Source organism: Calypte anna, chromosome 1 (genome assembly GCF_003957555.1).
Source record: "Calypte anna isolate BGI_N300 chromosome 1, bCalAnn1_v1.p, whole genome shotgun sequence".
Lineage (NCBI taxonomy): Eukaryota > Metazoa > Chordata > Aves > Apodiformes > Trochilidae > Calypte > Calypte anna.
The window spans coordinates 82,767,173-82,839,261 of NC_044244.1; the positions used below are offsets into that span (position 1 = coordinate 82,767,173).

Below are 72,089 nucleotides of genomic sequence, written 5' to 3' on the forward strand. Positions count from 1 at the left end.
GCTGATGGAGCTCTCAATGCAACAAAACAACCAAGAGCATGGCATAAAGAAAAGGAAAGGATGCATTTCTCTGTGGATTCTGTGGTTGACAAGCCATCAGAATTTGATGTGTTTAGTGAAGTAAATACACAGTAATAGCTATGTAGGCATTTTCCTGCTTCTTAGTGCACACAGGTACTGCTGGGATCTAACACTATGTCAGGCATAGACCCAATACTTACATCATGTTTCAGGGGCTCTCAGTTATTTCTCTTGTGATAAGGAGAAGGAGCTGATCTGTCTCAGCCCTGTAAGGTTTCCTATAGGGAAGCTGAACTAAGGAATAGGTGATTGGTAGCAATAGTGACCATAGTAACTTCTTGCAACAGCATGTGGGGTTAGGAGGACGCACATCATGGGGCAAAACTTTTGTGTCAGTGTGGAACCTTATCCTATGGTCTTATCCTAGAGGACTAGGGCTACCAAGTTTTGTGAACTTGTAAGAAAAAAAACCTGTGCCAAAAGAGGGGGGTGCAGAATAGGTCAATCAAATATATTTTTGTTTTTATGCAAACTCTATCAGAATGGTATCTGATCCAGGGTGTAAAACCTCCCTGTCACAGGCACTGAAACAGTTCATCATCTGGTTGAACTGCAGGACTATTAGGATCTATGCTACTTGACTGTGCACTGGTGGTTTGAACACATACAATGACTGCAGATGCTGGATGTCAGATACCGTTGCCCTCCGTATCCTAATTTTTTTTGTTGGAAATCCCAGGTATGTCCTGGTGGAAGGCAACCTGCCTTTGAGCTGTCACTGTGCTGCCACCCCTGCAAAGCAGGTGAATGGGACCTGTTCCTAATTAGCCAAGCTGAGTAAGAAGAAGGATGCTCTCCCAGCCACAGTCTGCTTACAAGATACTGAAGATTTGTAAATGGCATGTAACGGGGGCCTGGATGACAACAGTCACCAGTCACACTTGGAGAAAGTCTATAAGCCCTTTATAAAGGTGAAGAACTTGTAGCATGAGAAGGCAGATCTGACCTAGCTTTCATCCATTTGGTGGAGATGTCTACAGTAGCAAAGACGGTGAGTCTTAGACAGCAGAATGAACCAAGGGACACATGAATGTGGAAGGATCCACGCATTTTGTACTGTGCAGTACTCATGCAGGGGAGAAGTTCCAGGCAGAGAGAAAGGAGGAGATGTGCACAGAGCAGCAGAGTCCTTTCTGACAGTGGGAAGAGAGACCTCAGTTGGCACAGCCAATGAAAGCCACATTTATCATCCATCCACATGGACTCTGGGACTGTCGGGTTGAGTGCTCATTTGCAGCTTCACTTCTCAGAGGCAGCAAGAAGAGGTGGTATGTGGGGAGGCAGAAGGGTGAAGCAGCCCTGGGAGCTGGGAGAACACAAAGAAAACAAAGCAAGGATAAGGGAGCTGAATTACAAGGGCAAGACCATGGGATTCTCTCAGTGCGAATACCAAGGAGCTAATTCTGGAGCAAGACAATCTGTCTTGCACTGACAGGGTTAATTTTAAATTGGCAGAAAGCTTCTTGGACTTTTTTATTTCCACCATCAAATCTCTGGGGCTGGCAGTTGCCAGTTACAATAATGTGAGGTGGCAGTCACATGAGGAGTGGTAGGTGGATAAGCAGGGCTGAAAATCCAGAAGGTCAGACAGCACTGAATTATAGTGACAGGACACAGAAGCCTCTTCTCCAAATTTTCTCTTCCTCTCTCCCCTCCCTTCTCCCCCTGCAATCTGCAGCACCAGAAAAGCAAAAATGTAAAGAAAAGAGAAATCATTCTCATGACTAGAATGCAAATTAGAGAGAGGGCACCAGGAGCTGGTCCAGGAGCTGGGTTTCAATGGCTATGCTGTCACTCCAGTTGTCTAAATTTACAAACCATATTGCTGAAATAGACCAACTAAGCATCTCTTTTCACTTTACACATAATGTGGGCTGCCAGATATCACCCAGCTCTAGTGACTGTTAAAGCAAGATGATTCTGCATGCTTAAGATTTTTTTTATATATACAAAGAAGCTTGCACAAAGAAGGTACAAAACCAGTATAGAACACCGGGAGCTCTGAGTGTTCCTACTCTGTACTCACTTTGCACTGGGCTGAATGGTCATGCAAAGGTAGGGTCCTTTACAGAGTAGTAAAGCTGAGGCATTCCTAAGGCATATTTTTACCCCCTCTCCTCCTTATCTAGCTCAGAGAAAACTGGTTTGGGCTCAGTCCCATTCCCATGACCAGCAGGTGAGTCAGAGCTACTGCCATTCTCACATCAAGGATCAATCCAGCCCTGACCTCAGACTTACCCCCTGGCTCTGTGAGTTATTATGAAAAATTAGTCCAAATTTTCCCTTCCAGCATTTCAGTGATGTTACAATCTGTAGGTCACAGTCTGTGCTAGAGAAAGCCTTGTGAGAACTTTGTAGTGATACCAGAATTCCGTGAAGGATAAACTTGTTCACCATCCACAAGAGCTGGTTTCCATGACAAGGATTACAGCTGACTGACCTCTTAATGCTGTTCAGTCGGATGACTAGTGTCACATCCCTGGAAAATGGTGGCCTATATTGAGCCCCACGTCAGCAGCCTGTGTAGTTTGAAAATGCTACAGCTGGCTGCTGTGGCCTTTTCTAAGAGGTTTCCCATGGATGAAACTGAAAGAAAAGGTAACAGCCATACATGGAACCAAGTTTTTTGTGATATTACAAAATAAAAAAGACTTGCACCTCTCATGTGTCTCTTAGATTATGAAGAATACTTAAAATAATACCTTGCTTTTTCTAACTTCTTCTGCATAATAATTTAATATCTTTTCTAACCACTTTGTCACAACAGACTTTCTCAATGCTTCAATAGTCAGCTGAAGCACACATTGTGAAGCCAAACGTAAAACAAGTTGAGAGAAGAAGATAATTTTTCATGGATCTATTCAATATTCCTTATGCATTAGGTTTAGAACCAATTTCATTCAAATGGCCAGCAAGTCCACTGAAGAAGAAATCTCTTTCTGAAGGGATTATATAAGGTTTTAGACCATTTTTACCTCTGATAATCTGCTGATCGCTGCTCTTCTAAGAAAGGTCTCTAAGTAGGAACCACCAGCTTCTAGATAGCATAGAGATAGCCAAGCTTGAATTTAGCCCTAAGACTAAACATAAAACTATTAGATTTTAAAAAGGTTACGAGAACTTCAATGAAAAGGGGATTCAGTAAAATGCTGACTGCTAAATCATAGAATTATAGAATCACAGAAACAGTTTGGGTTGGAAAGGACCTTAAAGATCACCTAGTTCCAATCCCCCTGCATGGGCAGTGACATCTTCCACTGGACCAGGTTGCTCAAAACTCATTTTAACCTGGCCTTGAATACTTCCAGGGAGGGGGCAGACACAATTTCCTTGGGCTACCTGCACCAGTGTCTCACCACCCTCTCACAGTGAATAATTTCTTCCTGTCTAAACTAAACCTACCCTCTTCCAGAGGTATCCCTGCCAGCTTTCTTGTAGGCTCCCTTCAGGTAGTGTAAGGCTGCAATGTCTCCCCAGAGCCTTCTCTTCTCCAGGCTGAACAACTCCAGCTCTCTCAGCATGGCTTTGTAGGAGAGGTGCTCCAGAGCTCTGATCATCTTTGTGGTCGTCCTCTGGATTTGCTCCAACAGCTCCATGTCCCTTTTGTGTTGGGGACAGAACTGGACACAGTACTCCAGCTGGGATCCTGTGAAAGCCAACTAGAGAGGAATAATCACCTCCCCTCACCTGCTGGCCACACTTCTTTTGATGCAGCCCAGGATACAGCTGGCTGCAAGCCACATTGCTGACTCATGTTGAGCTTCTCATCAACCAATACCTCTAAGTCCTTTTTTACAGGGCTGTTCTCAGTCCATTCTCTGCCCAACCAGTACTTTTGCTTGGGATTGCCCCGATTTCAGTGCAGACCTTTCACTTAGCCTTCTTGAACTTCAAGAGATTGGTAGGCCCATCTCTCAAGCCCATCAAGGTCCCTTTGGATGGTATCTCTTCACTCCTGTGTGTTGACTCTTCCACACAGCTTGGTGTTTTCAGTGAACTTGATGAGGATGCACTCAATTCCACTGTGCATATGTCTCCAACAAAAATATTAAACAGCACCGGTCCCAGTACCAACCCCTGGGGAATGCCACTTGTCTGCATTTGACATAGAGCAGTTAAAATACGGGAGGAGGTTCACCATTGACTCAGCTTGAAGTCATTTGGCTCTCTCCTGCATCAATGGCACCTGAATTTCCTGTAGTCTCAAAGCTTTAAAGCTTTTACTCTTCTCTTTTGGCAGCTTCACCTTCCAAGATTGCACCCTGCCTGCCTAGGCTTAATTCTGCACTATAGCTGGAGACTTGCTATGGATTTTAAGCATATATGCTAAAAGAAATTCGGATAAAACCAGCAACAACAGCTACAGAGATTAAAAAAAAAAAAAAAAAAAAAAAAAAAAAAAAAAAAAAAGAGAGACTTTTTTAGCAAAGAGAACTAGCAAAAAACACCTAGCTTTTAGAAGTGACATGTAATTGGAAAAGTACCATGCCTTGTCCTGACATTTGACACTTTAATTGCAAACACTCAACAAATTGGCTTTTCCCCATCCTAATGATCCTGGAAGATTCATTGTAATTTCAACAGCTCTATAATTTGCAACAACTTCAGGGAATGAATTTATTAGCACAAATGCTAAGAGCTACTAAACAGGACAACTTTTACAGCCTGATGAGCAGAGTGGGGAGTAGCAGTTATATCACTGCTCTTACAAAAGACTGCATTACTTTCATTAAACCATGCAGGAAGTAAAAGAGTTAGAGTCACCTAACTTCTTCTCTACTAGTTGACCTGAACAAAAAATGCATCTTTTTCTGCTCATAAGCTCTGTATGAGTTTTTACTCTATGCAGTTAGTAGTCAAGTTACACAGTTCCACATACCCAGATTTGAGGAACGGTTTCAGAACTGTTTAAATATCCTCTAGTAAATTTACTTGAAATTATTTCTGGAGATAGATCCATGGAAGTCAGTAATGATGCTGAAAGGCTCCTGGGTTATTTAATGGCAGAATATTCTATGTAGACACTCTAGGTTGTCTGCAAAAAACCTGCAGTTGATAAGGATGTCTCCCCTTTCATAACTTAGCTCTTTTCCTCTCTCCACCTTTTCCTTGCTCAAAGTTTTGTGTGAGCAGGGAAAGTTTTGTCACAAACATTGCTGACAGTCACTTACATATTGACTTTTTAGAAGTAACATAATATAGGAATGGTGATAAATTTAGGAAAGAGTTGTTCACCAATTCCTTGAAAGCCATGTTGTCAAAATGCTAGGTCTCAGAGTTCCAGATGGAATCGATTTATCATGGCATCTCACCAGTTCCCTGGACCAGGAAAATTTGTTTCAGTTGTTTCCTTATTGATGTTTCAGTGCAGCTTCCATATATTTCCACAGAGACTTTCTTTTGCATTTCCCATTTGCTTCTATTACTTAACCCACGATTTAATACTATACATGCAGTCAGGAAGCTATTACAAAAGTAATCCAAAAGGCTTGTGATAACCTTGGAAAAACAGCACAGTGCTATTTTCTCCAGTTTTTCAGGTGTTATTTTATCAGAATTTTCTACGGCTGCTTCCAAGAGAGCTCTGCAACATCCTTTACTATCAGAGGATCTTAAGTAGCAGCTTCTCTTTTACAAAGAGCTACACAAAGCAGAAGCTGAACCAACATCTCTGTAAGGAAGCAGCAGGAAGAAGAGGTTGGGAAAAGGTCTTTTCTAGGGCTGTAGTCTGATGCTGACAGTCTAGATGCTGGAGTTTAGAATCTGTTTCTGCCTTTGAGATACTGGTGGACACTGGGTAAATCAGTGGGTTTTAACCTTTCCTACTTTTAAGAAGGTGATTGAACTTAATCAAAGTGCTTAAGAACACCAAGTGAAAGGTTCTAGAAAAATATTAACAGTAGGAAGCCTTGACAGATGAACTTCAGCCTTCACCATCCATATTAATCTGAAAGAAGGTAATCAGTTTGAGCTAAAAGTTGACAATGTTAATCTTTGTCCCCTGGGAAGCACAGCTTTCTAGCAGCTTCATCCTTCGCCACATTACCAAAGTTCTGTAACCACATTTCCAAAACATGATAAAGTCACCCCAAATCCTCTCCCTTTTAGAAAAGCTGACAATGAAAGAAGCTTATTAAAAAAAAAGAAAAAAGAAAAAAAAAAAAAGTCATGCTGCAAAAATGGCATGAAAAAATAATTAGTAATTGAATTAATTTTGCAGCTCCCAGATGATGCAGCCTCCCTGACTCATCCAAGACACTCTTTATCAGAACTGCCAGCATCACTCTAAGACAGTGTGTAATAAAATATGGAGAATGTGTTCAAAATCTGCGACCTCACTGATGCAATGAGCTGACATGAAAAACACTTCTTCTCACTGTGAAATGTCACTATGCCATTTCTCCCAGTGCAAACTCTAGCTGAAGCCAACAGAAGTCACAAAGTAGCAGACTTATTTGCAGATTTTCTAGGTGCTGGCTTATGAACAACTGCGTTTGATTCACTGACCAGAACATAATAAGGCACAGTGGTTAACATGCCAGTGAATCAAAGGAAACACAGATAAAATTGCAGTTCTTAGCATTAACAAGATCAGTGGAATTATCTGGGTTGGAACAATGGTGTGAAATGTTGCATTTCACACAAAACAAATTGCATGTAGCTCAGCTTTCCTCCATGAACCAAGCAGCTGTGAAATGCAGAGCTGAATGAGCATTACTCAGAAAAAAAAAAATCATCTATATACACTATTCACTGGTGTTTAACCTCTATGGGAATTTCCAAATCACAGCTCCTCCAACTCACAAACACCACTCTTCTCCAGGTGACTAAAAACCATCGTGTCCTCCCTGTAAAAAATTTTGCTCTCTTCAGGTTTTATTCAGTATCAGAATGAAGCATGAAATTTACCCAGAGACACAGAACTGTAGATGTTGGGGCAGTCCCTGGGCAAGATGTGTCTGCACTGCCACGACTGCTACGGGGAGGTGTAGTTCCACACCTCTCCTGTTTGCTGTCCTCCCTGCACAGATTTTTCCCCCAGCCAAACCACTTCTTGATAACAGTGCAACACAGGACTGCAATCACTAACTGGGACCAGGCAGGGTAGGCTGTATGTGAGAACAGGCACCTTGAAGTTTCACACGCATGTTGAAGGCAGGGAAAGGAAGACTGTGCCCTATGGTCCCTAAGGCCCTCGTCCTCCCTCTCATTCCCCCTTGCCCCTGAGTTTGTGTGGGGTATATGAGGACTTCCTTCCAAGCAGAGGTGCTTATAAAGCATTACATGAGGTGAGGTATGTATATATATGCATACATACATATGAATGTGTGTATATATATATATATATATGTACTATGATGTGGTGCTTCTTTCTTTCAGTGTCTCAAGCATATACAGCAGGGTGCAGTGCTCCCAGATATTGACTACATATCTAAGGAAGAGGGGAAAAACAGAGTACTGGCTTAGCTGAAAAACTCTCATGGGATTGTGCAGTTCAAGTCTGCACTCTGGCACCTACTGGGTAACTGGTTTCTTTCAATCTTAAATTTCCTTTCTCTTTAGACTTTGCCTACCTGTGTCCCCTACTGTTATCTAAGATGTAAAGAAGGGTGGCTCCAAGCAAAGGGCTGTTCGGTGCCTCCATATCCCAGGCATCTGGGGTTTCTATAGCTGGAGGTCAGGCACTGAGCTACATCAGCAACTCTCAGCTGCCAGGTTCAGGGAGATCTACACTGGCCATAGGCACGAGTAACTGAGACACTGCTGCATTGGGCTTCTGACAAAAATCTCAATCTCCACTCCAGAGTTTTGTCAAACAAGGCTCTGCTACAAAAAGTGCTGAAGGCACAAAAGTGCCTGGTTGATGAGGCTGAAGGCAGCTTTGAAGATCTGGAGTTGGTTAGTAAAGGCCTGGGATGCTTAGTTCCTGCAAACCAATGACCAGGCACACCGGGTTTTGAGACTGCTAGAGAAGATCAAGTCCACTGTTACCCATCATAGATCTTACTTATGATAATACCAGCAACAGAATAAAAGCTTATATATTTATATTTATAAACTTCTTTGTGTGTCTGTGTGTGTTTGTGCATGCATGACCCCAGCGGGGAAGAAGGGCAGTGAAAGGAGTGAGGAAGAAACCTGCAGCAATAAAAAGTCTCTGGATCTTTCACTGGAAGAGGCAGAATCTGAATCTGAAGCCATCCACACACATTTCACTAGTTACACAGCACTGCCACAACATACACATATGTAGACTGTATTAGATTGACTTTGGACTGTCTTATTAAAACATGCTTGAGTCCCACAGTTTTGTACAGTTCCCATGTCAAGTTAAGTAAAGCACACTATTCCACCCTCTCTTGAATATGTTTCCTTACAAATAATTTATCTGAGGATGTGGCATATAAACACATTTCCAGGTAGCAAGCCAGGTTTTGAGTTTGCAGCACAGCAGCTCCTCAGCAGTAGCCCCATGTTTTTAGCTAATGATAAATACAAGGTAGCCTAGAGATTTACTCAAAGGTTTCAATAGGCTACAGGGAGACATGAAGCTTATCTCATCATAACTTGCTAATGGACTTTATCCTCATATTAAAATATCTGCTGAGTCCACAGTGTTACAGTGCTGACATCACTTGTAGCAAAATCAGTTCTGCATGGAAGAAGCTGATGCCCTGCTTCTCAGGGCGGGCTAACTCCATGACAAGCCAGAGAGTTGATGATTTGGGCTCCACCTCCCCTCCAACCAAATCCACTCAAAATGTCTTAAGACTTTTTATAAGAGGAGCAGTGAATTCCTCCACCTTGCCCAATTCCTTTCTTTCTAGGGAATGGCACAATTATGTCACACATATTTAGGGAAAAGAGAGTGGGGAGATATACACAGCATCACATTTTGTTTCATGTTGCTAATGATGGAAATTGGCAACTTCAAACAGACCTTTAATCTCGAATAAAGTAGTTTTCAACTTAACTGCGGTCTTGAGGATAAAAGTGAGATGTCTGCAACAGTTGCACTACACAATGTGTATCTTGTTTAATACAGTAGCTCTGCAGCAAGGAATCACAGATGGTTTGTGGGTTTGGGAAGACCCTGCTCTTTGGGGCAGCAGACTTACTGTACTTGCAGTATTCCTCCTTAAATGTAATTGGACGTGTCTGTAAATCAGAGAAGCTTTGCTAAGCAATGACACACTGCACTTGGATCTGGAAGCACAACATCTGGAAGCCAAATGTTAGAGGCGATATAAAAGGGCCAGCCCAACAAACCAGTGGGGCATTTCTAAGCCAAGAACATCCTCAGGATGGACCTCATCCTCCTCTGTGTGTTCCTGCCTCTGGTGACCACGGCACGGGGCCAGTACGGTGACTACTACTACGGCCCCTATAACTATGGGGATAATGATGAATGGGTCAATGTGTACCGCCAGGGTTTCAACTTCCAGTGCCCACATGGGCAGGTGATTGTGGCCATCAGGAGCGTTTTCAGCAAGAAGGAAGGCTCGGACAGACTGTGGAACTACGCCTGCATGCCGGCGGCTCAGAGCCTCGGTGAGCCCACGGAGTGCTGGTGGGAGGAGATCAACAGGGCGGGAACTGAATGGTAGGATACCCCCAACCATCCCCGGAGGGCACAGCCCTGGTACCTTCTGTGGAATGTGGGTGCTAACAGTGCAGTCAGGGCAATGTAAATGTGCATTAATGCCCTCACAACCATCTGCTCCACTGCCCTGAACGACTGGCTGAGACTCACTGATCACTCTGCATGCATGTGAGGTGATCAACATCACCTTTGGCTTCTCAGTAGCAATTTTTTGCTGGAGGGTCTCAGCGTGGTTTAGAAATGCTGCATGGTTGGGCCACTCAAAACCTCAGCTGCTAAGGGGTTCAGTCTTGCTGGTTTGTTCCAGTAATGAGGAAAATTAGGCACCGGCCTTCAGTGAGGATAAAATCCCTGTTGAAAGGCTACACACTGAATCAGTAAATTAACTAGGGAACAAATTATAGAACTCCTTGCTGCGACCTCCTGCTATTATTACTAGAAAAAAAAATCTTCTCTGTATTGCACTGGCTTTTCTCTTTGTGTTCTTGTTGCTAAGCTTTTTGGCTTAGGCCAAGTCAAAGGCTGTTTTCTAGTCATGCTGCTATTACAGGAGCCAAAAATCCATATTAACAAGCAACGATGGTGGCATATATATAAACAGGATAATGACAGCAGAAGGCCCTGTAATTCCCTAATATAGTCAGGTTTGGTTAACTAAATGTTATACTTTTCATCAGGCTTACAGGCAAAGGTCATCACATTTTATGGCCCAAATAATGTCTGGAAATATGCATGGTGTTTAATGTTTAGGCAGCACATACCCTGTATTTCATTATCTTCCAAATATTTCAAGAAACACTGTTTTGGAAAACTCTGAGTTTGATAGAATGAAATGAATGCAAGAATATTTTCAAATACTTGAAATAATTTTGCTTCAGAAATTGCAATGTGATGTTTTTAGATTTCATGTTATATGGGAACAGGTTAGCAATGCAGTATGAAGCTTCTGCTTTTCAAATGATTCAAAATTTTGTCCTGAATTATTCATGCTCTTTCATTTACCACGTGATACATTCCTATGGCTGATGCAATAGCTAAGGAAAAAAAGATTGACATTATACTTGATTTTGGATTAAGACCTGTAAAGAAAGGAGGAGGGTTGGAAAGGCAGAAAGAAGAAACTGTGATAAAACTGGGTAACTTCCTCATTTTTCATACATCGATGTCATTTCTACTGATTGCATAATAATTTTGAGTTAGACCTTTCTATTGGGTGAAATAGAATTATTGTTGTCTTTCTAAAAATCCCTGGCAGGATTGCTCGAATTCGTTTCTCACAAACAGGATACTGTGTAAGTTTATACAGAACATTTTCTTCTGCTATCTAGCCATGGGGCCACAATTATCACCACACTCCATATGTCTAGCATGACTACATTCGTGGTTACTCTCATTTTCTTCACCTCTTAAAAATATCTTTCCACTTTGTCCTTTTTTTTCCTTGCTTACATTTTTTCCCCATTGTCAACTCTTTCTTTTCTCCAAATATTTTTCTTTTCCAGCCCCTCTTATAGGTGTTTTACTCTAATTCAACTCTTTCCTAGCTTTTAGAGCTTCCCTAAATAAATCACCTTTCCAGTCCAACATCCTTACTCCTACCTGCCTTCTCTGCATAGATCCCTTTCCTTTCCTTTCCTTTCCTTTCCTTTCCTTTCCTTTCCTTTCCTTTCCTTTCCTTTCCTTTCCTTTCTCCTTTCCTTTCTCCTTTCCTTTCCTTTCCTTTCCTTTCCTTTCCTTTCCTTTCCTTTCCTTTCCTTTCCTTTCCTTTCCTTTCCTTTCCTTTCCTTTCCTTTCCTTTCCTTTCCTTTCCTTTCTCCTTTCCTTTCTCCTTTCCTTTCCTTTCTCCTTTCCTTTCTCCTTTCCTTTCCTTTCTCCTTTCCTTTCTCCTTTCTCCTTTCCTTTCCTTTCTCCTTTCCTTTCTCCTTTCTCCTTTCCTTTCCTTTTTCCTTTCCTTTCTCCTTTTTCCTTTCCTTTCCTTCCCTTTCCCTCCCCCTTCCCCTTTCCTTCCTTCTACATGTTTTGAGGGAAGTAGCAAATACTCCCATATGATTAGGGAACACCCATCCTTTTGCAAAGGTGAACCTGTGCTCCTAATGACTTGTGTTATTTCTATACATCTTAGCCAGCTGCACCTGGTTGTGTTCTGCAGTTTTCTGCACCCAGGTCTGAGCTGGTTGTATTTACAGTGCCTCATGGAGACAGCCTTGCTGTAAGCCAGCACATTCTTCCTGTGCTGAGATGCTGCTGTCCAAGAAGCCAGCAGACTAAACCTAGATTACAGTGAAAGGGTGGGTCAGCAGGCAGAGAGCCTGAAGTGTCTGAGTGCAACCTCAACCCTCAAATTAATGTGACAGCACAGATGTATTCTGTGAGGCCTTTGACATTCCTAAATCTTCTCTATTGGCAGCCTTACTTCTCATAGCTTGCTCTCTTTTCTCTCTCTCTCTTCCAGCTCAGTTCTATTTGGAGCTATCCTCAGTTCTAAAGAGACTGACTCAGTATTCAAGTGGGACCACAAATACGGGTCACAATTTGTACCATTATTTCCTTTTTATCCACCTCTGTTTCCCCACTGATCTCCTGATGAACCATTCTGTAGGTGGGCAATACATTACCATCATGGCAGCTGACACAGCACTCTGCTGGACTCACTAGTCTGTTCCTCATTCTGGTAGGATGGACTGTAATATTCCTTCTTTGGCTCTGCCTCACAGGGTATTTGGTCTCACTTTGTACACCACATCCAGGGAGATTCAATGGCTTGAACCACCAGTAACAACAAAACCACCAAGCTTTTCCTAAAATTTAAGATATATTATCTTTGCTGTAATTGAAGCTTTTTATTCCTTGCTCTGCCTTCACTGAGTAGTGAGAACAAGCATCCTTTGTAAAATCTCTTTAATAAGTATCTGCTATGCCTTTCCCTCAGCCACACACATTCATCCATGCTTTTGCTTGCAGGCTGAAAACATCTCTGTTCTTCTAGTTCTCCTTTGAAACTTTTATAATCCAAATCCCCTAACCAAGCGCTGATCATACATACAGATCTCCTCTGAATTCCCTTAAGCTTCTCAGCCACATCCCAGAAAATCTAGTCTGGCAGAAACTCTAAAAATGACCTCTGACAAATGTTTATGGCATTTCACAAATCACCGTTTCTAACCGTTGTGCAGCTGTACAACAGAGACAAACAGTAGAGATGTTTCTGTAGAAAAGACAATAAACCAATAAAAGCTTTAGAGAGAAAATGAAGTGGGAGTATAAAGCAGAGAAAAGAGTCTCCAAATCATTATTTTCTTTGTCCATTAGCACTGGTAGGAAATGGCAGAAATGGATGTGGGGAGCATAGGGATGAGAGAGTTGTGGGGACTGGAGAGCAGCAGGGAACCACTGGCATACTGGCTTAGGTAAGCTTACTTCCCACCCTAACACTAGGTATTATAAGGACTTCTAGGATTAAATCCATAAGAACTTGCATCTTACAGATATGAAAGAATTATTCAACAGAAAGAACGCAGAAGCAGACTTGTGAAGATCCATCATCACTGACAGTTACCTGGCATCACCTACTGGCATTTCAGAATACATCTACCCATAAGTGCCTTGCTTAATAAACACATCCTTGAAGATAAGCATATGTGTACATGCACTTCTGAAAAGGGCATGTTCTTTTATGTTTTGCTAAACAGACATGAGTCACCTGCAAATGCGCTACAAGACTCAGAGAGAAAATTTTGGCAGGAGACTGGGTGAGATGATCTATGATACCTTCTCATCTTCATTAACCTGTGCGTATATTTCAAGTTAAGTAGATGTAAAAGGCTTTGTTGATTCTGTCCCAACATCCTCTTCCTAGCCCTGCTGTCTCTGCAAAGGCTTTCTGCTAACCAAGATGCTATTCAATACTGGGAATGAAACTTGTTCCTGGAAGATTTGGAAATACTCATGTCTGGAGCAGAGATAAGTCCTTAGGACATCCCCTGATTCTACACACTCCTAATTATTTATATCCTGTGAAATCTCAAGGAGTCCTGCCTTTTCAGACAGAAAAAAAAGCTTATGTTCTTAGCTCCATTTGTACTGAAGGAAGCTTCACCTTTGGTAAACATTCTACCACCTAAGAAAAGGTGAGGCCTGAGTGACTGCAGGTGAGACTGCTCTTCATTGCTTCACTGAATACTACAGAGCTGTCTCTACAGACCACTCTTTGAACAAGGTATTTAAGAAATCTTTTTATCTTGCCTGAAAGTACCAAAGGACAGGGATCAGACAAAAAAATGAACAAAAGCCTGTAAGTGAAAGAAAAGCAACTCATCCTTCCTGGAAAAAATGTTTGCTTTACACCACATAATACAGATGGAACCACGCCATATCTCCAGTATACTCCCATAAGGCAAAAAGCAGAAATAATTCCAGCCAAGTGATTTTTAATGCATGTTTATTGCCTCTTTTCCTTGTTTAGACTTCTGAGAAAGTGCTTTGATGAGATTTGGAAAAAACAGATATCTAGGTTCTCCCTCCTCACTCATATTCTCACTCTCCTTTGCCTTCTCTTAAAGTGCACAAACACACACACAGATCCTTCATGTAGGCACACAACCATATTTCCCACAAACTGGCTCAAAGACAGATTCCTGAGCAAAGGAAGTGCTTGCTTCTGTTCAGGCACTGGCAGCACACCCTGGTACATGTCCAAGGAACTGCTTTTGTTCTCAATCTCTGACCAATCCCAAGTCTCAAAACTGGTGCTGTATTACCCAAACCTGATAAACAAACTGCCCTTTCAAAATGTTTCCACTTGTGCTATCTACATAAACAAGCTGATTTTCTTCAAAGCCCTGGGTTTATGTTAAATGGATAGTGCTACAAGTTCTTAGCACAGCTGCAATGGACTGAGTCCAGTGGGAGCATCTGAGGAGAAGAGGAATATTTCTACAGACAGAGGCCTCATCAGCGTCTGTCAGTAAGAAATCAACAGGCTGATTAGGGCCTTGTCTTCCCTTTGGGCAGGGGGGAAAAATAAAGTCATCACTGACCACCAAATGAAAGACAAAATAGCTGGAAATGATAGTGAGGTTTCAGAAATCACAACAGGTCTCACCACCCTGCAGCAGATAGGGAAGACTGCTCATAGAAGTGGCTGCTGGAGACTGGCACAGCCTAATCAAACATGGAAAAGTCATTCTCTTCATCTGAGCACCAGTGTTTCAAGTATCCCGAGCCTGCCTTCAGCCACTTACCTCTCCCCACTTATCTGTAACAGACTGACCATTAAATTAGCTTTCTTCATGTGGCTAACCAAACTACACAGAGGAAGACACTCCCCCAAAACAACTCAGAAGGGCAGGACAGGGACTCCCCTGAACAGCTGTACCAAAAGGAACTTCAGTTTTGGGTACTGAGAGTTACAGATTTTGCTAAAACAGCATGCCAGGAAAACAGTGTATCTAATGGCTCATCAAAAAAATGTCTCCCACACTCTAACCATGGTCTTAGAGGCTGCAGGAGGTTAGGGCACCTCTGTCTGTACTCAAGGGAAAACTGCAGATGAAAGCACACAGTGCTGTTTCAGTTGGGTCAGTTTGCCATGTCTGACATATCCCCAGAATATATATATATATCTGTTCTGCTGTGACAGCCTCTAGAGAGATAGCTTTGAAGTAATTAATGATGCAAGTTTTCCAGGAACCATCTGTTCTACAGCAAAACACTAAGATGTTTCTGCAGTATGTTTCTGAATGACACCCTCAGGTTACCCTGTTATAAGGACCTAAATAGCCTTTAATGAAGCATGGCCCAAAGACTACTGAACTGCATGTCAGACCCTACATGTTTCCAGAGAGCTTCAGGGAGTGCTACCCCATCACTGTGGCAGATACTGAATGTAAGCTCTAACAGCACCACTTACAGCATCTTGATTTGGGCTTCCCTGAGGGGAGTTGAAATCAACAGGCTTCCTTTTTGGATTGTCATCTTCAGGAAACATGGTCAGGCTCATTCTTTACATGTCTGAGGGACAGAGGGCCTCAGAGACAGGTTAACAACACGGCACCAGCATTAGATGGGGCACAACACTCTAGGGCTTTCTCTGTCAAAGAGCAAAAATAAGATGTAGGCATAATTATGACTTGTCACCACAACTGGTGTCATTGCACACAACAATGGTACTGCTGCAAGCAACGTTTGTCTTCAGCCTGGCAGGAAACTGTTGAGTCAATGAGGTACACACTTGGTTACTGAGGTTTTATCAATGTTTGCAAGAAACTTTGTTTTAGGGTGAAACAGTTCATGCAAGGACCCAAAATCCACATCTGTATTTTGAGCGGGTTCCTTTCAAAACAGCTCTGGTTTGGTATATATGCTCATTGGTGCACAAAAGAAAGCAGTCCTGACCTTAATTAAACTGATAACAGAATGCATGCTTTGGCTGCTTGCCATGACAGAACTCAGCTGTACAGCACTCAATAACCGTATCAGAAGAAGGCTGAGCAAAGGAGAGGCTTTTCACAGCAACTCCAGCAGGATGTGGAAAGCCTCAGCTAGCATATCCCTGTTAACTACAAAAAACTCCACCCAAAACAAGGCTGTATAGTTCACTTTTTATAAAATAGTGCAGTCATTTCCAACATGTAAATGAGGGAAAGGAATGGCAACTTCCCATTTAACAGCACCTGACCCTCGGCACCACTAATCTTCCCACTCCTCCATCTACCAGCCAGCTCACCTCCTCTTCTCTCAGTACTGGATCCAAAAGGCAACTCGACATACATTGAAACTTGAGCCAACCAGAAAAACAAAACAACCTATCCATTGCCAAGTTTAATCCCACACAGTCCCAGCTGGTTTCTCATGTGCTTCACCTAAGAGGTATCTTTCCCTCTTCTTAGCAATGTCAGGATTCCATAAGTAAGGAGAACCCAGTGACATTAATTTTGAATACTGAACTATCCCCTATTTTAAAAAATGCTACATTTTGCTAGTGGGACTAGCAAAAAAGTTGGTTTTCTTTTTAACTTGGCCATAAAGCAAAGTTTTCATTCACCATATTGGTTTGTTGGATCTACTGTGATGGTAGTAGTGAGTTCAAGAGAAGGAATAAATCATCACATAATAAGTGTTATTTTCAAATTAGTGGATGAAGTACCTGACTAAAAAGGTGTGTGTGGAGGGGTCCTTTGTTTCCCTTGAAGAATTTCTTTCTGCTTGTAGGAAAAAGGCCAGCTGGGAAAAAGAAAGAGAAGAAAAAATTTTATACTAGCTCACAAATAAGCACTCCAATTTCTGAGAGCATCTCTTCATTTTTACAGGAATATCTGGAATTCACTTGAAAATAAGAACGATCAGGGAAAAATATCTCATGTTTTCTCAAAGTTAAAGAAAAGTACTTCAACATCATTCTTATCTTTCTTTTGCTGAACCCAATATTGAGCTTGAATAACATAGTGCAAAAGTTGGTGCATATGAGACAAGTAGAGCAGGAGAAATGAGCACAAGCTTAAAACTTTATTTCGTATTTTAATTTGAATATTTTTAAAATAAAACAGCAATAAGACATGACATATCCAATTATTCTCTCTATCTAGGAAATTTTTAAGGCAACTTTAAATATTTTTTTTCCAAACTTTTCATGAGATTATGAAATTAGGTTCAAAAACAACCAAAACTTCTTAAAGTTTGGTGTTCAAACCTGTATGCATGTAACCATGTGGAGTGTTGCATTAGATAGATTTTTTTTCAATATGTTACAGAGTGAAGGGTCCGTCAGTGATGTCTGCCTTGAGATGAAGCTTTGCATCAAAACTGGAATGGATTAGTACAAATGTCAAGAAAAGAAAAAGCTGTTGTGGGGAAAGGGAGTGGGAAAGTGGGTAGGACTTCTGAGACAGAATGTAAGCAGGCAGGGAGAGAACAGGAGAAGGAAGAACCCCCAAAAAAGACAAGTATGGGCAGGAATATCAGATACTAATCAGTGCAGGTGGGGAATTGCAGGGAAATGCTGAGCCTCTGAGATGAAATGCAAAGGAAAAAGAGGAACTAAATGCCTCCCAATGTTGCATCTGTGTAAAAGAGATAGAAAATCTCCCAGGGGCACAAGGACTTGAACAGTGGAAATGCACATAACTGGGCATGAGGAGAGGCAGAAGAGACACAGGTTTGGATCTACTTTATACAAATTAATGTAGAAAAGTGTTTATCTTGCAACAGGTATAACCATTCCCTATGCTTCTGTGGTATCAACCTTTCTTCCATCAGGGTAACACCAATAATCTGCAGCTATCCAATATGTTTACACAGACTCTTAGCCATATGTTCCCATGGCCTATCTGCCAAAAAACAGAGCAACTTCCTATCAAAGTCCTGCTGAAATCCTCTGAGTAGGAGCCAAACTGCCTTACTTGGTGTGATTCCATAGCAACTCAAGAGTCCTCATCACTGCTTAGATCTGGAGGTCCTCGGAAGTGTCTCACAAAGCACAGCAAGTACATGTGGCCCCAGCAGTGTGGGAGATGAGGGGACACAAACAAATGTAAATAATATTGTCTGAACAACAGAACAGGACTGAAGGGACAGACAGAAGAGATAACCACATCAAAGGATGAAGCTGAAATTTAGGCAGAGGAATTCATCCTGCACTGGTCAAAATGGATCAGTTTTTCAGCTTTTGCATGCGCTAGCTTGAGCTTCATGCTTTGCAAGCACTAACACCTGTAAGCACAAGTGAATGACTGTCCAAGCATCAGACTCTGCTAGATGATATGTTTTTCCTCCAGGCTCATTAAAATAAACTATGAGGCCACTGAATGAATCTAGAGGATTTTTTTTATTATTTTTTTTTATTTGTTAATCATAAAGTAACTACTGAAAGTTTTATATATATATATATATATAAATGTATTTGATTTTATGCTATGGAATGGAAGGCTGGCTTCAGATCTAGGCTACCAGTTTTCTTTGATGAAAGACAAAGAAAGGAAAGGAAATAGGAGAAACAAGGAGGGCAGGAGGGTGCTGAGAGAATGAGCACCCTACAGATGAGTTAAAGAGCTGTCTGTTTTCACACTCTCCTTGTCTTTGGTCTGCAAGAGGAAGGTATTCAAACTGATCATCATTTGAATTATTTTGAGTATCAGTGTCCAGATGTTTGTAGGGTGTGTAGAAAGAGAAGCACGTATCTGCATGCTTAGAGGCTGTCTTTTCTACTTGAGGCAGTGATTTGCATGTATGACAGAATTCCCAAGTATACAGAATGCAGAAGATTTTTCTTCTGAAAATCCATTCATAGAATTTATGTTAATCTTATAATTTCATAACATCTCAGTCTCAGTTTTCCTTATGTGATTGCTATTAATCATGGTTTCCTCACAAGTCTATCATGATTTAAGAGTGCTTTCTCCTGGAGACAGGTAATTGAAAAAGAAATTTTTTAAAAATTGCTGAGCTCCTCTTATAGGAGAGTTTCTAGAGTTTTTGGAGAGCAGTTGTAAAAATTTCTCAAGTGAACTCTAAATGTTCAAACACCAACAGTCAAGAAAATAAAATATAAAAATATTAATGGGTGTTTGAAGTCAGTCTCATGATTTGTAAACAATCAGCCAGTCAACACCAGAACAATCTTCTTGTCTGATTAGCACAGTGGAATGATTAAATACTTTAAAACAGTTTCAATAATGTTAAGTGCAAGCTAATTTTTAAGACATCATTAGTTAACTACTGCTACTTTCTTATACACAATGGTTTCTCAGTACACAGTGAGCACATACAGTGCTTCTCAGTACAAAATCAAACCCTTAACTTCTACCTTGAATCAAAATTTTTAAGGCCGTTTTCAGAAAGGCTTGAAACTATCAGAGAGTGTAATATTACCTTTTCCTTATGTGTTCTCTTCTTTCCCATCTTACTCAGGTATCAGACCTGCTCAAACAATGGGCTGGTGGCTGGTTTCCAAAGTCAGTATTTTCCATCTGTGCTCGACCGTGAATGGCAATTCTACTGCTGCCGCTTCAGCCGCAGATGCCCCTATTCATGCTGGTGAGTTCAAGCAGAAACCAAACCTGCTACCTTCTTTTCCCCTTCAGTCCCTATCAATGTTTTTGGCTGCTTGGGCTATCAAAAACCTCATCAGAAAAATATTCAAGTGTGTTTTAAGCAAGTTTTCCCCAGTCTGGTAACAGGATTCTCAAGGATCCATGGCGAAGGGAGGAGAATGGGGTCACAGTCACACTGAGCAGTGCAATGCAGCAGACAGCCCTAAGGGAACAGGTCTGGGTACCAGCAGCATCCCAGCTATGCTGGGAACCATGACAAAAGTCTCCAAAGTGGAACAACAATTCAAAGGTGATGATATAACTTTCACTATGGATCCAGCACATTTAGGAGCATCTCTGTGCCATGCAATTGTGCCACAATGACTTACAGGAGTGAATTTACTGCCAGTTGCCTCAGAAAAAACATCCTGTGGCTAGCAGTTTGAGATTTCTGGTTTTATAGTGCATACAACTTGCTCCCTCTGTAAGGTTTTTGGAAGACCAAAGTCAAAATTAACTACTGATTGTAGTCCAAACCAAAAAAAAAAAAAAAAAGAAAAAAAAAGCACCCTCGCTTCAACACAGTATCACAACTGGTGATGGCAACCTCACAGAGGCTATGGAAAAATGAATTACACATACTGAGCTTCCCTGTGACCCCAGGTGTGGTTTCTCTAAATTGAGATGGAAGCATAAAGCTCATATTACTCCTGTCCATCTGTCTATTCTGGGTAACAGAAGTCAAGATTTTATGCTCCAGGGCTATCAAGTCACCTACTCTCCCTGACAAAGAATAACCTGCCTGCACTCTAAAAAACCAACCAAACAAGCACAACTAATACAAAACAGAGAGTCCCTCCTCCCCCCCCAAAAAAAAAAAAAAAAAAAAAAAAAAAAAAGAGGGGGAAAAAAAAGTGAGAGAAGAAGAGAAGAAAACAGAGAGGGGGGAGAAATCTGTGCTTGAGCCTTTGTTTCCAGAACTCAGCTTTGAAATAATCTTCCCATTGAGATGTATGCAAACTGTTTACACGCCTGTTAGTCTTTCTTGTCTGGCTGGCTACTGGCCAAACACAACAAGCACAGCAATGCCTTGCTTTGCATCCTCCAGTCTCCTTGCATCCAGAAGGAAAAAACACTTTTTAAAAATAATTATTATTTTTTTTAAATTTGAATTACAGGATCCCTGTAACAAACCCTTTTAATATTCTTCTGCCCCCTTTCCAGCCTACAGTGCCAATGGATGTTCTCTGCCTGGGGGATTATTTACTTATCTGCTTAGGCTCTTCCCTCTGAGGGAAACTCATACTAACTTTTAAGCAGTTCTTCCAACCTCTTTTACATCTCTAATATTGCTTGAATTTTCTGAGAGACAAAAGAAATCTCTGACCTCTTTTTCTGTTGACAAGTCTGCTTCCCTCAGACATCATCCTGACAACTGGGAACAGCTTGCCTCCACCTTGCAAATTGGCATTCAGAGTAATGCAAATCCTAATACAAATATTTAGGACTACTAATGTCTTGCATCTCCTTCCCAGCTGCCCAGGACTCCTATACTGCCCTTCTATTTCCAACAGTGATTCCAACATTCCATTTTTTATGGTTGGAAAAATAAGCCTTATGTGGTTCAGATAACAATATCTTTCCGTGCAGAAGAGTCACCAGGCAGGTGTAGCATTTCTACAACTAAACAGGGTAGAAATCCTATGTTCTCATGATTATCTGGAATGAGAGAACAGGAAAACCTCTGGGAATACCTGCTACCTAGATTGTGAAAAGCTTCTGATATACACTTTGTAACTGTGGGTTCATTATAAAACCATTTTTTGCCTTGTATTACCAGGCTCAGTTATTGCATCCATAGCACAGTTTGCTCTGTTCAAGCTACCTGACACTTCCCTATCCACTCTCACAGCCATATCCACCCTGCACAGTTTTTCATATAGTTTCTTCTATTTGAGAGTTCTGGTGGACCTTACTCTGAAGGAAGTGCCTCCTTACAGTCTGTTTCTTCCAATTTCTTTCAAGCTCTCATTCTGCCTTTGGGGTTATCAAGGTAGATACAAGCTCTTTCTATATACAGTTGTCCAAATTAGGATTTTATGGCCTGGATAGACAGACAACCAGATGTGTAAAAAGATTGTTTAAGAGGCTCAAAAGGGAGTGATTGAAGGGCAATATTCTGCCCAGATGCCCATTACAAGCAGACTGCTGTAACTACCTTGGGACCAGTCCTGCTGAACACCTTTACCAATGACTTCGAGGATGCAACAGAGCACACTCTCACCAAGTCTGCATATAACACCAAACTGAGGGGAACAGCTGATATGCCTGAAGGCAGGACTGCTCTTCAGAGGGTTATGAAGAAAATCTTTTCTGCTTTGAGGACAGTGAAGGCAGTAGAGCATGAAGGCGCAGGATCCATACTTGGAGGTTTTCAAGACTTGGCAGAATAAAGCCCTGACCTCATGGCTGACCCCGTTTTGAGCAGGGGGATGTACCAGAGATGTCTTGAGGTCCTTTCCACCAAAATTATCTCACACTCCTAAACACAGCATTTCTCTGCTGCAGGGCCCACACCATGCACCTAAATTCTCTCCTCTCCAAAACAGTAGTCTCCAGACTGTGGTCTGATGGGAACAGTTTCTTTTGTGTTTTATTGCCTCCACCCTACCTTGACAATGCCTGGGAGAGGGTTAGTTGTTACGCTAAGATATAAACAACATGAACTGCAATGTCGTAGCTCAAAACCCCGTGCCTTGGATCCACTTCCACTACTACAGATGTGACTTGTCTGAATTTTTAAACTTCAGTGCACAGCCACTAAACTTCCCACTCCCTAAGCTCAAGAGATCTCACTCACCACTTAACTTCCTTCAGCATTTCCAAGTTATTGTCACAAAACCTTGTTTACATATCAGACTTCTGGCTGGTGTCTTGCACTCTGCTTAAGATCCATTTGACAGACAGACTGTATCTCTCAAACAATCTGCAAAGCAGTTCTGGGCTACCAAGGGTAGGACTTGAAAATGTATATGCATACCAGACACAACAAGGATGTGTGTGTGTATACAGTATCATCATTAATACAGCTCTGCCCCAACTCATATTGGCATTTATTCTGCTACAGAAGCTACTTGTCAATAAACTATCTGAGGAGAAATGGCTATCAGCATGTTGCTGACTGCTATTTCTTGGTTGAAGCTGCTTAATTTTTTGCAAAGACAAGTATTAGTATATGGCCATACAGAAAAATAAGCCCAGAAAAATATGTAATGGATCATGCATGACACCAAGGAAAATCCATATTCAAACACAATCCATGTTGCAGGCTTTCTCAGCAGCCTTGAATTTTAATGTGGAATGAATCCTTCATTATGAAACCAGACATAAGCAGAAAGGCATGTTTAAGAAAACTGATAATACTGAGGTGTAACAAAAGGTTTTGTTTTAAATTAGTTCTCACCTTGGGTATTTCATCCCTTCTTCCTTCAGTTGCCTCTTTACGGGGATCTCTGGGATCATAAAAGCAGTAAGAGCGCTCATCTTCATGCACAGTTTCTCTTGGCTCGTCTTCAGTACCACATTCCTCCTGAAGTGAGCTGGTCTCCCCTAACATGAATAAAAACAGGTTTCCCCCATGTATATGAGGCATGCAAATGGTTTGTAAGAATTTGACCCATTTTTCACAGCTGGAACATTTCTGTGTTTTTTGAGTCCTGTTAATACTTATTGTAATATCAATTTATGATACCATCATGATGACTGAAACATACACTTAAACACTTTGCTTAAGAATCACAGGATCATCCAGGTTGGAAAGGACCTCTGAGATCATCAAGTCCAATCCTTAATCCACTGCCACTGTGGTTACCAGACCCTGGCACTGAGTGCCACATCAGTCTCTTCTTAAAAATCTCCAGGGACACAGAGTCCACCACCTCCCTGGGCAGCCCATTCCAATGCCTCATCACCCTCTCGGTAAAGAATAAAGAGAGGGAATTTCTTCCTAATATCCAAACTAAACCTCCCCTGGCAGAGCTTAAGTCCATGTCCTCTTGTCTTACTGGGAGCTGCCTGGGAGAAGAGACCGACCCCCCCCCGGCCACACCCTCCTTTCAGAGAGCTGTAGAGAGTGATGAGGTCTCCCCTGAGCCTCCTCTTCTCCAGGCTGAACACCCCCAGCTCCCTCAGCCCTTCCTCACAGGACTTGTGCTGGATCCCTTCACCAGAAGAGAATGTGGTTAAACCCAAACACATGCTTAAGATTTTTATTTGGTAGCATCTATATCCTATTTTTTTTAAAGTACTTTGTTTCTTTCCTTACTATGCCAAGTCTTGTCATGGATTCTGCATATTTTTACCATACTAAAAACAATTAAATTCCCCACAGGAGGCAGAAAAGCCCCCATTATTTTACCTAGCTATGGAATGCTATGACAGGAAAATAAACTGTGTGCTGATTCAAACCATAAAGGAAGCAAATCCATCATGGATGCAGGGACAGTGTTATTAAGTCGTCGGATTATAGTTCAGATTTTTCTCTTTGCCAGGAAATTGAAAGCTTGACTCTATACTCTCAGAATCAAACACATGTCACAGAGCAGTCCCAAGTCTGCACAGACTGTTTATGACTGTTCTCCTCTCCAAACCATCCACAGCCTAAGTACCAGAAGGTCTGTCTGGAGCTGTGGCTGCACCCTGTCATGGTGACACTGTACAGGCAGCAATTACATTTTCCAAGAGTTATGGGCATTAAAGAGCTTATTTGTTTTCTTGCCTCATTTCTCATCCTGCCACCAAAGCAATATTGAAACTGATGAGATCCTGTGCAGGTTTCTCAGATATTACCAAGAGCAGAGATATATCCAGAGGTGAACTCAGAAGAGATATGGTAGCAATATGCATTTCTGGACAACCCAATTCCCCCACCCCTTTATTTTTTTAGGAAAAAAAACAGTGATATGTCTAGGTAAATCCATGATCTCAGAATGTGGAGCCTGAACTCAATCCCAGAACATACATGACATGGCCACACGAGAGAACTGCTCATCACTGGAGCAGCTCAGGTCACCACTGGTTCCCTGGCAGCCCAGCAATCTGGGATCTGTACTGAGAGCATTGGCAGGAATTTCTGTAGACAGTTTACTAAGACCCTCTTTGGCTTTTCAGCATAGTACGCTTTTTAGAAGGGGATGCTTGCTGTCTTCCAGCTGGAGGAAGAATTGAAATTTTTTAAAAAGCATATAATTCCCACATTCACTGGCTGTAACATGCAGGCTTATGGTTCTTGAAGCAATATTCTTCTTTAGGAGAGCCATACCCTTGAAGCACATGTAAATAACACCTGAAGCAGTAAGGTCATTCGGGGGACACTCCTTGTCCTCAAAGGTCAGAAAGTTAATGTCGAAGCTTATGTTTCCCTTTGAAATGAAACAGCTTCTTTTGGCTGTGGTACTGTTAGAGTAAAAGTTCATCAGTGAAGATGAAAATGAAGGTTAAAGGGGAGCCATTTATCTTGTTAGCAGCATAGTTGCATAAGCACTGAAAGGTGTAAGGCACTCTGATACAATGCACAATCCTTACTAACAGGAACTAAGGATATTCAATAGCTGGAGCAGGAAACCAGGAGCTCTGCCACTGTCTTTGATATTATAAAGGACTCGTTTCCTTTGCTTGATATCTGAAGGCAAGATGTATCCACAGCTCCCATTTGGTTCTGTAAGGGACAAGCTGTACAAGAGGAGGAAGCCCATTGGTGTGACTCACTCTTCTTATTGGTAAAAAACAGATTCAGGATATTTATTCCTGAAGTCAATTGTTAAAAGCGTGCTAGGGATCACTGTAGAATAGTACAAAACATTCTTCTCTCATTCTGCTAAATGATTAACCTCTGTGTTTTCTGTTAATTACTAACATAGCAATTCTTCACCATGGAAAACAAACACCATTACTACATTCAGATTAAAATAATAACAACATAATCCTATTTAATGCCCTTTTTCAATATATTTCCTGCCCTGAGCAAGATTTGCAGATTATGGTAAAGCACATGAGAAAAGCGTGGTGGGAGGATGATACAAACCAGTCAGAAGATAAACCATCCCCTATCAACTCTAAACCAGCTAAAAAGTCCATTAGCAAAATACCTTTTTCTGACAGGTTTTCCTGCTCTCCCTTCATATGCCAAACCACCGTCCTTTCTCACAGGTTTTTCTTTCCCATCCTTTAGCATAATTGCCTGCCTTCTCCTTTCTTGCCACTAGTGCTCCAAGTCTCAGGTGTCCCAACACTTGCACCTGATACTAACCTGAGGTGGATTTGCAAAGCTGAAGCAGAATTTCTGTTTCCTGTAAATCAATCATACTGATAGAAAAGACTGCCACTTTCCAAGGGTCTCACGTTACTATTTTCTTCCCAATGAGTCCTTTCCCAAACTTAACACCTCTGTACATGTCTGGGTTTAGTAAACAATCTAAAATCTAAATGTACCCTGCTAGGCCTTACACAGATCCTCTGCCTCCTTGAGGTTCATTTGGCAATAAATTTACTCAGTGCCCAGGTCCCACAATCAGTATAACACAGGTTGTCTCATAGCTGCTTTGCAAGCCTCTCTTCTAGGATATTTTCTCATGTACCTTCTTAGGTACCACAAGCACCACAGCTTGGTCCTAGATGCCTTAGATGAAAAGCAGCAACAACTTTGTCTCAGCAACTGGCAATTCCCAAGTTTCTCACTGTTCCCCTAGCCCAGTTTTCTTTGCTAAGAGGTCAATGCTAGAAGTGCTCATGTAGGTTACTCTGGGTGCCTCTTCCTAAGTGGGACTTGCTCTTCTTTGGACTTGGGAGCCCAAATGGGAACTTGGGAGTCCAAACTCCTGTGGGCAGGCAAACCCTCACCACTAAGGCAAAAAGTGTCTCTCACTTGTTTCACAACTCCTCTGGGGTATAAACCATATACTGCCACATATGGCTTAAAATGCTACCACTTCTGTAAATAAATTACCTCTCTGCAGGGCCCTGTTACGTGGTTCACAGTTGCTATGCATTAGAGAGTAAAACACTTAATATTTTCAGTCCAGCACAGTAACACACTAAGCTACAACAAATGCTGAGTGAATTACAGTGCTGGGCAGATCCCTTTGAGGAGAGCCCTCATGGCTGGGTTAAATCACCTTCCTCCCCTCCAGGAGAATAAAACCAAGTGCTGAATATCCCTATGCATTAAACACTGGAACAGAACATCTCTCCATGAAGACATTTTGTGCCACTTAATCCCACAATTCTAAAACCAGGAGTAATAGAAAAGTGCTGGCTAACCCTACAGAGACCTGATACATGGAAAGCCAATTGCTTTTCCTTCTAAAGGATACAGTGAAATCCAGATGACCTTGAGATGCATGGGCTTAGGCGAGCAATTTCATAAGTGAGTACAGCAAACATCAAAGAGAACTGAATTAGGCAGACAGACCACACAGACTCAAGTGAACTTGAACATTGCTGTCATAGCACTATTATAATTTTTCTCTCCAGAACAAAAGTAGTCAGTAGGCATCTGTCTTTGTAACATGACAAAATTCAAAGCAGCCCAAGTTCCCTTATAATTTACTTTTAGCAACTGCATATATCTGCTTTTCAAATGTTCCTTAGTGGACAAGTTTTAAGAGGCCAAAGGGTAATGTGAAGACATTGTAGAAGAAGAGGGGAGATGACAGCAGGCAGGAAGAGAGGTAAGCTGAATGAAAGCTCCCTACTGCATCTATTCACTTCAGAAAAACACTGCCTGCTTATGCAAAAGCTCTGTGAGACCCTTCCCAGTACCTTTGAGCTTGTCATCAGATTTACTTTCCAACAGAAAGTCTCATGAAACAAGTTCAAAGAACTGACTCTGAGCCCTGTCTCTGAGTAGACAGTATTTTAACCTTCTATTTTACACAGTCTCATCTGCTCAGCACATAGTGCTGGTCAAGATTACAGAACAATTTCCTTGCTGAATGCCAAACAGATGTTATGAAACACATTTCTTAGAACATATATAAATACATGCCTTAGAGTTTTCTTATAATAATAGCCAAAAAAAGACCCAAAACCTGGAACTGATGGGGGAATGCAAAATGAAATCCTGATCCATAGCTGGTCTTCATGTCACATGTTTTAAAAACATGATGTGACTCAGGAATCTTCTAGATATGCAATCAGACACTCAGACTACGCATTAGTAAACTAAATAGGGCAACCTAGAAGAAGAAGCAGCCACACTATTAAACTGTCTTAACCTCCAAAACAAAATGCCCATATAAATGGGAGTATCTCCTTTTGTAAAATCATCCCAGTGATTATATTCCTAGTGAGTCAAATATTTAAGCTTGTACTCAAGCCCCATTGATTTAACAAAATTAAATATTCATGAGTGGTTGTCAGGGATGTGCTAGGATCACATTCAAGCATCATTCAAGTACTGCTGCTGGGCTGAATTAAGTCAGAAAAACAGTTGTCATGATTTCTCTAAAGGCTTCTTAACCCTGTCAGCTTCAATGGGAGCTGAGCCATTTCTTTCCACGAGCACAGCATCTCCCTTACAGGGAACCTCATTCTCCTCTGTGCTGCTTTGGAGTGAAGCTGACACAACTCTACCAGCAACTCACACATAAAATGGTGAGGGACAGGGAAGGACTGAGTGCCAGGTTTCCATTCCTGCCCTCTAGCATAATGTTGGCATAAAATACTGGTCAAGGTCCCAGCCACTTCTGCATCTCTTCATTATCTGTAAAATGTCTGCAAAACCAAGTAAAGCCTAACTTGCCTATTTCCCAAGGAAGCAGTAACCATTATTTGATTAAGTGCAGAACTGCTTTGAGCTTCTTAGATTAAATACACTGCACAAATATTGACCAGATCAAGATTTTTACATTATAAACTAGGTAGAAAGAGGAAAGACGAAGAACTAATGGGTTAATTGCTACATTAATCTAATAAAATTCACAAGTGGATAAATTCTTGTAACTATTTGGCTTGACAAAACTTACAAAACTCTACAGCAGCAAACCAAACAGACTAACAAGAGGCCAGAGGAAATCCCTGCAATAAAGACACAAGTAGCAGACAAGCTTTACATTGTAGTTCAGGCTGCTTTTATCCCAGAGTTGCAGATGTATATAAAGTATTTCAGTTTGTTCTAAACTGTTCTAAGCTTACAGATATTTATTCAAATAGCTACATTCATTGGTTACATAGAAAAGAAATCGAACTGCATCTCCTGGTGTTATTAAAAAACAAGAACTTTCAGAAACAGGAAATATCTACTATTTGAGTTGCATTCCATAAGCTGGACTGTTCTATAAGATAGTAAATTATTTTATCTTCTTTTTCCTTATTGTAAAGGTTAACAACAGAATATCCAGGACATTATGGAGAAGATATGGACATGATGATGTACACTTATGACTATTACATTCGTGGAGCAACTACAACGTTCTCTGCTGTGGACAGGTTTGCTTCTCATCTGTTGCACTAGATTTAAAAGAAAAAAGTTTTCCTTTTCTGTTTCTCCCAAAGAGTTCATGGCTACACATTGTTTGTTGCAGTATCTAGCATCAGGCTAGCACTATCAAGGACCAAACTTCACTGTGCATGTGGTTAATTGTCCAGGGTGGTGTAAGAGGAAAGGGCATGTTCATGCACAAGGGGATCATCTGTCACATTTATCTGAGTAGTGAAAAATATAACAACCACAGACCTGGCTAAATAAGAACTCCACAAAGCTTAACAATCTTCAGCATATTGTTTCTAACCCACCTCTAGTTAGAGCATCTTTTATCTAACCCAGTAATAACTTAGCCTGGAACATCTTCCCCTTTCAGGGAATGAGGGACTTACACTGGTCCACTTTACATCACAGAGAAGGATGCAAAGATAAGACCATACAAATGGCTACCTGAATGCTGTAAACTGCCCAATAAACCACAACACAATTCTAACCAATCTGGGGCCACACTAGGAATATTAAGGAAATGCAGTGCACATTGACCTCTTTCCAGAAAATGAGTTCACTACTTTTTCTTGATTGGTCCTGGTCATCACTTGACCAGGCTCTGTGATGCCCTAGGGCTCATGAAGCTGTACCTCAACCTTGATTCTTTGCTCTTGGGATGACCTCTAATGCATCAACTGCCATTTATTTGCTGATGCTTTTTATCAGACACCTCATCCCAAAATATTAGAGCATTCGTTATCAAACACAGCACAGACAGCAAAGCAACCTGTGATACACTGGCCTATCATTCCCACAAGGGACAGGGGGAGAGAAGAGAGGAGAAGCTTAAAACAGCAATGTTTCAAGCTGTCTGTAGGAACAGAAAAGGCCAAGGTGCTTTTGTCATTATGACAGTTTCAGTTTGCCAGATTTCACTAAGGATCCCCTCAGCCAAAAGATTACCTAAAATAAGGAGATGCCTCCAGAGTCACACTGTCAGAGTGCTGCAGGACCATAACTGTCATTTTCTGGATAAAATTATTTACCCTTCTCTGCAAATTATTCCAAAAAGCTGAAGTATAACTTTCACAGTTATTGACTCAAAAATATCCATCCCTTCCAACAAAGAATTTACAGGGTTGCAAGGGACATTTCTGTTCTGGGTTTTTTCTCTTAAATATTCCCCAGTGCTATTCTTAATCCTTGCTCCTCATGGCCATGGCAGATAGTGGGGAAGATAACGCAGACAGTACACTCCCTTGTAGCTGGATTCCAGCCTCCATCACATGTAGACCAGGGTAAAATCAGGAAGGGCAAGGGCAAACCTGGAAAACAGAGTGGCTGAGGTAACAGATTCCTCAGAGCAGATTCCTGTCTGTGACTGCTGAAGGCTTAACACAGCCTTCAGAACAAGGCTGCAGTGTGGGGACTGGCCAGGAGTAGAGACAGCATCACTGAGCTGGTCTGTTGGGAGTTAAAGGTTTTCACCAGTTATGGGACCACAGTACCTGGGAAGGAAAGAACATCTTTGTCCTACCACTGATAAGACACTACAGATGAACCTGCAGAAGTAGCAGGTAAAATAGAGAAAACATTTTATTGATTGCAATCTAGCAAACTTTTCTGTGCCAATGAATTTTATAGCCTGCAGCTTCCAGAATGACTAAACCCAACTTGTGTTGCCTCGCATAAAAAGCAAAAAATATTCCTGCTACACCAGTTCATAATTCAGATTCATACTTCTGAGTGGTATACTTGCAAAAGTAGGCAGTTTGTCATGATAAATGGTTCTTTGCAGCTGGTTGAGGCAGCACAGGAGCAAAAGTTATTCCCAGTCCCAGCCTATTTGTGTAAACATGCTGTAGATTTTGACACTGCTTTTCATTTTAAAACAAGTCAAACTTGTGCCCATACTACTTAGCCCATGACAGGCAATGTTCTTGAGCTAACAAAAGCCACAAAAACAGCCTTTGAACACACTTTAGTTCAAGCTTTCCTAATAATTTCAAACAGATATTTTAAGACTCCTTGCATAAGATTGCAGAGACCATGTTGTCCTGGTCTGGGCCAGGACACATGTCCTCCCTTCCTAATCTGTAAGACATTTCACCAACGGGGTAACTGGTGATGCACAGGTATTTGAGAGAGAACATGATACATCTGGCAAAAGCTGCAGAAAGTTTAGAAAGTTTGTATCCCCACCTCCTTTCCTATAATCATTCTCTGATCTTCCTTGCCTGTGTATCAGGAATGAAGAAAGGATTTGCTGTTCATCATCAGAGGTTTTAAGTGTTTCTCTGTGGAGAAGAGATTTTAGAAGTGTCCAATATTTAGATTTTTCAGTACCATTTTAAATGGGTCAAAAGAAGAAAACAATTATCTATTAAGCAAAACAAAAGCAGCTGGGAAGAATCAGCAGAGGTTTCAAGTATCTCTAGAAGCACATTTGGGAGCATGGTGATAATGCAGGTAGGATAGCCCATGGACATAAGAAAAGGAACATTTGGAGGAAAAGGTAGCATCTCTTGTTAGACAGACTGATAGATTTGGGGTATGTGAAACAGGCTGTAACCAACTGAAACAGCCCACACAGATATGCACATTGTAAGCCCTCAGCAAAGTAACTTCCAAAATAAATAAAAACAGTAATTCAAACTAGCTGCACAAGAGCTTGTCTGAACTCTGATATACAGTGTGATGATGGTATAGCTCCCTTGTGGAGGGGCCCATCTGGTTGGATTGGTCTCTTGAGTTCAGAGAGCACCACTGGAGATTCACAGCCCAGCCTGCAGCAAGAAAGAAGCTTGGACAGGGAGGTGGAGATTTACAGAAAGTTGGTCAAGAGTCTAGAGCACAAATTCTATGAGAAGCAGCTGAGGGAACTTGGGAGTTTTGGTCTGTAGAGCCATAGAATACCTTAGGTTGGAAGGAACCTCGGAGATCATCCACTCCAACCTCCCTGATATGGACAGGGAAAGTTCTTGTCTAGACAAGGTTGTGCAAAGTGTCATACAACCTGGCCTTGAACACCTCCAGGGAGGGGGCATCCAAAAATTCTCTGGGCAATCTGTTCCAGAGTATCACCACCCTCATACTAAAGAACTTCCAGTCTAAATCTATTTTCCTTCAGTTTAAAACCATTTCCTTCTGCCCTATTGCTGGACACTCTTATGGAAAGTCCCTCTCCAGCCTTCTTGTAGGTTTGCTTCAGCTATTGGAAAAAGAGGCTCAGAGGAGATCTTCCTGCTTTCTACCTCTACCTGAAAGGAGGTTGTAGCAAGGTGAGAGTCAAGTCTCTTCTCCCAAGTAACAAGTGATAGAATAAAAGGATTTGAGATTTGATATTAGAAAAAATTTCTTCACCAAAAGCATTGTCAAGCACTGGAACAGGCTGCACAGGGAAGTGATCAAGTCACCATCCCTGGAAGTATTTAAAAAATCTGTAGATGTGGTGCTTAAGAACATGGTTTAGTGATGGACTTGGAAGTGCTAGGTTAGTGGTTGGACTTGATAATTTTAAAGCTCTTTTCCAATCAAAATATCATGATTCTACAGAAAGAATTTTGTCAAATTCAGTATGAATAAGAATTAATAGAACTTTTTAACTGAATTGAAAACAGATTATTTGGCAATATTTGGAGACAAAAGATATTTTCCCTATAGCATCAACAGTTCAAATCTGGCAGCACAATAGCAGCTGGAGAGTAAAAGTGACAGTTCAATATTGGTTCCTAAATCCAAGGAAAATACATTAAATCAGCAATTTGAGATAACCTATAAACTGATGTTAAAGATCTCCAAAGGCAAGTTCTTATATATTCTAGAATATTTCAGACAGGGCAACTCCTGACAGTACCTGCACTTCCACTGGAAAACTTGTAAGGAACCTACAAATTCAAACAGGTTGATAACTATTGAACTACACAGACCATCAGTGCTACAAGGTAACTGCCTGCATCCTGAAAAGTTGGATGTATATGCTTGACTTCAAACATAAGTAATGAAAAAAGATAAGACACTATGCATAAATCCAATGACTATCATTTATCATAGATATACATAGATATACACATACATTATGTGTGTGTATGCTGAAGTGTCTGCAAATTCAAGCTTAAATTACAATTTCAGAAAGAATTCTGTTCTAATATTTTAAAGCATGTTATTGATTCAAGTAACTAAAATACATTTGTTTTAAAGAACTTTAAACTTTATAATATCCCTTTTTTAAAAAACAACTGCATCTTTTGAGCGTCTCTCTGACAATGGGTGTTAGTTTAGCAGACCTTCAGTTTTACACCTATAATCCTATTAATCCACATGGTCTCTCTGGGTGGCTCAGTGACCAAGAGTAACAATTGTCTTTGAAGACCATATACATAGACCAAATGAAGACTTACTAAAATAAATCTAAAAATTAATCTGGCATTTAATTAACCTTTGGTAACTGTTTTATGAGGCAATTATAATAAAGAACACCTAGGCTGCATGTTTTTTTGTCAAGGGAAAATTTAACCTATAATAAGCTAAGGTGGAAATCTGCAGCCTACTGCAGCTATTGGACATTTAATCATTTGCCTCTACGGTTGAATCCTGCTGCTTCAGCCATGCTTCCTACTAAAATTTGTTACTAGGTATCATACCACTCTCCTGAGAGAACAGACATCCAATTTCTTACAAACAAGGAAGAGCATAAACTCTCATAAGTATTTCTCTGACTCACATGTGACTTGTGGAGATCAAGGATGAGAAATGAATTTAATTTCTCTCACTATTGATTCCTTCACACCTTTAATAAGGGGCACAAGCTCAAAGTAGTTGGGAAAAAAAAAAAAAAGAGTGAATTGCATTTTGCTGTGTAACTTCCCACTCAAAAAATAGCTTGAAAATGACCCACATATTTTATTTTGTACACATTCCTGATCAATATATCACATGACAATAACTTTTGATAGAACTATCCTTTTCATCTTGGTCACAAAATTCAAATCTCTTTAGGACTCATTATCATCAAGAGCCATTGTCTTCTGAAGGGTACTCAGAGATCTAATTGTTCAGAGAGATTATTTTCTCACCTTGCGAAGGGGTGTGAAGGAATTATAACCATCAGACATCTCCTTCCAGCCCACAAAACCAGAAAACACTCAGAGGAAAGGCAGGCAATGGCACACAGGTAGGGACTTTCTTGCCACAATACCTGTTGTGAAGTCATTCTTACTTGCCCAGTCTTATCCCCTGCAGTTCTGGCTCACTAATGTCTCTCTGTTGTCTCTTCCATGCAGGGATCGTCAGTGGAAATTCATTGTCTGCAGGATGACAAACTATGACTGCCCATTTCAAAATGTTTAAAAAGAATGAGGGTACCCAACCTTGGGTACCTTTCCTTGGAAACCTTGGGAAGGACAGGGTGGGATGAGGGTCAGTGATTATGGGAGAAGGGCAATTAAGCTCACAAAAAAAGTACGAAGACTCATCAACTTCCTGCTGAAGATAAAATCCTTTTCCCCTGGAGCTAGTAAATAAATTGCCATCCCATGTGCTTGCAACAGGGATTTTGGAAGATTCCTTCAAGTTTTATCCCCCAACTAAAACTGCTTATGAAATACACATTTACACAAGTTTATGGCATATGCAGCTACCTTTTTTATATATACTATAGCCATTCTGAATGCATAGAGCTTTTTTTCACACAGCAGCTGTCCCAGCTTCCCAGCACAGTCACTCCGAATGAGGCAGAATACACTATAAGCTTTTGAACATTCACTAGACCTTCCTGTCTCTACTTTGTACTTGGAACCAACACAGTGATCCCTACCAGCTTCTCAGCATGAGTAGTTGAAAGTGTGCTGAAAGCAGCATCAGGGGGCCTCTGGCATCCTGCATCTGGTGTTACCTGTTACAGCCCTCAGCATAACTCCACTGCAAAAAAGCTCCACCTGCAGAGAGTATTCAGGTATATTCAGAGAGAATTCCAAGTATTCACAACACTGAATCAACACCAGATTAAAAAGAGAGTAGATCCGTCAATAAAACCAGAAGCCTAACTCAGCCTTAATGAGTCTCTTTTATGTTGTCTTAAAAGTCTCTGAGAACAAAACTACCCAGGAGCTTTACTCTGGGCAAACCCAGAAGTAGTTCAGGCTACTTGCACTCTCACTAAATATGCAAGCTGCATTTAGGAGTCCACTTTCCAGGTGGACTGGGTTTCCACTATGAGTGCCTGTACAACATCCATCTGCCTTTGGTAAGATATTCTTGGCTTAGAATAGACAAATAAAGTTTATAACTCAGGCGACCTCAGTTCATTCAACTTGCAGATCTCTATCCCCGCAGAGGATAAGCTGACCATGTTTCAAGAGTGCACATCCTTTGTGCAGGTGTAATTTAACAAGAAACCCTATTGATCTCTTCCAGGAAGATCTACGGTAGGATTTTTGCTCTTGAAGAAGACAGAATTTAGGGCTCAATTTCTTAGCTGATGAAGTCAATGCTAAACTTAGCAGTGGTTTTGACAGTGCTGTGATGATCCCATGTACCAACTTAAGGTTGCAAAGCTTCACAGGAAACAGCAATCAGCAATTGGTTTCCGTGTTCCAAGTATTTTTAACATATTCACTAAGCATACCCCTCAAGTGTGAGCATTAAAACTACACTTGTCCAATAAAAGAATAATAAATTTTGCATTGCTGTAGCCTTGTTCTTTCTTGATTTTACTTACACTAGCTTATTAATTTGCACACAAAGAAACCATTTGTCATTCTCAGAGACTGTAATGGTGATTAGGGAGTTTCTGTGAAAGCCAATAGCTGGGACATGTAAGTAACAGTGGGAAAAAGAAATCGAGGAGCCTAGGGAAGCTGAAGAAACTTGCTAGCTGACAGGTAGACAGGCAAAAGAAGCCAAGAGGGCTGAAACAGGAGAGCATCAGAGAAGAAGGTACTCACACCAAGGAGTTGATGAGAAGTTCAAGCACTCTAGTTAGACACAGAATGATCATCTTGAAACACCAGCTCTAGACATACACTGCCCTCCCACACAACTTTATCTTGATGATTTAGGTTGCTCTCACTTCCGTATGCACACAATGGGCACATGGAGGCCTCTGAGGGGACAGCACAGGATCAGCTTAAATTTGTTTAATTCCATGGAAAGCAGCAGTTCTGCTCTCTTCTCCAGTGCAGCTGCACTGTCATATTGTCCCATACAGCACCTTACTCCCTCATCCCTGTCCCAGGCACTTCCTTCTACCCATGCTTTATTCCCAGCTCCAGCCCAGCAGTGCAATCTGTGTAGGATATATTTCACAGCACTCCTCTTCAGAAAGTTAAGTAATTCTCAGATGAAGAAAGGCGTGGGTGGGAAACAGAATCTATCTTGGGGGAAGGCAGAAATGGGATGTGGACCAAAAAAAACCCAAAAGGCAGAACTGACGCAGAGAAACAGTAGTTCCTGTGAAGTCTTAGGACAGCTAGTTAGCAAAGCTAGGAACTGAACTTAATTTTTATCTAAGTTGCTGAATCCAATTCTAATGTTTAAGTAACCTTCGCGTGTGGGAAGACGCTGGTCCAAAGCCAATAAGGTTTCAGCCCAAATCCCTCAGCACAGAGCAAGGTGATGATAACAATGCCTTGCAAATGTTTATGTCCTTCAAAACCAGATCAAGCCTGCTTTGCCTTTCCTAAAGCCATTCTGGAAAAGAGAGCTTTTCAACTTGCTTAGGACACCTTACCAAACTCAAAACATCTTTCATTTGTGTTAACACAAACCCGATGCCATTGCAGGGGAATGAGCAGAGTTGTGACTATTAAGATCAAGTGCAACTGAGTGCAGGTGCCCAGAACAGGGACCCCAAAGCACTTTGACATTCTCATGTGTTCTGTGACACAGAAGCCTTGTACACCTACACTTGTACTATATGGAGTAAAAGTCACCCCTGATCTGAGAGCCAACACAGAGCCTGTGCACTACTGAAGTCCCATGCAGGCCTAGCATTTAAAATAATCTCTTATTTACTAATAAAGTAAGCATCAGAAAATAAAGTCATATATTTAATAAACCACAGCAGCACAGACTGAATTCAAACATCTGAGAGAAAAGCACTCTTTCCTAAATGCTGAGTATTGTCCCAGTCATGCTGCAATGGCTGCAAATGGCATCCCCATTAGCATCGTCAGTAATTTTTTTCAATTAACTAGGGCAGGGTAAACTTTGCATTTACAAAGGGAAAGGCAGCAAACTTCAACAATTGAGGAGAACATTTTGTGCTTTTCTAACTCTAAATTAAAAAGGTGAAGAAGAAAAAGTGGAGTGAGATGGGATGGCTGGGGAAGAGAAAAACCAACACTGACTTCCTCTGTGGATCTCCTCTAACCTAAAATTCAGTAAAGCCAAACTCACATCCTTCATCTGATCCACTCCTCTCGAAGAGAGGATTTGAGTAAGGGAAAAGCATAAGTTACTGGGGAAAACATAGACAATTCTATCAACTACAGACAAAGAGCAGGACTTGACTGCACTTCCTCCTAAGTCTCAAGACTAATTTAAAATCCATGGAACTTTTGTAGAAAAAGAGAGCTCTATTTTTTTCATATGTTCTGATTTCCAAGTTCACAGAGTGTACAAACACTTTCAATATTTTCCACCATTTTTCACTTTCAGTTTTTTTCAATTATTTCTCAACAATGCTGAGCCTAGAAATGTGTTTTTTCAAGATTCTTGTTTAAGCACTTGAAATGAGAGCTGGGATTAGTTTTACAGGACACTAAATGCTATGAAACTAATGATAAATATATCAGACTTAGCCACACAGCACTGATTTAAAAAAAAAAAAAAAGAGGAAAGAAATAGCAAACCCATAGCCGTGTTGAAGGAATATTTCCTGTAAAATCGAGACCTTTCAACCTCTTCCACTCCAGTGCTCAGGATTTTGTAATCTGAGATAAACCTGGCAGAAAGTCATGGCATCACCTAAGCAGAGGGATGCCAACACTGCTGAAGGGAAACCAGTCTGTATGTGAAGCAGCAGACCTGGCAGAAGACCAGTTGGCTCTGCAGAAATTGTACTTAGGCTTGACCATTGACTCACAGTCATTGAATCCTTTTCTGGTTTAAAACTTTATTTCAATCCCATGCTTATTACAACAGCAAGATGTTACTGTACTGGCCTGCATCTTCAAGGTTGCAATAGTGTTTGCAAACAGAAGGTATGAACATCACTGATGGTGGCATTTTGTGCCAGTTGTTGTTGAGACCCATAGGCAGGAGAAGTTCTGCTAATAACATTGTGCCTATACTTCCTTTTTGTCCTGTTTTGGGCCAGGATAAAGGTGATTTTCTGTCTTGTACTTTTGCTTTTAGCTGAGTCTCTTTAAGTAGTTGCACTTGCTGAAATTAACAGCAAGTTTCTCAGACAGTGTGTGCTTCTAGAACTGATAACACTTGATGTTTATAGTTACTGCTAGAGACTGGTGTGCAGAGCCAAGGACACTGCTCAGCTCTGAGGAAAACTTTTACCCTCCAGAAGGAAGAAAGAGGTCCTACCTGCAGCCCTGCTTTGGGGAGGAACGGACAAGATAGATGCCAGAATTGACCAAACAGAGTATTCCATCCCATATACGTCATCCTCAGTATAAATCTGAGGGATCACGAGGGCCAAGCCAGATTTCCTGCTTCCAGCTGCCTGCCCTTCCTGCCTTTCCTGCTTCCCTTCCTTCACCTGGCATCCTGGAAGGATTCCGTCCGTTCGCCTGCCTGTGGTCCTGATCCATCCCAGCCCATATCTGTGTGTTCCTGCCTCCAGTTCCCAACTGCTGCCAACTCCAGGAGTCCAGCCTGGACTTTCCCAGGGCTGCCCTGCAGCCTCGGTGGTGACATGAGAGTTACTGGGGGAAAAGGGGGCAAGGAACGTAATATCAATTTTCCTGTGTATTTGCATATATTTAGTAATTTTTCTTATTTATCATTACTGTTTCATTAAAGTTGTGTAGTTTAGTTTCCAACCCATAAGTCTCTCTCCCTTATTCTCTCTCCTTTCTTTATCAAGGAGGAAAGAGAGATTAATAGAGAGCATCTGTTATTCGGTTTAATTGCCGGGCCAGTGTTAAACCGTGACACTTTTCAAGACACAGTACTTCCACAGGGCACTGCTACATTATTCACCACTGTTTCAGGGTACTGGTGTGTGTAGCTGATGCTCTGCATAGTCATCTGGAGCCATCCATTGAGAAGTTTAGAAAAAGCAGCAGGGCTGCCCACACGCTGAAGATTAAAAGGTATGTGCAAGTGCCTGTGGGTCAGAGCCATGAGACGTGGCTCTGTCTTTCTGAGAACCGTATGTGAACAGTGTTGATTTCAGTGTTACCCAACTTGTGAACTTTCATCAAAATCAATAAAGTTCAGTCCTAAGCAAGAGTCAGGCACCTAAATACTTTTCAGGACCTCAGCTTAGCTGGGATCTATTTACAAGGAAGACTGGAAAAACTGGACCTCAAGTGGGAGGGAATCAATCAAAAAGTGTTGCCAAGATACGCAGGGATGGACAAGACACCACACATTCTGTTCATACTTTCTCAGACATAAAAACCCTGAACTGGTCAAGCTGTTGGACTAGATGGCCACTGTAGGGCCCTTTCAACTGAAATAGACTGCTCTATTCTACTTGAAAAATCTAACTAAACTTCATGAAGACCATGGCACAGTCTGCCTTATGCTATCTTAAAATCATTCAAGAAAAATTAAGGGAAGCTTTACCAAGCTTAGTATTAAAACCATGTCATAAGGATAAATCCAAGTATGTAAAAAACAGCAAGGCAAAGGTACATTTTTGTAAGATGAGAGCCTTAGTTTACATGCACAATCAAATTCTCCAGGCCTGAATGAGACACGTCACCACACTGCAGAACCTGGCCCTAAGAAGTCAAGGCCCAAATCGTGGACAACAGAGAAGACAACACAGGTGCTCGAGAGAGAGTTCTGAGAGAAAACTGAGGGAAATTACAAGAACTGAAGCAAAAGTGGTGAAAGAGAGACACAAAGCCACCTGAAGAATATTCCATTATATAATCTCTTAAAATAAATGCATGCTCCTCTATCTTAGGAGATGAGATGAGTAGGATAATTTAATACCATCAAAATTTCAAGAATTTGGATAAAGCTCCCCAAATAACTTTGCAAAGAACAAAAAAACCCAGCACAGTATATCAAATACCATCCTTGAAAAGCAGAGGATTTGCCAAGTGAAGCAGAGCCAGCTGATAATGTTGATATAATTCTTTTAATCTGCATTGGGAGCTCTTAACCCTTGACCAAAGAAAACAGAGATGAGAACAGAAGGAATAAGCTCATAATGAAGCATGAGTAGAAGGCGGAAGTGTGATCACAGATGAAGATAGAGGCAAGGAGAAAAAAAAGCAAATAAATTCTACACAAGCAGAAGAAAATGGGCTTTTGGCACAACATGTGGCCTCAGAATGAACTTCTAGCATCCAATGGTTGCATGAAGCTGCATACAGGCTTTTGCTTTAGCTAACATAAACACATTGCTAAAGCTACTTTTAAGCTGTAAGTTACTTAAGACTCTGGGCCAGGTTCTGACCCATGTTACAGTGCCCAAGCTTTGGCTTGGGAATGGAAATATTAACCAGCAGAAACATTGCCATAATTACAGAAGTTATCAAAAATTAATTGCTTTTGTCTGCCACTGAAATCTAGCAGGTGTCATGGCTATGTCCAGGGGTGAATGTGATTCCCATACACTGGTTTCCACCCTGGCAAGCTCACAGTTATTTTTCCATCTCAGCCCTTACTTCTCTTTTCATCTGGGGGCCAGGGAAAATGGCCTTTTAAAGCATTTAAGATGGCTTTTTATGACTCTCACCTCAGTAGCCCCCAAGCTAGGGTAACTATAATCTGGGACAGAAGCAACTAGCTTCTCCTCTGTCATTTTCATTGTCAGGCTTCTCTTCATCTAGTTTCATATGATTTTGCACTGATGCTCCCATGCTGTCTGTCTTACTCTCTCTCTCTCTCTCTCTCTCTCCTGTGTTCATGTTATTCTTACTATTAATGTAAGATTTTGAGGAGGCCTGTCTGACCTTCAAGTCACATATGAGCCAACTGCATGCAGCACCATCAGTATGATAAAAGACAGCAGCTTTTAACTGTATCATACTGTAACGTCAGATACACACCACCAACAACCAAAGTCCTGGTCCCAAGCACACTGATAACAGCAGAAGCTTCTGAATTGATTTTTTAAAGGTATGCACTATTCCTTGTGTGAGGAAGTAGAAATACCTCACATAGAAAAAGCTCACGCATCTTTCTCAGTCCTAAATTAGCATCAGGCAGAGGATTCTTCTAAACAAATAAATTCTGATCATGATCTTCTACAGAAAGCTCCTTTCTTCCTCTATTTATTTTCATTTTACTTATTCAGAGTGAGTTTGTGTCCTGGTTTGGGCCAGGATAAGGGTAATTTTCTGTCTTGTACTTTTGCTTTCAGTTAAGTCTCTTGCAAGCATCTGCACTCGCTGCAATTAACAGCAAGTTTCTCAGTCAGTGTCTGCTTCTGGGACTGATCACACTCAATGTTTATAGTTACAGCCAGAGATTGCTATGCAGAACCAAGGACACTGCTCAGTTCTGAGGAACATTTTGCTCTCTGGAAGGAGAAAAGGAGTAAAGAGGTCCCACCTGCAGCTCTCCCTTAGGGGGGAACAGACAAGATAAATGACCAAAATTGACCAGAGTATTCCATCCCATACACGTCATGCTCAGTATAAATTGGATGGATCACAATTCCTGCTTCCTCTTGTTCACCTGTCCCTGTTGCTTCAGCATCCTGGGAGGATTCCACCCGTTCGTCTGCCTGTGGTCCTGATCCTGAATTCAGGTGCCAGCCTGAATCCATGTGTTCCTGCCTCCAGCTCCAGACTGCTGCTGACCCCAGGAGTCCAGCCTGGACTTTCCCAGGGCTGCCCTGCAGCCTCGGTGGTGACGTGAGAGTTACTGGGGGAGAAGGGGGGGGGAAGAATATGGTATCAATTTTCCTGTATATTTGTATATATTTAGTAATTTTTCCTATTTATCATTACTGTTTCATTAAAGCTGTGTAGTTTAGTTTCCAACCCATAAATCTCTCTCCCTTATTCTCTCTCCTTTCTTTATCTGGGAGGGGAGAGGGGTTAATAGAGAGCATCTGTCATTCGGTTTAATTGCCAGGCCAGTGTTAAACCATGACAGTTCGGCACTGGTGGAAAATTTGAGGTGGCCTTGGAGAAACTCTTACCCACATAATAGAGAGAACATTTCTCTCACATATTTCTGACTTCTGGATGGACCTGTCAAAGAGCCAAGTCTGTGGCTTGCTCACATACAGCTGTACTGCTGGCAAGCAACAAACAGCGTAAGTAGTACCTGCTGCTTTCTCTTCTCTGCTAGAAACTGACTTGTGACCATAAACTTAATTCAAGGTTAGCAATCAAATACTTACTAAATTGTAACAAGCCTCCACTTGCTATAACTCACTGTAGCATCAAGAAGAGATTTTTCCATGGATTTTATTTGCTGCATGTGCTGCTCTGGGTTGGAAAAGTCACTTACTCCAATTTCTTTAACTGTGCTCCAGGGAGAGAACTAGATGAGACAAGACTGATACAAACGTCCTTCTCTACCACTTGGAAATACTAAATCTGAACCTTTTCAGCAGCACAGTCTGCAGTTTGCTCTTTTGCTTGTTCAGTATTACCTGCTTTCCAGCTGCCTCTGTCTGACATTTGCCTTCACTGCAGGTGGGAACTACAGCATACGCAACACAGCTTTTGCACTTAGCTCTGCAGCACAGCAAACACTGAATTCGCAGGCCAATCCTGAGCTCCCATTTGTAGCTACCCTCTGCATTATTTAACAAAGCAGACAAGGGAAAAAGGGCTTTGAGTAATTAAGTGCTGTTCAGCAGACACAGTAAATACATAAATCACCACGGCGTTAATGTGATTACTAAGAGAGCATCAGTGCTCTGCACCCACATCATACAGATACAACATATTCACAGGATTACTAGCAGGAAATATCTATCACGACTTCAGGTCATTCCTTTCCTCTGTTAAACTGACAATGTCTCCTGGCCCCCTGGAGAGTAAAAATGGGCTGGGTTCCTCAGCAGTGGTGGGATTTTGGGTCAGTGTGAGCTGAGCACATGGCCACACTGCTCTCCCAGGGCCAAGGAATCCACCACCACCACCTCCATTCCTGCCTCTGCTCTGCCCAAACAGTGCTCCATGTGACAAGCTGCTCCACGATGTAACTAGCTTGACCTGGCTTCTGTCAAGTCCTCTGAGGTGCCCCTTTCACCCTCTTTCCTCTCACACCCTAGTAACAACTGTAATGACTAAACAACAAAAACCACTAATATCAACAATGAAATCATTGACACCATATGGAATTTTTGACATTTAAGCACAACCTGGTGGGACCTCCACATGTCGTTGAAAAACAAAATAATATTAACACATTAAGAACCACTATTCTGGTGCATTAGAACAAACCTTTCTTAAATACCACCACTATTCTGGTGCATTAGAACAAACCTTTTTTAAATATCAAGACTCCTTCTCTTAACTGACATTAAGGTTGACTCTAATTTTATTGTCTCTTCCTTATACTACCAGCCACCTAGACCCAGAGATCAGCTAAATACTTTGGAAGAGATTTCTCAGACATCTGTGAATCTATTCAGGGACTGAGGACAGGAAAGCATAAAAATAAGAATAATAACAAGAATTAGAGTATTTTCAGTGGGAAGGGACTTACAAGGATCATCTATTCCAACTGCATGACCACTTCAGGGTTGATGAAAAATTAAAGTAAATTATTCTGGGCATTGCCCAAATGCCTCTTAAACACTGACAGGCCTAGCATATCAATCACCTCTCTAGGAAGATTGTTCCAGTGTCTGACCACTCTCTTGCTGAAGAAATGCTTCCTAATGCTCAGTCTAAACCTCCCCTGGTGCAGCTTTGAACCATTCCAATCCATCCCATCACTGTATACACCAGGGAGAAGAGCTCAGCAACTTCTTCTCCACCTCCTCTGGAAGTTGTAGAGAGCAACGAGGTCACACTTCAGCCTCCTTTTCTTCAAACTAGACAAGCCCAAAATCCTTAGCTGCTCCTCACAGGACATGCCTTCCAGCCCTGTCCTCCTCTGGACACAATTGAGGACCTCTTTCTTAAATTGTGGGGCCCAGAACTACACACATCACTCAAGGTGAGGTGGCACCAGTGGTGAATACAGCAGGAACATCACCTCTTTTGACTCTTTTGATGATGCTGTTTGATGCACACCAGGATGTGGTTTGCCCTCTGGGCTGCCAGAGCACTACCTGCTCATATTGAGCTGGCTGCCAACCAGCACTCCCAGATCCCTTTCTGCAGGGCTGCTCTCCAGCCACTCCTAATATATATGTGTGTGTGCCTGGCATTACTCTGCTCTAGATGCAGAATTTGGCATTTTGACTTGTTAAATTTAATCACATTAATCATCGCCCAATACTCAGGTCTATCCTGATCTCTCTGCAAAGCCTCTTGTCCCTCAAGAGAGTCAACAGCATCTCCCAGTCTGGGATCATCAGCAAACTTACTAATGATGCACTTGATTCCTGCACAGAATATATTGCACAGAACTGGTCCTAGAATTGAACCCTGAGGAACATTGCTGGTGACTAGTTGCCAGCCAGATGTAGCCCCATTCACTACAACCCTTTCAGCTCTGCCCTTCAGCCAGATCTTCACTCAGTGCACCATGACATCTGCTCATCCCACAGCTGGATAACTTGTCAAGAAAGATGCTGTGAGGGACAGTATTGAAAGTCTTACTCGAATCCAGAAAAACTACAACCATCACCTTCCCTTCATCCACTAGGGTGGGTGACCTTATAATAGGAGTATATAAAATCACTTAAATATTGTTTGTGCAAATTATAAACACAAATTATATATACATATTCAATAAAGCTAGTAACATATTTCCATAATGTGCTCTATGATTATCTCCAAAGATAATGAGATGTTGTTAAATCTTTGTGAGCTGAAAGTTTACAGCAGCAATGAATTAACTCTTTTGATCAAGTGAAAATAAAGAAAAAGTGACTAATATATACTATTTTCCTGCTTGCTCTGTTAAAAAAATTGACTCAGTCTTCATTCTGTTGCTTAGAGGGCTACGCCAAATAAACAAAAAGGATAATGATGTAGTGTGGGATGAGCCCAACTAAAGAAAATCAAGATATAAATCCTTTCAGAGTTAAACACCCTGAGCAGAAAGGATGGGCCATGGAAAACATACCTCAATTCCCATGCTGGCTCTGAATTTTCATCTTCCTCCTTTGTCACCAAGTGTCTTAGCCATAACAGACAGCAGACTGCAGTGTGGTGCTGACACAGTGAAGCATCTTGAAATGAACTTGCTGGAGCAATCTAATTCCAGCTGGCCAGAGCTTGGCATTAAGAATTTTATCATGCTACTGACATTAATTAAAAATTATAAAAAACAGCTAGTGCTTCAGAGATAGATGTCATCAGAAAAGAGACTATTTGCCACTCTTAGGTTTTCCTTTCTGCTGAGACGTAAATCTTCCTGATAAAAAGCCTAATGTTGTCTAGAAGAGGAAGGTAAATTACCCACAGTGTTCCATTCTGTTAAAATCAGATATATTTCTGTATCCCAGCTAGTTTACTTAGCATTTGCTTGAGTGTTGCTAGGTGGTACTCCATGCAGGATACAATGTAAACACCCAATGTTTTTTACCTCTCACCTGTAATGAGATATTGTACTTTCTCGATTTCTGCACGGACAGTGAAAAAAAACTTAGAACTTGAGATTTCTAATGGATGGAAAAGGACAAGGTGACATCTGCCTCATTATAAGCAGCTTTCTACTGCAGACATGGTCCCCTATACCTCATGCAAAGTTCACACCACTGATCTAGATGCCAGAGCCAGGCTTATGCCTAAAATAGCCCAAGTTCTGACAGGGAGAAGGACAGAAGAAATATATACCCTTAAACCATGTACAGTCAACCTGACAACAGAAAGAGAGCTAATGTTTTCTTCAAATGTTACACTCATGAAGTGTGAAAACTCTAATTAGAAACCAATTTAGGAGGACTACTCACCGTAAGGCTTTGAAGCAGTCAACTGGCTAAAATCTTAAAAACTGAAGAGTGTTTGTGTGGACACAGGATAATAAACTGGAAGATAATTCCAGGAAAAATTACAATCTGTTTCCTAGGGAGCTTTCAGGTTGGAAGTGCAATGCAGAAATACCTGTGTCATCTAGACTTCACTCAGGCAAAAGTTTTTAACTGATTCCTGATCAGTCCTTCAATTGAGGCAACAAACTCATTGTTCTGTTTAGAAGACCATGTTCTAACAAGCTGTTCAAGCTGTTGAATGCTGTGCAAGACAAAAAGATGTCTGAGTCATGCCAGAGATGGGTCCGAAGCAAAAAGAGGGACAGGAATGTATGTAAAAAAGAAATCTCCATAAAATAAGGGATTCCTGGGGAATAAGCATCCAAAGCAGGACTGAGATGTGATTGATTAGTCCCATGAAAAACTCTCTTATAAGTCACCATGAAGAGTTCCACTGTGAAAAGTCTCCATGAAAAGTTGATCATACGGGTTATGCCATGTTGCAGAACAAGGCTAAAGATCCTTCTGGAAGCTTCAAGTGGGATGATACTCCTAAAAGCCACACTCTGAGATGCTAACGCATATTTTCAAAGCAACACTTTCATTGTATCCAGGCTGCTAACTAATCCAAGCACTTACTTCAGCTAACACAGCTTGACTGATTCCAGGATAGTTCAGTTAATGCTAACACAGTGCTTTGTTTCATGTGTAACTTAGACATATGAAACATACCCTTTATCTCCCTGCATTTCATCTCTCTTTCTATATATAAGGAATAGTAATCATCACTGGCACTGTGAAAGAACAAATGCAATTACATCAGTGAGGTTTTAAGATATTAGGACAAGGAGAGGCAGGGAGATACCTCTAAGTATGACAAATCAGATGAATCACAGTGTGACAGTGCTGGCTTCATGCTTGGGTATTTTGTGCTTGCCTAAAGTACTGATGCCAAGAGCATTGTGCCAGGCTCCTCAGGCCTCTGATGCTCTACAGGTCCCTCCAGAGCTAACACAGCAGCATGGCAGCTTCCCAGTCAGCAGAGTCACCACAATGCACCAAACAGCACTAAGTTCCTCACTCAGGTGACCATTTCTAACCCACCAACTAACTCTGTATGGTTACTTCTTCTGGCAGCAGCAGTGTGTAACAGATCACATGGCCAGCAACCAACACCCTAACTACTTTACCTTTTGCTGACAGGCCAGCCATCACATTCAGACAGTGTCAATGAGCCAGCTGTGAACTGGACAAGGTGCACCTATGGTCTAGGCAAATGCCATCTTTTCCAGCCACCCCAGTAATCCATTTTCTGGGCCAGGGTCTTTCAGGACAGAGCTGTGGAGCCACTTAGCTGCCCCTAAGTTACTAGGGCTGCACTCCTCACCCTCAGGACACCGACTGTTGTAATGCAGGCAACACACATGGGACAAAGGACACCTTCACCAGCCAACACCACAAAAACCTCTGCTTCAGTTCTTAAAACCAAAGTGAGACGTAGACTAAGATGCCTTACAGACACTGATCTAAGGAGATGCCAGGCACGTCCTCCCTGACAAGATCTATCAGTTTTACACTGGAATAGAAGACAGATGCTTTGTATTTAGGAAGAGTGCAAGCTGTGATCTATTGCACTGCTGTATTATTACTAGCCCGAATAATTTCACGTACTACATTTTACACTCTTAACAGGGTGTAAGAATAGGCTTCCGTAACCCAAAAATATCATGATAAACCATTGTTATTTCCCTTTGTTTTTCTTTTCTGTCACAACTCTCATTCCAGGGAGTCAGAGTGCCTGAAGTTGGCATATGCATGCTTTAAAGCCAACATCATTGTTTTTGCTAAGAAGAAAACCAGGGAAAGATCACAGAATCACAGAATCATCCAAGTTGGAAGGGACCTCTGAGATCATCAAGTCCAACCCTTGACCCACTACCACCATGGTTCCCAGACCATGGCACTGAGTGCCACATCAGTCTCTTCTTAAAACCTCCAGGGACAGAATCCACCACCTCCCTGGGCAGCCCATTCCAATGCCTCATCACCCTCTCTGTAAAGAATTTCTTCCTAATATCCAACCTAAACCTCCCCTGGCAGAGCTTAAGTCCATGCCCTCTTGTCTTACTGAGAGTTGCCTGGGAAAAGAGACCAACCCCATCCGGCTACACCCTCCTTTCAGGGAGCTATAGAGAGTGATGAGGTCTCCCCTGAGCCTCCTCTTCTCCAGGCTGAACAGCCCCAGTTCCCTCAGCCCTTCCTCACAGGACTTGTGCTGGATCCCTTCACAGCCTCCTTGCTCTTCTCTGGACCTGCTCCAGCACCTCAATCTCCTTCCTGAACTGAGGGGCCCAGAACTGGACACAGGACTCAAGCTGTGGCCTCACCTTGATGAGATGCATAGATGCCATACAGTTGCTTAATTATAGTTTCTTAGTAATGCTGGTTTAGTGGATAAAAAATTGTTCTTTACACACTCATATATGGCCCCTCAAACTATGTGACTCTTCCTGAAAAAGAAAGAAATGTTTCCTAGGTGGGGAAGGCTTTCAGGAAGTAGCAAACTTCACATGCATATGTGTGTATATGGTTTTACCCTGGCTAACAGAGGGAAACTTCCATGGTTATGTTACTGGCTGAGGTTAACCACCCCTTAACCTTCTCTGAGACCTAGGATTCTTTTGCCTATCACCTCTTCTCCTGTCAAAAGAAAATAACTTCTTGTGCAAGCCCACAACAAGCATGTATGCTGTTACTATTCACTGAGCCCCCCAAGGAGACAATAACTTGATCAACTCACATTTTCAACAGCAAAAACCAATTTGCTATAGCAAATATTAAGTTTTTCATGCAGAGGAGAGGGGGTTCAGCAAAACAAGCAATGCAGACCAGAAGAAATTACAGCCTAATAGTTTCCAGCATGTAGAAAATTTGAAGGCAAATTCTTACTCTAAATCAGGCACTGGAGGGACCTTAAGATGGTTCACCTAGACCCCAGGTAACCACTGTTGTCTTGTGCACAGCAGACTGCTAGTTCTGTGAATGCCTGAAAATCCTGTTGGGTGTTAAAGTTGGAGCCACCTCAATTTAAGCAGCTGAGTTTGTGCCCAGCAGCATGAATTAGTCAAGATTTTCCTGGAAGATTAAAAACCACACAGAAATTGGGTGTGTCTGATGGAAACACCTGGTGGGTTTGAAAGGAAGTACCAAGGCTTCTTATAAACATAGTTCAATTGTATGCACATCTCCTGTGCTAGCCCATCCAAAAGAGACCAGGCTACGGGCTCTGACCTCTTGGTACTGTTCATGTAAAGAATCTCACTCTGTAAAGTCTGAAGCCAGATATTGAAGGTCAAGGATAGATGTAACTTGAAGATGTTGAAATAAAGCTGCTTGATACAGCAGCCAGGAAAATCTGAACCCTTTTTAACTCCATGTTCTTGAAACTTCCCTCCATAGATAGCCAGTGACATATGGACATTGTCACTGCTCTAGTTATCAGAGTTTTTCACAGAGCTTACAGAAACTTTGAGTTTGTTCCAGTAGCCTGAACTAAGACTCGCCCCCGCAAATGGCATTGGCCAGTGGATTAGATAAATGCTCAGAAATCAAGTCAAAATGCTCTGAAGCTAATGACCTGGCATTAAATCATATTCTTCTGGGGAGAAGGTTGCTATGTTTTTGTGATGGAATGTTTTTCTACTTTTAAACCACAGAGTGGTTAAAAAAGGTAATTCGATAATGGCAATAGTAAAAGCATGAGAACATGGTAAAGGCACTGCATTTTCATTAAGGCCAAACTAAAAAGATATTTATAACAGTCAGTACCCTTACAACCTCCAAAACATAACCCACAACCATGAAATGAATATGCTTCGGTGACTGCTTGGCTTAATCCAGTGCAAGCTGAAATCAATGGAGAGACATCAGGGACACTGGACTGTGTCCAGAAGTGGACAAATGAAAAGTACAGCACAGAGCAGTGATCCAGGCAGCCTTCAGCCTTCATACATCAGGGCAAGCCCATCAGACACTGGCACAGGAATTCTCAACAGAAAATCCTTGGTAAGGCAGAAATTGCCTCATTTTTGAGATATTATGGGCATATTTTTCAACACCAAAGCTAAGGTCCCGAAGACATAACTAAGGCTTTCCACGGGGCTTAGCGAGTTCACTGTGAGTCAGGTTTAGCAAGGCATCATTCCCTTCTTTGCAAATCCTGTTAAATTGTTTCCACTCTCTCACCACTGTGTTTCCAGTAAAGAGGGGTCAGCACAGACTAAAGAAAGCAAAAAAAAAGAAATCTCAGTTGCTTAGCAGTAAAACATATGGACAGTTTCTACAAACAGTTTGGATGTTTTGAGTGCCTGAGTGCTGAAGTCCTGCAAATGAGCTGTTTCAAAGAGGACTGGACAAGAGAAATCTTTGAGAATTCTCTCTATTTGTCACTGATGCTCAGCAGAGTATCTCTGCTTCTGAGATTTCTGTACTTCCACGGACATTTTCAGTAATTGTTACATAAAATGATACACCTCCAAATCTCCTAAAGAGGTTCAAAAGACTTCTCTCTCTCTCTCTCTCTCTGCCTCATCCTCCTGCCTGCTTGTGACTAGAGCTGGGAGAAACTCATACACAACTTGATTCTGAAACTCTCCTTCTTCTCACTCTCTCCTAGATAATAAAGGTTATCTCAGCTGACAAACCAACTCCCAGGAATTCAGCATGGTTCAGATCAGTAGTGTCTGCACAGGGACAGAATATGAAGCTGTGTTAATTTAAGGGAGCTGCTATAATATTGATCTATACATGTGTAAAATGAGATCTTACTTGATTTAGTGAGGCAATGTGAGGACAGACAGAGGCAGTGGAGAGCAGACAGAGCAAGACCTCTTGGTCATCGTGACTCAGCATAAGAGCACTGCTACTTCTTTTGTTCTTCATCTTCCTCTAGTATAAAAATAACACCCAGATAGACAAGATACTCACTACACAGGGAAAACGCAAGAAACATGAAGATCCATTAAAGGATACTGATTCGTTGGACACATTAATGCTAAATACTGCAGATAAAAGATGATTCAATTGCCAACTAGGAAATGTGGCAAATATATGAGCAATAGTTGTTATATGCCTCCTGAGATCAACTTGACCTATGTAATTAATTCTCTATTCTTTCCCTTTAAACTGACTAATAATATTAATAAAATATTTACTATGTACTGTAAAATAAGTATAATATTGCCTTTAACTGTATACTTGCCAGAGAAGGCACAGGTAAAAAAGATCAAGCAGCTTATGAAAGATGACTGAAAAATATTCAAGCAATGCCTCTCCATACACATATATTTTTCCCTCAAGGAAGAACAACTAGTTCTTAAATATTCTTATTGATGGTAACTACAGCAAAACTTCTTCCAGAAGCTTCTGGAGAAATGTCTGTCTTTTTTTTAAGATCAGATTGGATTTTCTAAGTATAAGAGTTTGTTGCTTATAAATAGAGACAAAGCTGCAAGAGATGTGAAACACACATCAGAAACTATGGTGTTTCCCAGCTGAGTAAATTGAGGGTCATGAACAATTAAGAGGTGCCTACTATAAATGTTCTTTTCTGATGATGGGAAGTATATGCAGGAGCTCTTCCTTTGCACAAATTCACTGGGGGAGAAAAGCTGTTGATTATCAGCTACTGTGCACACTCACCAGGGACTAAGTGCAGCCAGTGTCACAGTGCTTAACTGGCTCCCAGGAAAGGAGAAGCTTGTGTCAGAGACAAGGAAGACACCCAGCTCCTCCTTCAGGAAGCACCAAACAAACACAGCCTCTTGTATAACGCATCGCTCACAGATGAGAAACACACACACTGAAACTTGATAAGGGACCAAATAATGATTTGCATGGAGACCTCAGCTGCTGGTGCCAAGCCACCTGCTGCTGAACCAACCCTGGTCTCTCCTCCTCTGCATCACAAGTATCCCTGGCACCCAGCCAAGGTGGCAACTAACAAATCAGAGACCGGAGGCAGAGGAAATATTTCAATCTTCACTTGAAAGATGCCGGAAACTGCCCTCGTTGAAGCACTTCCTCTTGAAGCTCCACACCTTGATTCCCTGGCTTCAGCCTCACGTTTCCTTCACCAGAAGTAGCCTGACAATGCAGGGAAAAATGGCAAAGGGATTTGTTTACACTGTACATGGGCTCCCTGCTCACCTGTTACATGATTAAGTGGTTGTATAAACGGCCCAAGATGTCACATTCCTCATCCAGGCACTGAACTTTGAAATAATCCAGGCAACGTGATCCTTGAGTAGCTGGGATGTCTACTTGTGAGAGCCTATGTTGAGCAGGGCTGCAGCATAGAGTATTCCTTCCATTTTTATGGGAGCGTTCATCAGTGGATCATCATCTGCAGACAGAAAAATTCAGACAGTGAAATTCAGACAGTGTTGATGGGAGACAGTTTCCATGACCTGTCCCAAATCTGGTTGCACATCAGTGAGTTCTCAACAAGGTTTCCCTTATCTCCCTTTTTTCTGAGGACAAGCATAAAGGGCAATCAATTGCAAGCACACCACCTTGTTAAGAACAAGTAGAGGTGACCTTGCATAAGTATTTTCTCTCTCAACCCTCCTCCACACTGATTATCTGATCTAGAGCTGACAGAAATTTGTGAAAACTTTAACACAGACTTCAGAGAACTCCATAACTAGTTCCTTTTTCATCTATCCATTTCAAATACATGCAAGTATTTTATGCAACTCATTCTAGTCAATAAGTTTGGTGCCATTCACCTACAGATATCAAAGCATTTCCCAGTTATTAACAGCTCATCATAACAGATGCAAATGTTATTATATGGCTGATCCTACAGCTCCTGAAAATTATTCTAAGTGAGGGGAAGAAAGTTATATATAGAGAGGGTCATACTGAGTTAGTGCCACAACTGTGACAGGAATCCCACTCACTCAGCCCTAAGGCACATTTCTGGTATTTAAATACTGGATTTATTTCAAAAGGACTCTGAAGGCAACATGGTTTGAACACTATGCCTGTTTCTCCTGGCATATCCCTGAAGGCGGTTCTCACCTGCTGCCCTCTAATGCAGTAACAGAGCATGTTGCTCAGTTTTCAGGAACAGCAAAGCACTCAGGCAAGCCTGATAGTAAATGCCAGCAGGCCACCCACTGAACACCCAAGAGGCACTTGTCTGCCACCTATAGGTCTTTCAACCATAATTGTCCCCCAGTTCCCACCAAAAAAAGGAGATATATAATAGTAGCTATGAACAGAGTATAGAGCAGAACTGGTGCTGTATTCACACAGCCAGGAATAGTGCTTGCTTATGCATTCCCCAAATTGAAGCCTTGACATCTTCTTTGGAACAGGTTGCCCAGGGAAGTTATGGATGCCTGCTCCCTGGAAGTGTTCAAGGCCATACTGGATGGGGCTTTGAGTAACCTGGTCTAGAGGAAGGTTGGAACCAGATGATCTTTACGGTCCCTTCCAACCCAAACCATTCTGTGATTCCATGATCCTGCACCATGGGCTGGCAGTTCTTCCAGATAACTCACCCTCTTGTACTGGCACATGCCACAGAAAGACAACAGGGCTCCTGCTAGTCCTTCATGGCACAGGCCAATAGGCTGAGGCCCAAACTTCCCCCCTCTTCCAGGACAGTGGTACAGAATGAGCTTATCCATGATGTGGGGCCCATCCCTCCCTCTGAAACACTGAAACATCTTCCTTGGCTAACGAGCAAGCAAAAGTCTTACCTTGACCTCAAACACAGCAGTGCCTTTGTTCTTACAAAAAAAAAAGGATTCAAGTATCCTATCTTTCATGAACCAAAACAACTTTCTGGCTAACAAAGGAGGAAGCTTATTTTTTTTTATTTTCTTTTTTAATTTTCAAGAAACCTGAAGAAATTATGACACTTGTAGATTAATTAATGGAATTAAAGAATTTTTAAAATTTTTTTTAAATAAAAAAGAATAATCTTCCGATCAATCTGTTTGCAATTAGAATTAATTCCCAGTATCTACTAAATGTGAGTTCATACTCAATGATAGTGAGACTTACATAACTAAGACTAATACAAAAAGTAATCTCATTATTCATCAAATGGCAATGTCCTTCAATTTTCATGAGATATTGGATCTAACTGCTGTAATCTATTATTTCCCAGGAAAAAGTGTGACAAAAAGGTATTGGATGGTCTGGGGGGGATCTCTTAGAGAAAATATGTGACATGGTATCTTTCAGCTGTTTCAATGCATGGTCTCTCCTGTACTTTGAAAGACAAATGATACATCAAACAGTCAAACTGCTGCTAATTCTACTCTAGGTTAAAGGAACTCTGGGAGACATTTTATTTTAGGTGATTTTAAAGCTGGCTAAACCTCCTTAATTTAAATTTATGTTAGAAGCCCATCTAGCACCCAATCTAAAGGTCTGGGAAAGAACAGCCCTCATTCTGCAGAACAAAACAGACCAAAGCAGCTCAGCTGTAGCAGAGTCTCTACCCTCTTGCATTTGTTCAAGCCCTCCAACACAGGGACTCATTTTTGCGTTCCTGTCTTTCCTTTATTCATTTGTACCTATTACAATCCACGCCTAATTTCTCTTGGGTCTACTAGGGGTAACCACAGTCTGTTTAGGAGCAACCAGTACATGGTTTTGCTTAGTAGCATCATATTCAACTGCAGGCAAGGATGATTTATTTCCAAAACCTAACATTTAACATTGACGATGCTTATTTCTTGAAAGATTGCAACAATAACACTTCAAATTGTGTAGAAGGTAATATATAAGCTCAGTGTAAACTCATAAAAACTCACCTGCTTCACCCCATTTCATATTTCCACCCCATGATTCTTTTGGAAGAAGTAAATCAGTACTCCCTCATTTTCATATGCCTGAATAAAACAAATAAGCAAGATTATGTTAATTTAAAAGAAGTTCAACATGCATGTGAAAACTGTTAGCATTTCCCTGATTTTATTAGTACTGAATGACAAAATCTTGCTCGCAACTGAACTTGACCTTGCAGATCAGCAGATTGGTTGATAATGCAATTACAGTATCTGGTATAGTTATCAACAGCCAGAGCATATCAGGTAGCTAGCAACAGAAAGAATAATTTTCTTCTTCTCATGTATACTTTTCTTAATCTAACAACCTACAAAGCAGTCTATCTACTTATTTCAGATCAAAGTAGCCTAAGTAAAGAAAAACTGACACCTTGCACAGTAGCCGTTTCAGGTAACTTTCTTAAATGAAGCAGATGAATTGTAGATTCAGGTCTTTTCACTAAGGCACACACACTGCACATGCTGCCACCAGAAACTTTTGCCTTTCAAAATAAAGACAACAGGGTTCTGTAAGATCCTTTAAACACATAAATGACAAGCTACTTCTGATCTGCTACCCTCTTTCCTGAACCTTGCAGGATTTTTACTTCAGTTGCAAAAAGTAGGCAACCTTCTCCAGGTTTTTCACCAGCAGAAATCTCCCAAATAGGAGTAGGCCAGTCAGTGCAGATCACAAAGATCAGCTCTTCTTCTTTCCTTGGGTGGCCAAGAAATCTACCCAAGGTGTTGATAATTAAGACAGAGAATGTGTGGATTTCCGATATTTTCTTATCTTTACATGTTGAACTCTCGCATTTTGACACACATCTTGGGAGCTGCCTTGGTTTAGCGCCGTGCTGTTTTGGAAGCTGGGAGGGGAGGGGAAGGAAGCAAAGGGGGTGGCTCCTGTGAGAAGCTGCTGGAATCTTCCCCAGTTCTAATCCTGGCCCCACCTCTGCCCCAGGCTGAGCAGATATGGGAATGGGGATGTGCCTATGAGAGTGAGATATTCAAGAAGGGGGAAACAAAACTGCAAAAATATTAAAACGGAAACTTGCAGAAAAGAGGAGGAGGTGAGAGAGCAATGCCAGAGAAAAGACACCCAGGTCAGTGAAGAAGGAGAGGGAAAGGTGCCCCAGCAGAGATTTCCCCACAGCCCGTGGTGAGATGGCAGCTGTGCCCCTGCAACCCATGGAGGAGCGTGGGGGAGCAGTCCCTGAAGGACCACGGTGGGATAAATGTGGATTTGTAGCCCCTGAACTGTCACAGGAGGGCAGACATGAAGGAGCAGCCTGTGTAGGATCATGGAGAGGGGCAGATGTGGATCTGCAGCCATGGAGGTCCCCGTGGCAGAGGAGGTGACTGCTCCCCACAGCAGAGGTGACTCTGTGGAGCAGCTCCTGAGGGACTGCACCTGTGGGAGGGACTCATGTCCCAGGGGTTTCTGAAGGGCTCTCCTGTGAGAGGGACCCCGCGTTGGAGTCAGAGAAGAATGTGAGGAGTCCTCCCCTTGAGGAGGAAGGAGCAGCAGAAACACCATGAGGGGAACAGACCCTGAACCCCCCCTGCCCTGAGCCCTGAGGGGGAGGCAGCAGGGAAGGGATCCGGGACCAGGAGGAAGGGAGGGGTGGGGGTAAGAGGAAGGTATTAACATATGGCCGTGTTTTCCCAGTCTCCTTGTAGATTAAACTAGGCTGTTTTCCTTCCCAGCTTGCATCTATCTAGTTTTTGCCTGCTACCATAACTGGGGAGTGAAAACCTCCCTTTCTGTGTCTCGATGAAGGAGCCTTTGGGTGGATTTTCCCTGCCCCACAGTGGGGCAGGGGTTTGAGGGAGTAGAGGCCTGGTTGGTGCCAGCCAGACAGGAGCCGAACCTGCAGTCTAGTTTGTGAAAACACCTTTCCTTGTGCTTGCTGAGGAGGGTGGGCTTCAGCCTTAACATGGTGAGAAAAAAATCACTGCCCAGAGAAGTTGTGTTGCAGCCAAATTGCAACGCAGAATCATACGGACTTCCAAAATACCTTGTTCCATGGGGACCCACAAGGTGGGTGTCCCTAGGGACAAAGAAGATGTCCCAAGGCTTCTGCTGGGGGGAAAAGCAACTACTCTTACCTCAGGCACCTTTACAGGCCAAGCAGGTCATTCAAAATAGCCAATGGCTTAGTCAGCCACTAAACCTTGCCACCTGCCCATGCATCCTATTACATTCTCTCAGCACAGGGGAAATAAATTTAACTAGCTTACAGCAATCATTCACATTCTTTCCTCGAGGAAGAAGACTAGGGGACTAATTGGGTGAAAGATGATGATTTATGTGGCACTTTCTGACACTGGTTTTTCAATGTAACAAAATCATTTCAACAAAAACTAGCCCAAATTTCTGCCAAGCCATACTTCTCACTTGGAGATTTCTCTCATTATTACAAGTTTAAAAAAAGGAAGAAGAAATAAATTATAAAATCATTTAGGTGTGTGTGGATACACAACGGAACATTCGCCCAGTCTGTTCCCTATTCAGAAAAATCTTTGTATAAAATGAAAGGTCAGAATGATATTCAGGTTAAGCACTGATCTAACAGAACTGGAAACTGCTATCAGTAAAATTACCCTTGGGTCAGAATTTTGGTGGTACCTGTGCACTCTTTTTTTCCCTTGTATCATCTAGTTTACTGTAAAACTATCAACATGTTTGACCACTTTATAATGACAAAGAGATGGCTACAGTAGAGATGAAGAAACAAACCAAAAATGGAATGAAAAATAAATAAAACAGAAATTAGGAACAGCCACCATTAATACTCAAGCTAAAAGCAAACTGAGGAAATGCACTTGCAAAAATGAGGAGAGAACTGGGTTCTATTCATGGCAATGAGTGCTTTGTGGAGGTTGTAACATGGCTGATAAAATTTCAACTTCATATGACCAATCTAAATCTGGTCCAGTTTTGCACTGCTCAAAATCTGGTACAATGTGATGTGATGGTTGGTGGCTGTAGAAATGATGATTTAAATCTATCTTCTCTCAGAGAGCAGAAGTCAGTATTGTAAGGATGGTTCCTAGGAAGCTCAGAATAACAAGGGTTATTTGTTAAGCAAAATGTATTGCTCATTTGTACTCAACATCTAGCTTGAGGGATGCCTGACCAAACTTACAGCACAGCTGCACCTACCTACTTATTTGTTTATATACTGAAACTGTAGTAAACTCCTGTTACGTGATAAGAATACAACCACCAAGAATACACATACAACATTTCTAATCAACTCAGAAGCCATTATTTCTGTTCCTCAAACAAGATTCACTAAATTTGGTACTTCTTCATTCAACATTTATTGCCTTTCATTAACTCCAGATGAAACATGAAGTCTCTAAAACAAAAATAATGTTCCCTTCATTCCCAAAATGCTGGCTTTGCAAACTCAAGCACACATTTACCAAAAAAATTAAGCCTTTCTACCAGCACCAGCCAGTGTAGTTTGCAGTCCTGCACTATGTGACACAGTCATAACCCTGCAGCTCTCTTTAGAACCTATTCACAAACCTCTGAATCTGATGAGCTAAATCATCACAGGTCAAAATCCAGTACATATCCTGCTGATTGCATGGGAAGGACATAATGCCCTGTTCTCTAATTAAAAAGTCCATTTTGAGAGTTAGAAGGAAACATAATCTTTAAATCTTTATACTGTTCATCAAAACTACGATGCATGCAAGATATAGAATGCATCCTGCAAGCCAGTCTGCAAACTGCAATAGCACCACACTCTCTTGCCATAGAAGAACAGCTCCTTTGTACCTTTTCTCCACCCAAACAAGACCTGCAGGAGAAGCGAGTCAGAGAATAGGCCTTACTACTGAGCAAGTGTAGGTCAGTAAAGGTTGTGTAGGCCTGGGGATGGCAGTGACCTTCACTTGAAAAATACCTGCCCTGACAATCATTTCAAGGACCCTTTAATAATGTCTTGCTTTATCCTGACTTGTCTAATATACAAATTTTAGGCAGTAGTTTGAGTTTCAAAATTGTATCTCCCAGCATAATGAAACAGAATCAAAAAGTGACCATGTTACTTGCTTCACACTTTAGTACCTATCACACCTCAAATATGAGACTGGCATGGGGAAAAAGAGAAACCTATACTTGGAATACAACAGTTGATCAGCTGTGAAAACATCCCCCATTCAGACTGATCTTCTGTGAGGAAACTAATGCTAAAACTTGGTGCTGTAACTGATTTGCATCAGAAATGTGGAGTAAAAAACTGAGGTCTTAATGGCAAGTAAAATCGAACCCACATCATTTGTTTCTGAGCTCTATCATATCTTCCTTCTGATCAATTTTATATTTTTCTTATCAAAAGATACCTTCATCACTAGAGTAAGTACAGGAGTATTGTTTGTATATCATAGGTTCTCAAGCTTCAACTTCTTGAAAGTTTATGTTTTTACATTGGCTTTTATCCCTCATCTATTTGTAGATGACTTCCCCTGGAAAAGAAGTGGACTGTGCCAGCAGTGTTCTTCACTAGAGAGGAAGCTGGTGAGAGCGCTGAGCACCATGCTTGTGGTAGGAAGGGAAGCCCTACAGCTCCACAAAGTTCAGTACCTGGTGCATACCAGTTTCTGTCTCCACCAGATTTCTGTCCCCACCTGATTTCCACGTTTCTCTTCCAAGAACTGAAGCAGCAGTAACACATGCAGGTACTGCTGTGCCCCACTTGGAATTCAGATGGCTTAACTTGCATCTTTTTGCCAGAGAGACAGAACATTTGTGTTTTCAAGCCATCAACTGCAGTGACTTCACAGAAAGAACAAGTATTATCCAGCACTATTCAATAGCATTTATTATAATACAAATCTTGTTCTCAGGCTCATTTGCCTCCTCCCGGGCTCATACTGGTGCCTGACTTGCTCTTCTCCATGAATTCCCACTCTTCTTAACCACTGAGGGCTGAGCAATAATTTGAGAGACTGAGGATACCACCAGCAGGACAGTCTTTCAAGCCTGTTGACATGTCAAGAGCTATTTATTTTCTTAGTGCCTCTGGCAACTTAAAAAGGACAATCTCTAGGGTTTTGTAGCAGGAATGCAGCTCTCAGAGTGGCTGCTAACCTGGCTGCCTTGCTGTGCTTTTGGAACCAGTTCTGTGGATGGAGGATAATGAAGTGATGCCAGGCACAGCTCCAGCACAAGAAGTGGCTGCAGAGATTTGTCTCCCTGCTGCAGGCTGATGAACAAGCATTAACTGCAGAACCTACCACCTGGTGTCCCATGAAGAATGTAAGTGGCCTACTTAGTTTCATGGACATTTTCCTTTGTTTCTCTTTGAAATTATTAAGTCTTGAATTGGTTTTAAGATCAGATGAGAGAGCTAATTCCATAGGATAATGCATATTTCAAACTAACATCCAAATGAACCCAATAAGAAAAACAAAATTCTACACATGAGCTTATCATTTTCTTGTGGCAGCAGCTTGTTTGCTGCTTTTTGAGTTAACTGTGCACAGCTATTAGAGCCTAAGTGCTACAGACCCTTGACAGCCACCACAACTCTTCATGTAGCTAGTCTGCCCTTTTCATAAATTTTAATCCCTATTAGGCTCTCATGGTCTAGCTGTTACTGTAATACAAGTGAGCAACTCTGGAGACTTCAAGGAGGCTGCAGAGATCAATATGAGGTGGTTTTTCGCTGTAGGACCATATAAATAATGGGAAACACATAAACCTTCAAAATTAAGGGATATCTTCCCAATGATACTCCTTCTAGCATTTATAATAAGGCACCTCCAAATTGCCACAGAGGGACAGCCATAAGCATTTCCACTTGCCTTACAACAGAACTAGAACTTAAATATACATGTCTAAGCATGATCCAGACTGGAAATCTGAAAAATCTCGACTGGAGGCAGAAGAAAGAAAAACCCTAAACCACCAATTCAGAACAAAACGTGTGGAATACAAGAAAATCCTTTAAACAAGCATGGTGGTGCTTATTTTGTTTTCAATGTGCTGAAAAAAATGGGACCACACCTGCATAATACTACTTGGAAATTAAGTCTCTCTGGAAGAGACAGATAATTCTTAAGATAGGAAATCACAGTAGGTCCCATGATTTGAATCAATTAATACATTTATATATCACCATTACTCTACTCTGTATTGTTTATGCCTTTTATATGAGAACAGGAAAGCATGGAGAAAATAATCGTCATAAATTCCTCAGAAAGATATAGTCAATTTTAAAATAATTCTTTGGCATGCATGCTGTATGATGGCTATAAATATGATGAAAATCTTTAAACAATATTTGAGACCACAGGTAAACGTTAGTCAGTAAATAAACCATAAGCTGTGACATAGCTGGACTTCCATCACTGGCTTTTTAAAAAAAAAACATTCAAAATGCAAGTAAGGAAATGCAGGTTACTTCATTATTGCCCTTTAGGATATGTACACACTTTTGAGAATGCCATAGGGTGCCTCTCCACATCCCTAGGGAACTGTATTTTAAAATGTGACACTTAAGAGGCAGGTTCTGCAATCAGGCTGTGGGAATGTGAATTTGCAAATGTATCAGTCTCTTTGTTCCCCTTCTATCTTACCACAGACTTGTGATGTTTTGCTCTCAATAAATCACTTTTTTTTTTTTATTAAATACACAGGCTCTTTCTGTAATGTATCACAGTGTCAGTGGCTGATTGCTAAGGGGAAATTAACTGGTGAGCTTATGTAGATTGCTAAAGTAAAAACCTGGTTCTGATCTGCAAGAACTCATCAAAATCAGGAACAGAATCAGAAACATATTCTTCCTGACAATCTTTGCCTGGTAAACCTCTTCCCTCTGTGCTTCGAATTTATCCTACTGCTACCTTTCTCTTTTGACCCAGATGGTATCTCCTCTCCTCCCTTCACAAAATGCCTGTTTCTCTTAACCTCAATTACCCAATTCTGCCACATTGTCATTTATCATGCTCAGCCTGCCCAAGCAGACTTCTTAAGTGTGACTCTCATTTTCTTTCTTTTTTTTTTTTTTTTTTTTTTTTTTTGACTAACTAAAATGTAGGATGCCCGTTCCAAAATTTTGGGACTCCATCAAGTTGTTCCATAGGATCTACCTGGATCTGGGTGGGATCTCAGCATCATTAACCCCTTCACTGAAGAACGATTTTACATGCCATAAAATGCTCAGATTGAGGCAGGAAGAAGTCTGCAGTGTCTTGCTGCTCCTCTGTTTTGTTGGACACATTCCCAGACAGACAGCCTGACCTCATAGGGTGGTAATATATTTCTCCTCATCCTCCACTTCCTTGCACTTCTCTCATTATCACAAACACTGTTACTGCTTTGGAAAGCACAGTGCCTCAAGAAGTGCAGTTTTCCAAGTGACTGACTCTCCAAGGCAACTTTTGAAGGAAGCCATCTAGATTGCTCAGAAGCCTACATCTCCTCACAAAGCCAAGAGGCCAAGAAAAACTGAGAGTCATTTAAAACACTGAAAAATCTTTGACACCTCTGGTAAAACAGCAGCTGCACGTTCCACAGCACAGAGAAAGTTGTGTTGAGATGTCTGTACTGTCCTGATGCAAGGACAGTAGATTGCCCTTCCTCTGAGAGGCTTGGCTGCCAATTGACTTACACATTCAGAAAATGAACTGAAAATATCTGTTTCATTTTCTGTAATAGACAGTCTTACCCTGTCAGTCTGCAAGTAGAATAAAAGCAGTCTAACCACAAAGATGAGCATAGACCATTTTTTCATTACTTCAGATTAATCAGAAGGAAGTATTCACTTATACAGTCATGTCACTACCTGACAAAACCAAAATATACTGTGTTTCCTACTCACTAACCCCTATATTTATATACTTATTCAGCCTCACAAAATTACCAATCTCAACAGGGAAAATCTTCAAGGTTCCAACAGCAGTTTTGGGGTAGAAGCCATGGCCTACTGGAGTGAAGGTCCTCCACGGTTGGCCATAATGGGTATATCCTTTATTTCAGCCTTGATGGATGCTTTGGTGAAGGATGTAATCTCAGGCTGTCCTGAGTTTGATGAAGCTGCTTCAAATTCCTGTGATTTCTCAGGGGGTTTAAGACCTAGAAAGGTTGGACCAGATGATCCTTGATGTTCTTTCCAGCCTGGGATTCTATGATTCAGTGATAAAAATGAGCCCGAGACACATCCTGCCAGCTGTCTACACTTTTAGCTTGTAACATTTTGTCTCAAACCATGATCTCTTAGGATCATGGGGAAAATGTTCCCAATGGATACCTGTTGCCCTCTGGGTGCATTGCTGAGGCCTGCAGACCTCTGGGACACCTCCTGCCACTCCGTTTCCCCTCACCTCAGCAATCACAGGGCTGTTGCTTACATTTTTTTCCCCTCCCTCCCCACTGCAGGGCAGCATTTTGCCTTTTCTCACCCAGCCTCTCCCCAGGGTGCCCACCTGTGGCTGCAGGGCTCAGCAGTGCCCGCAGTGCCCCATGGTGGGGCTGGTGGTACCAGGAGCGTCCAGCTTGGGGCAGCCTCAGCAGAGGCCATCCTGAAGCCCCCCCCTGCCAACATCCCCACACCGGCACAAAATGCAGACAGTAGGAATAGATTTGTCACTGCGGACTGCCAATAAATAGTTATAAAAGAAGTGACAGAAGGCATGCATACACTAATAAGGAACATTTCTAAACAATTATATTGACAGCACTCACTACTGACTTCCATACTTGTATCTCTGTCGGCCTTCACCACCACCAAACCAGTTATATCTGCTTGGCCCTCTCAGGGACAAGGAAGGGGAATTATCCTCTGTTTCACTGTGGGAAGTCCCAGTGAAGCAGGAGATGGCTTTATTCTGGTCTTACAGGATGTTCAGGGCAAGATCACATATTCAATTGCTATCATATTCCCTTGGAGTGCAGGTCAGTCTTCAGCCTGCACTTACTTGTTTGGGAAACTCTCACTAAAACCTTCAAGCTTGAAGAACACAAAAAAACCCCCACCATTAGCAAATGAGGCATTTTAAAATTTTTGTCCTGTACCTATGATGCAGGTTGACAGTTGTGGAGCTATGTGGCTAAAGTAACACCACGAAGGAGATTTTTAGATTTCTGTGGATAGCTAAATACTCTGCATTGTACTACTAAGCTGAGGAAATGAAATTGCTTTAGAAACAATAGATAACATGGACCAAAGAGCAGATATCAAATGGATACTTAAATGAAGATGGTATGTTATGCTAGAAGCTAAAGAACTTAGAGAAAACCCATCATCTATTGCTACCTGGTGTACCTCCAGGAAGGTCAACACATGGACCAAATTAATGCTTGCTCAGGATCTGATCAGCATGGGTAAGCACATATCTACTTCTACCAGTAACACATCCTCCCATAAAGTTTCCTTGCAACTCTATTAAAAGTCCAAAATGCAGCTAAAACTCATTTGGATATGTCTCTGTATTTTCATATCAGTCACTTCATGACTCACTATGTGAGTAGAAAAAGAACGTATCCTCCTTTAAGAAGAGCAGCAGTGTCATGTAGATGTCAGTCCTCCTTTTTTCCATTTTTCAGATATGAAACACACACACCACAATGAGCCTTAAGCCTAGCCCTGAAGCAGGGAAGAAGCTTTGTTTACCCACTGCCCTGACACCTTCCTTGTTATGATAATGAGAAAAAAAAAAAACCAGGACATCAGTTATGCTAATTTAGAACCTCTTCACCAGGAATTTAACTGAACCCATCCTAATGCACAGCACAAAGGACATTAGGAAGCTATTAGAAGTAGGAACTTTGGGGATAAAATGTATAAAAACCACAAGGCAACAGGTCAGAAAGGTGTCCTCCATTAAGTGTCCTTGAGGCCGCTTTCCCCCAGCCACCTCCACGCTCAGCAGGTAACTGGCATTGCTCTAATCTATGGCAACCTGCACCACCATTTGCAGTATAATTTGCTCTTACTGATGTAAATCATATGCAAAACAGCCAGAGCCATTTCAGCAGGGTGTTTACGTTCATTCGAACAGCTGTTCTAAAATAACAGCCCTTCCATCCACAGAGCTATTTCGTGTGTCTTGAAGTGATGAAGATTCAGGAACAAAATATTCCTGCATGGAAGAACACCACTACTTGGTAATTAAGCACATTGTAATTCATGGCACCAGAGAAATGCCAGCAAGGCAGAATTATCCTCTGATTAGGATAACAGAAAAGGATTCAAAAAACAAACCGAGTTTTGCCATGGTTTCCTCGTTAGTCTCTTCTAGGCCCTGTTTTCTGTCCATAAAACAGAACAGTGCTCACTTGCAAAACAGAAAAATTTATCTCATTTTTAGCATCCCAACTCTTCTGTGTATGTTATTAAACATCATTACATACTACTAATAAAGTCAAGTTTATTGGAGTGGCAGGTGTAATCAATGAACAGTTTCATGACATTTTCAAGACCATTTGGAAAAGATAAGAAAAAGCAAAACTCATGAAAGGCTGAAGATCTCTGAGGACAACAGGCTTTGCACATGCAGTTAAATACTCCTGGACCATTTGTGATAAATGGGCTGTGGATTCTGGAAAAATATGACTGGCCTAACAGGAGAAGGAGCATCATCTCACATAGCAGAGCAAGAAGTGCCACCTTAAACTTCTTGGAGGCCCATATAACTAACCCTTCTCTTTATACATGGAATCTAGACCCAAAAACAAAACAAAAAAAGGGTATAGAAATTGATCACCTGCTACCAAACTTTACAAAGATGTAGAAAATTGCTGAAACAATGGCTCAGAAGAATAGCATTTGAAACGTGAGAAAAAAGTGCTAACAAAAAGTGCCTGCAGCCAGAGCTCCCCTGTGAAGAGCTGAAAACTTGGGTTACTTCAGTGAACTAGAAAAGCATGCAGAAATCAGCCAAAAGGCTTCATAAACTGAGGTAACTTGAGCAGTCTGGGGGATTAGGCATTGGTTTATGTTTTCTCTTGAGTTCACAACCTTGCCTGCAGGAAGGAGTAGCTGAAAAGTGATTCTGCTGTTTATGAGCTGGTGAGGTGGGAAATGCACCACGTGCAGCTGCCTACTCAGCTCCAGCTGTCACTGATGCATAACCCGACCTAGGTAGCCACTGCCTTCAATATTGCTCCTAGTGTACTAAATAATCCTGTTTTTCTTACAGGAACAAAAATGCCACTGACATAACAGTGTGGCCAGCAAAGTCCTCAGTTATCTCATTGGGTTATGATTCTGTTCAGATACATGAATGTGTAGATGTGGCACTTAGGAACTTATCCAACTGAAAGGATTCTATGAAATTACACAAACACTTCTGCAAAATAACGTAGCAACACTTTAAGTTAAGAACAAACTAAAACACTTTTAAATGAGACCCTGACTCATTAAACAGAAATCCAGAAGATGGCTTTGCTTCTTTGAGTAGACTCACTGCTGCCTCCTTAGCTTATCAGAAGTGTTTAAAACTGCAGCACTGTGTGGAGTGTGCAGAGGTTCATGGAAGTTAGAAAGATGGCTGGCATTTGAATAGGGCTGGGGTACAGCAAAGACATCTAATACCTGCCACAAATTCATGTGGCCAGATGCCAAATACATGGTGGAACCATACAGGGGTGGATGTGAACTATTTCACCACTCATATTGTAGTGAATTGCCATTTACTTAACTTAGTACCATGTCCCACAGCCTAAGATCTTTATTTATTGCTCTTATTTCCTCTATAAGTAATCCTGCCTGAACAAGGCAAAAGGATCCTGCCAAAGGCTGGATTAAGCAGAGGAACTGCACAGCAGGACCATGTATTGTTAAGGCAGCCACTCTGAACAATTGGAAAACAACATTTTTTAAAAGCTAAGGTGTGGGTGTGGGGCTTCTGGTAACACTGGGAAAATTTTCCTCTTCTCAGTTTGGGATTTGTTCCTCAGGAAAGAGCAGTCCCAGACTGTGCTCATGCACTGTCAGTGTTTACAAAAAAACAGAGGGAAGTTGACCTTGCCTGCAGAGACGACCAAAGGGCAGACTCCTGAAGTCCCCTGGCATACTTAGAAGCAGCATGCCTGTTGTTTACAGCTTTCTTTTCAAATTTAGAAACAGAGCCTTTTCTCATCTCGCTTGTTCCTGGCTGCAGAAAGGTCTCCAGCTATTTACGTATGTTGCAAAGGTGCCAAAAGACACACAACGCGGCTGGCAGCTTCCAGGGGATTTGGCTCTGCTAACACTGCAACTATCCAGAGTTCTTTTGGAAGCTACTTTATTGCAGAAAATCTTTTTTTCCGAGGACACTTTGATCTGACAACTTTTCAGTATATACACTTCCAAGCCTGATAACTCTTTTTTAGGCTTCATAATTAGGCAAAGGGTATAGAAAAACTTCACATCCTTGACAGCCTGTTAGCAGCTCATTTATTATTATCTATACATGAGCTGGCTCAGACAAAGTACAAGGTTTTTAACCTATCACACAAAATGTAAGGTGAACTGCAATTCAGTATGTTATTCAGTTGAGTTATTATGTCTATTTTTTCTACACTACTTCTTTAAATCTACTGAAGCAAAGATGTATGCAGAGAGCAGGAGCCATTTGTTCATTCTGTCAAACACAGAGCAGTTCAAAGATTCAATTCATATTGGTTTGTTTCTCCCAACAAACACAAAAATTTTGGCTTTCTTATTGAGAAAAAAATTACAAAAATTATGATGAAAATCTGTATTGAGATTAAAAGTCTAACTTCTGTTTCAACAAAGAGCACCAAGCTGTGTTATTTTTCACTTCCTCCTTTCTCCTTTCCTTTCGGTTTGGGAAAAGGAAAGAAATCAGAGAGAAAACATTACATAGCTAAACCATAACTTGTTTGCATTACTTCCTTCTGCATTCCTGATTCAAAACCTCTACAAATAAAGGAGAAACTGGAAAGACTGAGGAAAACATAATTTGGCTTTCCATTCTTCTCTATGATACTCTTTGGTTTTTCTACAGGCTCTCCTATGGATAGAACTCAGTCATGGTGAAACACTTTTTGTCCCTTACTGTTTCTAGGTAACCTCCATTAAAAGCCATGCATAGTGACAACAAAACATTGCCAACACATCAGTCATGCACTGTATAATTGAAATAAGTTCTTTTTTTTTTTTGCGTGTTTTTCTTTTGGTGCTTTTGAATGTCAGAATATTCCTCAGTTCAAAGGAGCTGGGGTTACTGTAATTATTTCTTTGCTACCCTTCAGTGCTGTCCTCTTTTGCATTTTCCCCAGCATATTATACCACTCATTTGCCCTTCACATTCAGATCCCCTTCCAATATCACCACTGGTTTGCACATCAAGCAGAATTCTTCCTGCAGCTTCTCACCAACCATCTCAAGATTGTCTCTCATCACCTCCTGTTGGAACAGACCCTCCTCAGGTGTGGACAACCTCTTAGCTGCCATTGTTCCCCAGGATCCCATGTGTGCTGCATCTTGATAGTGTAGTCTGATTTGAAGGTGAACCTCAAACAAGAGGAGATGCCAAGTAATGCTTGGGCCTAGCAGCTGCTTCAGCCAGTCACCATGGGTGATATGCAAACCTCAGCTGGGGACTAGGTGGGTTATTTTAAGAACTACAGATGCACAGTTGGAAAGTAGCCCAATTAACCCATGGTGATACAAGGGATGACATAGAGAAGCATGTACTGTTTAGCAACTGAGTGCTTAAAAGAACTTCTTGGCACAGCCTAAAACACATCAACACAGGCTGATCAAGCCATGACAGAATGATGCCTCATATAGAGAGTAAATGCTTGTGGGCCATCTCCGAGCAGCAGAAGGGTATGGGATTTTAGTGAATATTGTTGGCCTATATAGAAAACAGGTAAATTCCGTCTGGGACTGGAAAGTACAGAAGTGGATCGTGAAGGAGGGAAAAAAAGCATGGGAGGAAACAATGAAATAGAGAGAAAACACAACTGGGGGCTAGAATCAGGATGAGGAAAACCCATGCACATACCCTCAATGGAGAGAGTCCTCAGCACTGCTGAGCTTCTGGGCATGAAAGGTTGGGCAGAGCTTCCAGAAACCCTCAGCACGATAAGGGCTGACTGCAAATATGAGTCATCAGCCCCCAGGATGACTCATGGCCAAACCCTTTCACCCTGAGAGGCAAAAGAAAATGTAGATGAAGAGGAAGGTCAGGCTGAGGACAGTACTACAAGCCAGGGAATTTCTCAGCCTCTCACTATGTCAACACTCATGTCATGAATCTTTTCACATTCAGCAGCTGGTGGCTGAGGAGGAGATGGCAGTGACCATCTGGGGAAGGAGAGAGGGGTGCCATCCTCCCTCATGTTGCCTGCCAGGGAGGGAGACATTTTGGCACCAGAAATAAGCACCTGAGAGACAGAAAAAGGGCAACCAGTGCTAGTCAGCAGGTAACTTAGGAACACGAAGGGGAAAATCACAAAGGATTTTACATCTCGTGGCTAACTGGGCTAAGGTTGTGGGGATAGCACTACTGAATAGCTTGCCAGGCTGAAATCCTGACCTCATTGGAGTCACTCATTGGTTTGGCAATAGACCTGAGCAGAGCTGGTCCTTGCAAGGGCTTAAGCACTACATGATATAGAGAAACAGCAAAGGCTTGAGGCCCAAGTGAAGGCCAAGCTGTGTTACTGTCTTGGTGGCTGCACCCTGGCCAGATCTCCCTGAGTACCCCAGGACTGTGCTACAGGGAAGTCCCAGCTGGCCCTGGGAAGGTGGCTCTGCCCTGAAGATGCTCTAGCACTGGGCTCTATCCCTGCAGCCCTGCAGCTGAGGCGAAGTGATGCTGATGGGGCTACTCAGTCTCTGGGAGCTGAGCTTTTAGACGTCACCTCAGCAACCACAACACATCCAGGCCACAGGAGAGTGCTCACCATCACTTTCTTGCTATACTCTCTGCTCCCAAAGAAGCTGTCCTGCACTTAATTTCCATCACCCTTCCTTAAGTACAGATTGACCTAGAGGAGGGGGTGAGGTTGCTCCTGAGCCACTAATGCCCACTGGAGCAGCACCTGCTCCCACAATTGTGCCACGCTGCTATCACTTCTCACCTCTCCTTTAGTTCAATGCCACAACTTCCCTTGGTTCACTGTTATAGTTGTTCAGACTATGTGTTATTGAAGCTGTGGCTCGAGCTCTTGGGCACTGTTTGCCTAACAAGGCCTCTATTTCCTTGGGCTTGTGGATATACCAGTGAGATTATATTAAATCATTAAGGTGCTGTCTTCTCACATAGCTCAGAGATGTTTTTCTTTGTACTGGGGCTTTTCCTGGAGTCTTCAGGACACTGGTTGGATCATTACTATTCTGTTCCCATGACAAAGTGAGCTGGGTGATTTAGAAGCACATAAAAAAATTATTAACACAGATCTGAGCAGCAACATTTCAGCTTTTTTTCCCAGACCAGTGAAAATCAGCGTTAAATCTATGAGCAGTGAAGCATTCACTTTATTTAAGTACTTCATCCTCTCTAATTACCTTCAGCATGGAATCCCCTTCCATTTTCATTCCTTTCTAGCAGCTTTTGGCCTCTAGCTAAAATAATGCCCTTTCACTCCCCCTTTTTGATCAAAGCATTGCCCTGCTCATGGGGCCACAGAATGTTGAGATAGGCAGACTTTTACAGAAACACTTAGTGCTTATGTAAATGAATGAATGCTCAAGTCAGAGCTTTATGGATAACAGCCGAGTTAAATGGGAACTTGAGTAGTGCAGGGTTGTCTTTGTGCCTGTAATTCATGGCTGCAGTGCACAGGAAGCACCTCCTGCCCCAGGACAGTTCAGGTTTCATGATTCCATAGATAGCAGTGGTTACTGACTGACTACCTGTTCTCAGCCACAAGCTCTTCTTTGCTGCAAGGACTTAGCACTGCACAGGCTCAGCCTTACTCTTCAGAGGTGCTTCCCTCTTCTCATTTCTACACAGTGCTCACTTTTCACTGACTGCCAGCTCCATGCTGCAGCCACCCAGCTGAAAGGAGTGGTCAAAAGCCATCAGTGGCAACTTGTTACATACCAGGAGACAGAAGCAAAGGGAACAGAGGGCTCCCTCTAGCCTGGGATATTGTCAGAAACATTTTCCCCATTCCAAGGACCAGCCTATATGGGAGAAACAACAGATATGTGAATGCTGTCCTGAATACTTTTATTATGCTCCTGAATCTCACAGAAAATTTAAGAAAATTTGAGATGTTTTAACAGCTCTGCGGCTCCTTGTCTTAGAACAATATGATTTTCTCTATAGCAACAAAGCTATTCTACATTAAAAAATTAGAAATCGACGTGTTAGAAAAGGCAAATGGTCCACCTAGAGCAGTACCTGGCAATTTGCATCATGAAATGGTTCTCTCAGTGCAATGCTCTGTTTCAGAAAACTACTCTGATGTTACACTTCATGATAAAATATAACGGCAAATTTTCCCCATGCCATAGTAACCCCACTTGTGCAATGTTCTCTCGCAGACAAAATGGTAAAAGAAAGATAAAAAGGAAGTATGTATGCTTTGCAGCAAAAGTCCTGAAGCTGGATAGCCTATTTTAGAATCTGTGATTTTAAGAGCTCTGCTGGTTTAGGCCAGGTTGGGACAAAATGTGATTATCCCAGGTATATTTATAGAGGAGATACACCAGGGAGGAAGAAGATGAGCTAATGAAGAACAAATGGGAATAAGTGAGTCTGGATTAGACTGGAAATTAGAAAATGGTTCTACCTGTGCTGTTCTGGAAGAGCCTCCCAGAAGGAGTACAGGGGGCAAAAAACCATGGCTATTTTGGGGAAATAACAAGATCGATTTGGGGAAGTTTTATCATTGTATGGCCTAATGGCTATGATAGCAGGGAACCATTTCACGAATCTTCTGGCA

At 41.7% G+C, this 72,089-nt stretch overlaps 1 protein-coding gene across 1 annotated transcript; it reads left to right on the plus strand.

The window, feature by feature from the left end:
• Positions 1-9,376: 9,376 nt before the first annotated feature.
• Positions 9,377-35,870, plus strand: DPT (dermatopontin). Its single transcript, XM_030469204.1, has 4 exons — positions 9,377-9,685; positions 19,589-19,714; positions 29,089-29,196; positions 34,462-35,870. Exons 1-4 carry the CDS (start codon positions 9,387-9,389, stop codon positions 34,526-34,528), a joined length of 600 nt encoding a protein of 199 aa, XP_030325064.1. The 5' UTR covers positions 9,377-9,386; the 3' UTR covers positions 34,529-35,870.
• The last annotated feature ends 36,219 nt before the right edge of the window (positions 35,871-72,089 follow it).

Coding starts and splice junctions, on each gene's coding strand:
- DPT (XM_030469204.1), top strand. CDS start 9,387: ATGGACCTCATCCTCCTCTGTGTGTTCCTGCCTCTGGTGACCACGGCA. Junction 9,686..19,588: donor AACAGGGCGGGAACTGAATG/GTAGGATACCCC, acceptor CATCTTACTCAG/GTATCAGACCTGCTCAAACA. Junction 29,197..34,461: donor ACGTTCTCTGCTGTGGACAG/GTTTGCTTCTCA, acceptor TCTTCCATGCAG/GGATCGTCAGTGGAAATTCA.